At 43.2% G+C, this 72089-nt stretch overlaps 1 protein-coding gene and 1 long non-coding RNA gene across 2 annotated transcripts; one reads left to right on the top strand and one right to left on the bottom strand.

Annotated features, from left to right (window-relative positions):
- The first annotated feature begins 15836 nt into the window (after positions 1-15836).
- Positions 15837-63655, top strand: LOC122639346 (probable uridine nucleosidase 2). Its single transcript, XM_043832525.1, has 10 exons — positions 15837-15967; positions 16209-16324; positions 16467-16526; positions 36422-36607; positions 36691-36795; positions 37339-37435; positions 62429-62536; positions 62625-62760; positions 63167-63307; positions 63457-63655. Exons 1-9 carry the CDS (start codon positions 15916-15918, stop codon positions 63273-63275), a joined length of 969 nt encoding a protein of 322 aa, XP_043688460.1. The 5' UTR covers positions 15837-15915; the 3' UTR covers positions 63276-63307; positions 63457-63655.
- Positions 63656-66551: 2896 nt separating this feature from the next.
- On the bottom strand, positions 66552-66888 carry LOC122638366. Its single transcript, XR_006329414.1, has 2 exons — positions 66846-66888; positions 66552-66757 (listed from the first exon to the last, which is right to left on the bottom strand). It is a non-coding gene; the product is annotated as an uncharacterized LOC122638366 (long non-coding RNA).
- Positions 66889-72089: the final 5201 nt, after the last annotated feature.

The following is a 72089-nucleotide window of genomic DNA, read 5'->3' as shown; positions in this document are numbered from 1 at the left end:
TAAGAATCCCCTCAAAGATCTAGAAGTGTGGGCCAAAGCCCCACCACTTTCCTTGAGGTTTGGGCCATGACAGTAGCATTGGAGTCATGAACGGACTCACTCTTATTGAATCAGCTCAAGGATCCGCTCGTGCTGTCATCAGTCTTTTTGGCTAGTTTTCCGATGGGACCCACACCCCTGTGCCTCGAACACCTTAATTTAACCATTGGACCCTGTGGACCCCTATCCCTACCATTTATTGGTCAGGCGGGGCCCACAAAGCCTAACTTAGGTAAAATAATGGGTTTTAATAACCTAACTAAAACCAAACTAGACCTAAGGGCTAATAAGTCTAATGAGGCTTAGACCTAACCCAAACAGACCCTAACCAATTATATGGACCTAAGAGCCATAACTTGGACCAAACATGACCTAAGACCTAACCCAAAACCCATTTTAAGCTTAAGGACCCAACTACATTCTAAAACCCCTAACCAAACACACCCTAAGGACCCTTCTACCCCCTTGAAGCTAAAAGAATCCCTCCCATTCACTTATCTCTCCCCCCTCCCCAAAACTGTGGAGGAGAAGAGACAAGAAAGGGAGAACGAGGAAAAAAGAGGGGAGAAGTAGAAGTGGAAGAGGAATGAGAGGGGAAGGGAAGAAGATGGGAGCTATGCCAACATGGCTAGCTGCCCCACATCTCCTCCTCTTGCTGATCGGACCAAGAAGGAAGAAGAAGATGAAGGAGAAAAGATAGAAAGAAAGGGAAGAGGCCAAGAGGGCGCTCACCTAGCCTTGGACTCCACTCCTCCATTGGAGGATCTCACCAAGGTAAGCCTCCCAAACCTAGCTCTCCCCATTTCCCTTTTTATTTTGGTAATTCCTTGAGCTTGGACTGACCTAGAGTTCCATTTGGGACTCAAGGTGAAGCTCGGTCCCTAGTTGGAGCTCTAATGAAGCTGGCCTAGGTATGGTTTGAACCCCTTGGTGCTGTATTTGCAGCCATGGCTGTAGAACCCCTGGTTTTGAACTTGAAACCCAACCCTTGGACCCCAATTGAGACCAAACCTTGTAGGATCTTGAATTATATCCATGGGGTTAAGCCTAGGTTCTAGTGACCCTAGGAAGGCTTAGACACCTCTCCCCTGTTTCTGAGGTGCTGTGGAGCTCCAAGCTCCAAGCTGGAGCTGAAACTCCATGAAATCTCGAAAGAGACTGTCGATAGACGAACGACTGGATCCATCTATCATGGTACCGCCCATCAGTTTGCCCAATACAAACCTTGCACCTTAGCCTGAGCGGACGAAGGCACAGATTCACTCTATTTGCCTCTGCCCGGGACCTATTGCTCTTGGGTCTGTCTCAGGAAATCGAACGGATGCAGGGGCGGATCCAAGAAGCACATCCGCCCGTGGATCCGCTCCCTTTTAGTTATGCCTTAGATGTCGAACGGATGCACCACCGGACTCAAGTAAGAAGTTTTGCTCGTGGGTCCGCTCGCTCTGATTTTTACCTTTTGGCCTGAACGCAGTCAGGGGAGGATTCACCTCTGCTGAGACCGCCCGTGAGTCCGCTCGTGCTGTCTTGATTGAAACTTGGTTTTAACCTTGAGGGGCTAGCATGGGACCCTTCTATGCCTGTTTTAATGGATTCTTTTGTATATTAGGTTGGTGCACCGATGAGATTCATGTGAACCACGCCGGACCTGATGCTCGGGGAGATTCATGCCAATCACGTCGAGTGGCACCCGAGTTAGGTGAGTGGGTTCTGGGTGACTTTGTCGGATTTGAATATTATATAATTGTTAATATTAAGCATGCTATGTCATATTTATAAGCATGGTGCGCATTGCATTTTATTCATATTGTGAACTGTTGAGAATGTGATAGTATGCTCACCATTGTATCAGGCTACGACGTTGGGTGTGCCGGTATCGGAACCCCAATTTATTTAATAATGAAAACTGCTATATGTCATCCTGATCTGTATGTGCCGTGCCGTGCTAATACCCGGGTACTATATGGAATGGGACGTTGATGCACCCAGAATACCTCTCGGGACGACAGGACTTGCATATAGTATATCTGCATCTAGGATGCTTGTTCCCTTATGCTACGACCCTTACCAACAGGGGTTTATGTGTTGGATAGCCTGAGCACCTATGGTCTGTGGAGGTGGGAGAGGCCAGGACAGGGGTAGTGATGGTTATCGGGGTTTGCCATTGGGTGGTCATGATGGCTTCTACCGGCGCAGGTCCCTTCGTGGTAATTGAGGTTTCACTGGGGCGATAGAATAAGTGACCCTCAGTGTCTCCCGAGTTATCACAGTAGCATATACTTGACCAATAGAAATGTGTGGTAGGTGGAAAATTGAATCTAACATTAGCATGCATCATTCTGTTTGATATTGATTGTGTGATGTGTGCACATTCCCCTTTGCTCCCTCACTAGCTAGTGTAGCTAACCCCGTTGTACAACTACTTTTTAGTTTATATGCAGATAGCCTCTTGATGAGCACCGTGGGATGCAAATTAAGTGGAGTTGATGACCGTGACTTGGATGTAGATGTACACCCAAGAATTTGTGCCCTTGGGGCGATTGTTTATTTATTTAAATTATCTATTCATTTCACAGCCATGTATAAACTATATGCTTAATTATTAGGAGAGATTGACTGGTTACAAATACTGTTATAGTACTATGTGTTATCATTAGAGAACCGATGCTCTATAATTTCACATATTTGACTTTAATTTCGCTTCCGCTAACTCTGTGATTGGAACAATTTATTCCTTTCGATACGTTCATTTTTGTCGTCATAATGTGATGACAGGGTGGACTGTGTCTCGGGACACTGCATCTGTGATCCTGGTAGGTGTTGGGATGATGTGTGATTGTCCCAGTCATATCCCTATGTGGTAATATATATTACATCGGGATAGGGGCATGACAATTGGTGCATATTGGATTGGGGAACCCTGTTGAGAACGCCTGCTATCCAGTGATTCAAGGGTTGCTAGAGCTCGAAGCAACTATCTGTCTCTGTACAACTATAAGACTTAAGCTTCTGAGCCTCAACATTTACCTTTCTCTCGCTCTTCAAGTTCTCATAACATATGGGAAGAATCCTCCACTAGGGTTTGTGTGTCCTCCACTCTGCCCCCAGCTTCGCTGGTTCCTCTTGTATTGACTCTCTTCCTCTCTTTCTATCTCCCTCCGCAACACCACCACCACCACCATTTAGAAGACGGAAACAAAAAAGAAAAAAAAATGATAGAGAAATACTTACATTGGCCTCCAAGTTGCTAGTGGTGACCATATGAGGGGCCTTGGAAAGTGACTGGAACCAAGGTTATTCTGCTTCTTGCCTTATATCTTCCCGAACTTCCCCAAAGTTGTGATTTTCTCTCTATGTTGCGCATTTGGTGTTCGCATTCCACCGTATACAACATCTCCAAGATCCCAATCTGGTTTTACAATCCAAAACCAAGAGTCCCTTTCTTTCATATTATCTGAGAAGCTAAGAAGCACATAGAGAGAGGGAGAGACTACAGATCTGAAGAACAAAAACGAAGCAGCGTTGAAGAGGAGGACTCCTATTCCTATTCAGTTTCAATAGCTACCCATTTCCAAAATCACGTTCAGTTGAAGATTTTAAAAAAAAAACAAAAAATAGAAAAAATTACTTAACGGAAGGAGACCTACCGTGAGGAGGTTGGACACTTGTCAAGAGGAGAGCGTGTGTCCAGGGTAAATCACCTGCACATACGTGCAGATGATCTGGACTCGCATGCATGTACAGATGATCCAGACTCACACACAACAACTCCTTCCCTCTTAAATTGTGATCTTATCCTCAAGACCATGTGCTGAAAACTGATACATGAGATCTTCCCAAGTGGCTTCGGCAGGGGAAAGCCCTTGCCAATGGTTAAAATCGATTTGCTTGCACCGCTTACGTGTCCGTTAGTCTAAGAATGCTTGTGGCTGAGGATGCAATGTTTGATCGTATTCTTGCATGGCTGGCAAGTCTTCTTAGATGTGTTGATCACTACCTATCTTCTTCTTGAGTGAGACGTGAAACATAGGATTGATGCGAGAATCCAATGGTAGGTCCATGCCTAATGCTTTGATACCAAATGATATGTACATGAATATGGGTGGAGAGAAATTTGGGGAAAAGGAGGAAATAGGGAAATACAAGAAATAAAATATGAGAGTTGGCTTTACAAACAAAGCCTGGCGTCTTGGCTTATGGGTGAGGAAGCCAACCTCATCTCGCAAGGAGAACTTTTAGGAGTCGCCAAAGATAATATTTACTTCCCTTCCTCCCAATAAATAAGGATTTGTAACAACACAGACAATCCACGTACCTACATATAAGCAGTTACCATAACTATTAAAAACATCTTACCCAAAAAAAAAACTATTAAGAACTCCAACCATGCACACCACTCTCCTACTAACTGATAATAACTGATGAAGAAAAGCTAAGGTTGCAGGTACTCAACCGCTTCGTCCTGGCCTCAGCTCCACCATCATCACTCGAGGAGCTCTCTCTCTCTTCATCCTCATCATCATCCTTTAAAGAACTAGAGGAAGAACTGCTATCGCTGTCATCACCATTGCTTACCACCTCCGACACCATCACTTTCACCGTTAACACCCTCAGCAACACCACCACCCACTAAGCCCTCAGCCTCTAGGGTGGCATCATCCAAGCCCACTCGTCTCTCTCTCTCTCTCCTTAACTGAATTTCGGAACCGAGTAGGAACTAGAACCGAACCTGTTGCGTCAAGAAATCGTCGAGCGGTCCTGCGAGTGCCGTCACCTGCCAGTGGACCAAAGGGGTCAATCAGAGAGAACCGGTGTGGTCCCGGCCTAGGGCTCTCCGATGCCAAAGTTAGATCTCCTGGCGCAAATAGATGAATAGTGATTATTCAGTATGAGTTTAGATGTCCCTTATGGGGTTGTGTACCTTTGCCTTTTATAGTAGCATATGGCGGTGTGGAGAGTCCCCGTTTGATTGACGATTGTGCCGTTGAGTGGATAGAGGCCCTGGGTAACGGGGCTCTATCCTGATTGGCCATCTCCCCGTGGGAGGGAGTGTCCTGGTGGCATCAGGATCCTTGGTGGGTAGATACCCGCGTGTGGTGATAACGTCCTTGGTGCTTGAATCCGTCTGGACGACGTGACCTCTAAGCGGCGGTCTAGAGTCCTGGTAGTGACATGAGTCTTAGCGATACGATCGGATCGTAGATGGGTGGCCCCCACCTCACGTGCCCACGATGTTGTGCCTGGGTGCAGGCCGCGCCTGGGTGAGGCTGCGCCTGGATGTGTGGCTGCGCCTAGGTGAGGCCGCGCCCAAGTGGTGGCCGCGCCCTGGTGAGGAGGCCGCGGCCTGGGTGAGGCCGCTCCCTGGTGAGGAGACCGCGCCTGGGTGAGGAGACCGCGCCTGGGTGAGGAGGCCGCGCCTGGGTGAGGCCGCGCCCTGGTGAGGAGGCCTCGCCTGGGTGAGGAGGCCGCGCCTTGGTGAGGAGGCCGTGCCTGGGTGAGGCCGCGCCTGGGTGAGGAGGCCGCGCCCTGATGCGGGGCCGCGCCCGAGTGGTGGCCGCACCCCCGAGTGGTGCTGGGACCCCGGTTCGTTCCCCTTAGCCATGGAGCGGGTCGTCTGTGACACGTGGCGGTCGTTGATTGGCCCGGTGAATATTGGATGTATCATTTGCCCCCCACTCTCTTGGGATAGGATGTCCAAGAGAGTAGGTGTCTTTGCATAGTGAGGGGTCCGCTGCGAATAGACTTTCCTGTGGGGTTTGCCTGTAAATCTACTAATGAGGTAGGAGAGGTTGGTGGTTCAAACCTTACCTCCTACACTTTTTCTTTTTGTTTTTTGTAGGTATATGTTCCTTCCTCTCCCTTCTTCTTTCACTTCTCATTTCTCTTTCTTACTTTTTGTCTCCCCTTTTGCTCTCCTTTAATTCCCCCTTTTTGTCTTTTGTCTTCTCTGTGGTGCCCACCATGTGCTTGTTTTTGGGTCACCTCCACTAGTATCCATTTTGCTTGATTTTGGGTCCTTGTGTTGGGGTTGTGTTTTCTTGGTGCCTTGGTTTACTTGGAAAGCTTGAGTGGTGCTTGGCTTGAGTGCCTTCCCTCTTGTGATCTCTGTTACTTGATCGTGCCCCATGGTGTGGCCGCGTCGTCGTGTGCCTGCCTCCCAGTGCGATCGCCTTCCCCTTGAGGTAAGTTCAGACCCCTTCTCTTTCTTTTTTCTTTTTTTTTTTCTTTATGCAGGGCTGCGCCTAGGTGAGGCCGCGCCTGTGGGGCGTGAGGCCGCGCTTGTGGGGCTTAAGGCCGCGCCTAGGGTGGCCCACCTGCGGGCGTGAGGCCGCTGGGTCACCGCGCCTGCATGAGGCAGCGCCTGGGTGGCCGCCGCCTGTGGGTGTGAGGCTGCGCCTGGGATGGCTGTGCCTGTGGGTGTGAGGCCGTGCCTATGGTGGCCACGGCGTGGGTGTGATGGACCCTCATGCTTGTCCACTCCCCTTCTTCTTGTCTGTGATGGATCTGCTGTTTATACTTTGCGGGTGGTCTTCATTTCATTTTTCTTGCTGGCTTCTTGTCCGGGAGATCGTTGTTCGAGCAAGTAGCTAGTCGCTTCATTATTTTATCCATGTCATCACCTAATGACTCGATCATCATGGTCGTGGTTGGATCCCTTGAGGAGTCTTCTTCCCCGCGGATACTTTTTCTTCTTTGCCTTCCCCTGTTGGTAGTGAAGGGGAGGAGGAGGTTTCTGGAGATTCCACCCCTAGTAGGGGTCGTAGGGCCTCCGAGCTTCTATTTCGTTGGTGACCTTAGGAGTAAGTTGGCTTTCATTCCTAGCGTCTTGACTTCTTCGGACTTGGCGGTTCGCATCCTGGAGAAGACCCGTGATTATGACTTCTCAAGGTTCCCTGAGGTCACTACGCTGCTACCTGAGACTGCTATAGTGGCTCGTGTCTCTCCTGAGGATGATGTTGTGGTGACAGAGGAGGGTGCGGTCTTACCAGAGGAGAGTGTTGCTTGTCCAGAGGTGATATGATGTCTCCTTCTAGATCGAGGCTGCTCCTCCACTAGATGCCCCCTGATTTTATAAATGTTCTTTCTGGATGTTGACTTTTTTGATGATAACTTTTGGATTGTGATGCTTGCTTTTGTATGTACTTGACTCTTTCTTTAGATGTTGATATGATTTGATCCTTGTCGCTTTGCTATTGATTGCATTGTCTCCTGGTGATCGTTTGCACGTTGATGCTTTCTGACCCTTGATAGTCATAGGATTTTGGTAGTGGCGTCGTGCCTTGGTGATCCTTGGACCTTGGTGGGTTAACGCCTTAGGCGTAGAGCCTCAGTGTTGGCATGACGCCTTAGGCATACAGCCTCAGTGGTGGCACGTCGCCTTAGGCATGAAGCCTTGGTGTTGGCATGTCGCCTTAGGCATGAAGCCTCAGTGTTGGCATGTTGCCTTAGGCATAAAGCCTCAGTGTTGGCATGTTGCCTTAGGCATAAAGCCTCAGTGTTGGCATGTCGCCTTAGGCATGAAGCCTCAGTGTTGGCATATCGCCTTAGGCACGAAGCCTCAGTGTTGGCATATCGCCTTAGGCACGAAGCCTCAATATTGGCATGTCGCCTTAGGCACGAAGCCTCAGTGTTGGCATATCGCCTTAGGCATGAAGCCTCAGTGTTGGCATATCGCCTTAGGCATAAAGCCTCTGGCATATCGCCTTAGGCACGAAGCCTCAGTGTTGGCATATCGCCTTAGGCACGAAGCCTCAATGTTGGCATATCGCCTTAGGCACGAAGCCTCAGTGTTGGCATATCGCCTTAGGCACGAAGCCTCAGTGTTGGCATATCGCCTTAGGCACGAAGCCTCAGTGTTGGCATATCGCCTTAGGCATGAAGCCTCAATATTGGCATGTCGCCTTAGGCACGAAGCCTCAGTGTTGGCATATCGCCTTAGGCATGAAGCCTCAGTGTTGGCATATCGCCTTAGGCATAAAGCCTCAGTGTTGGCATATCGCCTTAGGCACGAAGCCTCGATGTTGGCATATCGCCTTAGGCACGAAGCCTCAGTGTTGGCATATCGCCTTAGGCACGAAGCCTCAATATTGGCATGTCGCCTTAGGCACGAAGCCTCAGTGTTGGCATATCGCCTTAGGCATGAAGCCTCAGTGTTGGCATATCGCCTTAGGCATAAAGCCTCAGTGTTGGCATATCGCCTTAGGCACGAAGCCTCGATGTTGGCATATCGCCTTAGGCACGAAGCCTCAGTGTTGGCATATCGCCTTAGGCATGAAGCCTCAGTGGTGGCATGACGCCTCAGGCCTGAAGCCTCAGTTGAGTAGTAGAAGAAGCCGAGTATTCTCGAATTTTTTTTCAATTCATCTTTGAACTGTAATGCCATCTCTCACATCTGTTGGTGGTGCCAAACTCATTGTTGTTACTTCTGTGATAGTACTTCTTCAAGTATAGTGAGTTCCAGTGCGGTCTACCTTCTTGCCCCTGGAGTCTTCAAGCGGTAGGTCCCTGGGCGTATCTGCTTGGAGACTATGTAGGGTCCTTCCCAGTTGGGTGACAGCTTCCCTGCCTTTTGTGGCTGTGATGCACTTGCCCTCCGTAGTACTAAATCTCCCTGGTGGAATAGCCTTTCCTTGACCCTGGCATTATAGTACTGGCGATGCGTTCTTTGGTAGGCGATGTTCCTTAGTAGTGCTCTTTCGCGGACCTCATCTATAAAGTCTAGGTTCGCCCGCAGTCCGTCGACATAGGTGCTTTCATTAAAGTGCAGAACCCTATGGGACATAGCGCAGACCTCTACCGGCGCCAATGCTTCAGTGCCATATGCTAGGCGGAATGGGCTCTCTCCTGTGGGTGTCCGTACTGTAGTTCGGTATGCCCACAGGACGCTTGGTAGCTCTTCTACCCACTTGCCTTTGGCTCCTTCTAGCCTTTTCTTGACTCCTTCCGATGGCGTTACATTGGTGACCTCCACCGACCGTTGGCTGTGGGTATGCTACCGACACAGGCCGATAGTCGATGTTGTAGCTGTGACAGAATGCTATGAATTTAGGGTTGTTGAATTGTTTTCCATTGTCTGAGACGAGGATCCGTGGCACCCCGAACCTGTAGATGGCGTCGTCGCGGACGAACTTCTCCATCTCTGTCTTTGTTATCTTGGCCAAGGGTTTAGCTTCAACCCACTTGGTGAAGTAGTCGATCGCGACAACCAGGTACTTTCTGTTTCCTGGTGCTGCGGTGAAGTTGCCTAAGATGTCTAGTCCCCACATGGCAAAAGGTATGGGGTTGAGGATTGATGTCAGCTTGGTGGCGGGTAGATGGGGTACTGGGGCGAACAACTGACATTGCTCGCACTTCTTGGCATATTGGATGGCCTCCTCTTGCATTCGTGGCCAGTATAGTCTCTGGTGGAGGATTTTGTAGGCTAGGGCTCGTCCCCCCATGTGGCTTCCACATATCCCCTCATGGACTTCGGCTAGGGCGTACTCTGCCCCCTTGGGTCCTAGGCACCGGAGTAGTGGTGCTGTTGCCCCCCGCTTGTACAGTACCCCGTCTAGGACGGTGTACTTTGCAGCTCTCATCCTGATCTTCCTTGCTTCGGCCTTGTCTTCTGGTAAGACATCGTTCTGGAGGTAGTTGAGTAGAGGGTCCATCCAGCTAGGTCCCTCCGTGATCTCGTTAACCTGCTTTTCCTTATACGTGGGCTCATGCAGGATCTCCACATAGACTGCGCTAGCCAAATTTCGGAGTTCCTCATTGGCTAGCCTGGATAGGGCATCAGCGGCGGCGTTCTCCTCCCTGGGAACTCGAACCATCTCAAACTTCTCGAAACCCTCGATCAATGCTTGAGCGCGTGCTAGGTATGATGCCATCCTCTCATCTTTTGCCTCATACTCTCCATTCACCTGATTCACCACGAGCTGGGAGTCGCTCCGGGTGGATAGGTGTGTGACTTGGATGGCTTTGGCCACCCGGAGTCCAGTTAGTAATGCCTCGTACTCTGCTTCATTATTGGATGCTTGGAAGGTGAACCGAAGAGCATATTGGATACGAAATCCCTCGGGGCTGGTTAATATGAGCCCAGCGCCGCTTCCTGCCGCATTGCTCGACCCGTCCACGAACATGTCCCACGATCCGTGATCCTTCTCTTCGGGCTCCCCTGTTTGTGACTCGATCTCAGACTGGGTACACTCTGCAATGAAATCTACAAGAGCCTGACCTTTGATGGCTGTCCTTGGTTGGAACTTGATGTCATGCTCACTTAACTCCACCGCCCATGCTATCAATCGTCCGGAGACGTCCGGCTTGTGCAATATCTTCTTCAAGGGTAGGTCTGTGAGGACTGTGATGGTATGGGCTTGGAAGTATGGTCGTAGCTTCCTGGCTGCCATTACCAATGCATAGGCTACCTTCTCGATCCTAGTGTACCTGGTCTCTGCATCGATCAGGACATGGCTGACGTAGTAGATGGGCCTCTGGACTTTATCTTCTTCCTTCAGCAGTACTGCGCTGACCGCGACAGGGGTGGCGGCCAGGTAGAGCTGCAACTCTTCGTTAGGTTCCGGTCGCCCAAGCAGGGGTGGGCTCTCTAGGTACTCCTTCAATTCTCCGAACGCCTTTTGGCACTCTTCCGTCCATGTGAAGTCCTTAGGGCTTCGAAGGTTCTTCAATGTTTTGAAGAATGGTAAGCACTTATCACCTGATCGTGACACGAACCTGGAAAGGGCGGCGACCCTTCCATTTAACCTCTGCACTTCCCTGACCGTTCGAGGAGGTGCCATCTCTTGGATGGCCTTGATCTTGGATGGGTTAGCTTCTATTCCACGGACTGAGACCATGAACCCCAGGAATTTTCCTGACGTTACACCGAAGGCGCACTTTGCAGGGTTTAGCTTCATCTGGTTCCTCCTCAGTACTGTGAATGCTTCCTCTAGGTCGGTCAGGTGTTGGTTGGTGTGGACGCTTTTCACGAGCATGTCATCCACATATACCTCCATGTTGCGCCCGATCTGCTCCTCGAACATCTTGTTGACCATTCTCTGATAGGTGGCCCCTGCGTTCTTTAACCCGAACGGCATGACGTTGTAGCAATAGTTCTCTTTGTCCGTCCGGAATGCGGTGTAAGACTCATCATCCTCATACATGAGAATCTGGTTGTATCCGGAGTAGGCGTCCATGAAACTCAGCATCTCATGGCCGGCGGTGGCGTCGATCAGTAGGTCGATCCGGGGCAGTGGGTACTCATCTTTTGGGCATGCCTTGTTCAGGTCGGTGTAGTCGACACACATCCTCCACTTCCCACTTGGCTTTGGTACCATGACCACGTTGGCGAGCCAGGTTGGGAACTTCTCCTTTCTGATGAACCCTGATCGGCTTAACTTCTCGACCTCCTCCTTGATTGCTGCTTGTCGGTCGAGGGCGAAGTTACGCCGCTTCTGTTGAACGGGCTTCCTGGTAGGGTCGACATGTAGTCGGTGTTCCGCTATGGAACGTGGTATTCCTGGCATGTCGGAGGTTGACCATGCGAAGACATCCATGTTCGCTTGGAGGAGGTGTCCAAGCCCTTCTTTCTGCTCCTCGCTTAGCAGCGAGCCGACCTGAACGACCTTGGAGGGGTCGTCCTGGCTGAGGGGCCATGGGATGAGGTCTTCCACTGGCTTTCCCCTTCTCTCTGTCAGTTCATCTCTCTGGTCACTGATCATGCTCTCTAGGCAGAGTGCCATTTCACGGGTGCTGCCATTATTCTTTTTCATGAAGGTGGCGTAGCACTCCCTTGCTTTCTTCTGATCTCCTCGGACTTCGCCTACCCCGTTCTCGGTGGGGAACTTCATCTTCAGGTGAAGTGGTGATATGACTCCTCTAAGGGCTGTCAGTGATGGTCGCCCTAAGAGGCCGTTGAAGGACACCATGGACTTGACTACCATGATGGTTACTTGTTGAGGGTGTATCCCGAAGGTGACGGGTAGCTCTATGGTACCTCTGATGGAGGCGGTGGCACCTGAGAATCCATGGAGATAAGTGGGCTCTGGTTTGAGCTGGTCGTCCCGAACCCGAATTGTCGATAGGCGTCCAAGGAGAGTACGTCAACGGACGCCCTGTGTCTATCGAGACTCGTATGCAAGTGTCGATTGGCTACCTCCACCTGTACTACCAGGGCATCTTCATGCGGGAAGTTTAGTCCTTCCAGGTCTTCATCCGAGAAGGAGATCACCGCCTCAGTCTTGGCTATCTTGCTGGGCTTCTCTGCCACTCCCACGAACCTGGCATGGGCTTTAGCTTTTCTGGTGGACTCTTGCCCTGGTCCTCCAAGTATGGTGAGTATAGGAGGTCCCTTGGTGCCACTAGGTTCTGTGGCATCTCTCCGCTCTTCTGGGCGGTCTCTCTCTCGATCTGTTCTTCTTTCTTCTCGTCTCGGCTCCACTCTGTCTCCGTCGCGACCTCTATCTCCTTGGCCTGAGCGGTTGTCACGTCTCCCCTTCACATACTTGTTCAAGCTTCCTGCTTTTACCAGTTGTTCTATCTCTCTCTTCAATTGATAGCACTCCTCTGTGTCGTGCCCATTCTCTTTGTGGAAGAGACAATATTTGTTAGGGTTTCGCTTCTCAGCATGCGCTAGCATGGGTCGTGGCCAATGGAGTAGGTCACGGTCCTGGATCTGCATGAGTATCTCGGGACCTGGTGGTGTTCGATGGTGTGAACTCGGGGGTGCTTGCCCTCTCGCTTCTCTCTGGGCGGCGGTCTGTCCTCCTAGATGGGCGGTCGCTCTTCTCTTGTCGGCGCTCTGTCCTTGACCTCTTACTCTCGTTGCGGTCATCAGGTGCTGACCTCTTATTGTCCTGTGGCTTGGCCTCGATTATTTTTGTTCTAGCTTGTAGTACCTCGGCCATATTTGCAAACTCGTTGCACCGCTCCAGGAGTTCTTTCATAGTCCTGGTCTCGTGACGTGCCAGGTCCTTGATCAAGTCCAGGTCCCTAATACCTCCTGCTAGGGCTGCATGCTGTGTCTGGTCATCCAAGTCTCGAACCTCCAGGGACTCCTTGGTGAACCTGGTAACGTAATCCCTGAGAGATTCCCCAGGGTTCTGTACCACGTTTAGTAGACTGACAGTGGTCTTCTTCTGCTTGACGCTGCTTTGGAAACGGGTGACGAACTGTTCGCATAGCTCTACGAACGAGCATATAGATCTCGGTCGTAGCCTAGAGAACCATGATGTGGCTGCTCCCTTGAGGGACGCAGGGAATGCCCGACAGGATACCACGTCCGACCCCCCATACAGCGTCATCATGCCATTAAAATAGTTGATGTGGTCATTAGGGTCAGTGGTACCACTGTAGAGTTCAAAGGTGGGTAGTCGAAACCTGGAAGGTAGTGTGGCTGACATGATCTCTGCCGAGAAGGGGTGTTGTCCAAGTATGGAATGTGTCTCGCCTTTGGTCTGCTTCTTCAACCCTTCCAGCTTCTCATCCAGGTCGCGGAGTCTTTGATCGAGCTCCTCGTCCCTTGTCTGCCCCCCACGCCTAGCCGGACGTTCGCTGCGGCCCCGTTCACGCTCTCTCCTGGATGTCCCCTCCCGCCTTGAGTGTTGGCGGGATGGTGAATGGTCATGCCGTGATGAACCCTGTCGTGAAGGTGAGGGGCTTTCTTCTCTGTAGGTCCGGCTTCGTCGTGGTATGTGACTTTCTTCCAGTCGTCCGTCAAACACGGACCTCCGGACCGATCTCTGCGGGCTAGACACCCTCGCCTTGGGTGTTGGCGTCCTCCCACGTTCTGACCGTGGCGAGAGGTCTCTTGTTCTCCTGGGATGCTGGGAAGGCTCCCCCCGCTGCGGAGTGGGGGTTGCCTGTCGCGCAAGTCTCTCTGATCTCGCGCCCCTGGGAGATGATCTCCTAGGGTTTGGCTCTTGTTGAGGTATGGACTCCACCCTTGCTGCTGGTGAAGTCCTCCGACGGTGAGATGTCGCACGTTGCGTCAGGTATTCTCGAAAGAGTCGTTGTTCATCGAGGATCTGTCGTTGCGGTCGTTGATCGACCCACGATGGGCTGGAGCATTGGGGTCGGTGTCACCTCCACCACCACATCGTTGGCCTCGTCATTGTTGGGCTCGCGATCACGAACGGTCATTAAGGGGATCTCCTCCTCCGGAGGACATGGTCCTGGTCGTTGGCTCTGCGGCGAGAGCACTCGGGGGTGGTGATCCATTCCTTGCTCCGTTGTTGGTGGTGGTAGTCTTCCTTCGTGCCATTGAATGAGTATGGAAGCGAGCTAGTAGCTGTAATGGCTAGCGTCGTTCCCACAGACGGCGCCAATCTGTTGCGTCAAGAAATCGTCGAGCGGTCCTACAAGTGCCGTCACCTGCCAGTGGACCAAAGGGGTCAATCAGAGAGAACCGGTGTGGTCCCGGCCTAGGGCTCTCCGATGCCAAAGTTAGATCTCCTGGCGCAAACAGATGAATAGTGATTATTCAGTATGAGTTTAGATGTCCCTTATGGGGTTGTGTACCTTTGCCTTTTATAGTAGCATATGGCGGTGTGGAGAGTCCCCGTTTGATTGACGATTGTGCCGTTGAGTGGATAGAGGCCCTGGGTAACGGGGCTTTATCCTGATTGGCCATCTCCCCGTGGGAGGGAGTGTCCTGGTGGCATCAGGATCCTTGGTGGGTAGATACCCGCGTGTGGTGATAACGTCCTTGGTGCTTGAATCCGTCTGGATGACGTGACCTCTAAGCGGCGGTCTAGAGTCCTGGTAGTGACATGAGTCTTAGCGATACGATCGGATCGTAGATGGGTGGCCCCCACCTCACGTGCCCACGATGTTGTGCCTGGGTGCAGGCCGCGCCTGGGTGAGGCTGCGCCTGGATGTGTGGCTGCGCCTAGGTGAGGCCGCGCCCAAGTGGTGGCCGCGCCCTGGTGAGGAGGCCGCGGCCTGGGTGAGGCCGCTCCCTGGTGAGGAGGCCGCGCCTGGGTGAGGCCGCGCCCTGGTGAGGAGGCCGCGCCTGGGTGAGGAGGCCGCGCCTTGGTGAGGAGGCCGTGCCTGGGTGAGGCCGCGCCTGGGTGAGGAGGCCGCGCCCTAGTGGTGGCGGCGCCCCCGAGTGGTGCTGGGACCCAAGTTCGTTCCCCTTAGCTATGGAGCGGGTCGTCTGTGACACATGGCGATCGTTGATTGGCCCGATGAATATTGGATGTATCAGATCCAAACCGAATAGGAACTAGAACCGAACCGAATGCCCAATTCCAAACCGATTGACACCCTTACCTCTCTGCCCCTCTTCCCTCCCAACCTTTTGCTCTCTCTTTTCCATGACAACCCAAACATCCGGAAAAGAGATTCCTCAGTCCATCTTGTCTCGGTCTATACTTTTTGGCCCTCTTCCCTCCCAACGTTTTCATTTCTTTTTCTATCTTTTCCATGATACCATGACAAACCAAACATCCAGAAAAGAGATTCTTTTTTATTTTTTATTTCCCACTACAATTTTTCGAGATAATTTTTTCTTTTCTATTCGACCCATGTCGTCACATACACAGCGTTACACGTCGTTTATGCAAAAACTTTCATCGCTGCAATGTAGCTAACGTCCATAAATTGTTTTTTTATATCACGTGCATTAAAAAGTTGTTGAAACTCTAGTTAATAATTAGAGTAGTCGTTGAAAGTTGAAAGTTGAAAGTTGAACGTATCGTCCATAAATATTAAAAAGTGTTTTTAATGCCACGTTAATTAATACACTATCTTGCGCCTTGTGTGCCAATAAACTCACCCGTTCCATTGATAATTACGGGCGTTCAAATCTCGTGGACTCGATCACAAACTGAAGTCGCAGAGTTCTGTTTTAATTTAATTCTGTTTAGTTTTAATCTGATTTTCACCTTGAATCACTCCATGGCTACTGGAGAACTGAAGAAGATCATCATCGATACAGACCCTGGTATTGGTAAGCTCTCTCCCGATCCTATAAGTTCGATTTGCTACTCAATTTGCTTCTCTCAAATTCTTGAATTTCTGTGAATTTCATATCGGTCTAGAGATCCAAGGTCCATAATTTCGTGTAAATTTCCGCCGATCATATTGCGGCAGCTCTTCAGATCCTTTTTTATTCAATTCTCTCGTTTCTTACTTCACTTATTTCTCTCAACTCTTTTTTGATTCTTTGTGATTTCCACTGATGCATCCAGATGATGCCATGGCGATATTTTTGGCGTTGCAATCGCCGGAAGTGGATGTGATTGGGTTGACGACAATATTTGGTAACGTATATACGACATTGGCCACAAGGAATGCTTTACATCTGGTTAGTTAGTTCATACGCATATATCCATAATTTATTTGAATTAGCTGAGGAATAAGTTGTATATTAGGTTTCTGTGGCAGTTTTGAATAATTAGTTATTCATTTGTTAACTACAGAAATTATTATTTTTCTTTCTGGTTTAGTTGGAGATCGCTGGGAGGACTGATATTCCAGTGGCAGAGGGTTCTCATGTTACAATCACTGTATGTTTAGTTTTATTTCTAGTCATTTCCTTCCATGAATTTCCCTTTCCTTTGTGATAAGCAGTTAATTTGTCATTATAAGAAGAAAGAAACTACTAATTTTTTAAGTTCTTTGTATTGAAATTTGATAGCCAATTAATGTTCCTTAATCAAAGAAGTTGATGACTTTGTTCACAAATCTGGCTAGTCATGCACTGTTTGTTGGAAATGATATTTTGCTAGTTTTTATGATGATATAAGGGGATGGGGATCCAGCTCCAAAAGAACTAATTGTTCGCCATTGACAATAATGTATTGGATCGGTTTTCATTATCAAAACTAACATGATGACTGATTTGGTGAGATGATTTTGTCATGTGCTATTAATTGATATTACTACTGCACAAAGCAAGGACAGTATAAAATTATTGTATGTAAAGTTTGTTAGAAGTTGTCAATGAAAGGGGGAGGAAGTCGTGAATTAGCGCTAGAGCTAATTCATGATTTCCCTCTTAGGGGTGTTTTGGTCTTTTGCTGTTTACCCTATTGTTAATCTTATTAATATTGAATGTTTTGGGGCAGGCTGTAATACGGCTGTGACTCCCAACTTGTTGCAGCACTTCTTCTTCTCCTCTCTTTCTCCTTCTTTCTCTTTAATTTTATTACATGGTATCAGAGCTGGATCGATAGGGACTGGTTCACGCTTCCAGAGATCCATTGTTCTCTTTTGATCGAGGTTTTACAGTGGCTGAAGGTGTCTTCTACAAACCAATCACTATTTAGTCTTTCGTTTGAAGGGTTGCAGCATCCTATGCTGTCTTTGGCTTTTGTTTAGAGACTAGTTTGTGATTATATGAAGAACTAGGTCTTTTTTTTTTTTTTTCGATGACTTTGATGAGTTGTTGTGGGACGTGAAGGTTGATGGAGTAATTGTTTGAAGTTAGCAATATTGGGAGTATTCACGATATATTTTTTTATCGTGATTTTGTGCTTTGAGTTGTGTTATACTTTGGGGGTTATTCTTGATTTTGTTTTTAATTGAGATTATTTGGTGGATTGTTCTTTGGCTGTCTCTGCGATTTGAAGATTATCTAAATTAGTAAGAATGGTTGAGACCAAGACTACGGTGACTGATCTTTCGTCTTCTCATCGTATTACTGATCGAAAGTTAGAGTGAATATCAAATTTCCTGCAATGGAAGAAGGTGGTTCGATTGGCTTTGATTGGCTGTGATCAACAGGATCATTTTGACAAAATTGAAACCTGCTGATGATACATCATGGGACACTGTCGATGCACGGATTTTGAGCCAGATGCTGAATTTAATGGAAAATCAGATAACAGACTTGGTGACTCATATTGATACAGTTAAGGAATTATGGGAATATTTGAATATCCTGTACTCTGGATAGGACAACATGTCACGTATCTATGATCTTTCCTAGGCTTTCTATAAAGTGGATCAAAAGAATCTCAATGTTACTCAATATTTTGCTGACTTCAAACGTTTGTATGAGGAGCTGAATTCTGTCCTTCCTATTTCATCGGATGTGCAAGCGATGCAAAACCAGCGAGAACAGCTTGCTGTTATGGTATTTTTGGGTGGACTTCGTAAGGAATTTGAGCCGGTGAGGTCTCAGATTTGGGTGGAGATAAGGTCACCACTCTTTCGGAAACTTTTTCTCGAGTTTTAGGTGCTTCCCGTGAAAGCAGCCAAGAACCCACCAATGCTGAAAATTCTGCTCTTGCTTCTTTTCTACCAAACTGTGGCTCTAATGATGAGACAGGTAATAGTGGTGGTGGTGGTCGTGGTCATGGGACTGGCACTAGTAAAGCTCCCACTTGTAGTGCTTCAGAGACTTCAGAACAGGTGAGGACTTGTCATCATTGTGGTAAGCCTGACCATATTCAGCGCTTTTGCTAGAAACTACATGGTAAACCACCTCAATTTGCCAACTCGATTAGTAGTGATTCAGGTATTCCTTCTCCCTCCAAGCCTGAGGGTAAGACTGTGACGATGTCTGATGAAGATTATGAGCGCTTTACTCAGTTTTAGAGTTCCCAGGCAGCTCAGTTCTCCGCTGCTACTCTTGTTTAGACAGGTAATGCTACTGCATGCCTTTCATCCACTTCTCGTCCCTGGATCATTGATTCAGGTGCTTCGGATCATATGACTGGTGTTTCAGGTATTTTTTCTTCATTTAGCGAGTCTTCTTCAAATGTTGTGTTAGTTGATGAGTCTTTAGCTCAAGTTCGTGGTACAAGCATTGTGCATGCTACCTCGTCTTTGTCATTATTTTCTGTTTCTTGTTTGCCTAAGTTTCCATTTAATTTGTTGTCTGTTCACAAATTCACCAAAGCTCATAATTGTTCTGTCAGTTTTTTCCTTGGCTATTGTGTATTTCAGGATCTCAAGTTAAAGAAGACGATTGGTAGAGGCCGTGAATCTGGGGTGCTGTATCTACTTGAAGACACATCAGTAGTGGCATGTTCGAGTGTGGCACTTCCTCATCAGATTCATTATTGTTTGGGTCATCCTTCCTTGGAGAGTTTGAAATTTTTAGATAGTCGTTTTAAATCTTTGTCTAGTCTTAATTGTGAGTCGTGTCAGTTTGGAAAACTTTACCATGTAAGTTATCTCCCTAGAGTCAATAAACAAGCTGCCCACCTTTTTTCTTTAGTTCATTCTGATGTATAGGGGCCATTGTCCGGTTGTTTCTCAGTTGGGCTTTCATTACTTTGTTACATTTGTTGATGTTTATCCAGAGTTACATGGATTTATTTAATGAAGAATCGTTCTGAGTTATTCTCCACTTTTTGTGCTTTTGTTCTTGAAATTCAGAATCAGTTTAATACTTCATTAAAAGTTCTTCGTAGTGATAATGCTAAAGAATACTTTTCTGCTCCTTTTACTACATTTATGGTTCAGCATGACATCATTCATCAGTCCTCTTGTACGGACACACTTCAACAAAATGATGTGACCGAGAGGAAAAACAGACATTTAATGGAAGTCACTTGATCTCTTTTGTTTGAGACGAAAGTGACTAGAATTTTTTGGGCTGATGCAGTTTTGACCGCATGTTATCTAATTAACCGTCTGCCATCTTCAGTTTTGTGTGGGGGTATTCCATATTCTTTGTTGTTTCCTTCTCAACCTTTGTTTACTTTACCCCTCGTGTATTTGGGAGTGTTTTTGTTTTATTAGGGATCATCGTCCTAGTCGCTCTAATTTGGATCCTAGGGCTCTTAAATGTCTTTTTGTGGGGTATTCTAAAACTCAAAAGGGTTATCGTTGCTATTCTTTTGATTTAAAGAAATACTTTGTTACAGCTGATGTCAAATTCTTTGAATCCACTCCGTTTGTTGAGTCTTTGCTGCCTTCTTCAGATTTGGATGATGATCTGCCCGTCTCTGTTGTCGAGTATTCTTCTTCTTTGCCAGCAGCGCCACCTCTTACTAAGCCATCTATTGTGTTCCACCGTCGCTCATCTGACGAGCCGACACCTCGCATTCCAGCTTATGACAAATATAGCACCCGATTAGCTACCTCTACCTCGTCTTCTTCGCCTCCAGATCCGGATCCTCCAATAGGTACTTCCTCTTCGCCTCCTATTCCTGTTATTTCTGATTTAGATGTCCCTATTGCTTTCGTAAGGGTGTTCGGAGTTGTACCCAACATCCTATCTCTAACTTTGTGTCCTATACTGGTTTATCCTTTGCTTTTGTTGCTTGTTTGTCTACTCTTGAATGTCATCCTATTCCTAAGTCTATTGCAGAAGCCTTGTCTGACCCTGGGTGGAGGGCTGCTATGACTAAGGAATTTTCTGTGCTGAAGGACAATCAGACATGGGACCTTGTTTCTTTGCCCTCTGGTAAGTCTGTCATTGGTTGTCGGTGGATATTTTTGGTGAGAGTTAATCCTGATGCGTTTGTGGCTCGGTTGAAGGTCCGTCTTGTTGCTAAGAGATACGCCTGGGTCTATGTTATAGACTACCTGGATACCTTTTCTCCTGTTGCGAAACATGCTTCTGTTCGCATTTTCATTTCTTTGGCTGCTACACACCATTGGCCTTTGTTTTAGTTGGACATCAAGAATACTTTCTTGCATAATGATCTCCATGAGGAAGTGTATATGGAGCAACCTCCTGGTGTTGTTGCTTAGGGGGAGTCTGGTAAGGTGTGTAGGCTGAAGAAATCATTGTATGGGCTGAAACAGTCGCCAAGGGCGTGGTTTGGGATTTACAAATGTTGTGTTGGAGTTTGGACTGACTCGGTTTGAGAGTAATCATTCGGTGTTTTTTCAGCATTCTGATGCAGGGAGGATATTTTGGTAGTTTATGTAGATGATATTGTTATCACAGGAGATGGTTCTTCAGGTATTGAGAGCTTGAAGACACATTTGGGACAGCAATTTCAGACTAAGGACCTGGGACGTCTGAAATATTTCTTGGGTATTGAGGTAGCTCAATAACGGAAAGGGATTTCGCTCTCACAGCGGAAGTATGTTCTTGACTTGCTTTCAGAGATAGGGTTATTGGGATCTAAACCTTTGGATACTCCTATGGATCCTGATTTGAAACTGATGGCAGATGATGGTGATCTCCTTGATGATCCAGAGATGTATCGGAGGCTTGTAGGAAAACTCAACTATTTGACTGTGACTAGACCTGACATCTCCTTTCCTGTCAGTGTACTGAGTCATTTATGTCCTCTCCTCGGACGTCTCATTGGGGATGCGGTTATAAGGGTTTTGCGCTATGTCAAGAAAGCTCCAGGGGTGGTCTTCTATTTACTGATCATGGTCATGGGAGGATTGAAGGTTTTACTGATGCTGACTGGGTATGGTGTCCAGTTGATCGAAGATATACTTCAGGAAACTGTGTGTTTGTTGGAGGAAATCGTGTTTCATGGAAGAGCAAGAAACATACTGTTGTAGCTCGGTCCAGTGCAGAGTCGGAGAATTGTGCTATGGCATATGCCACTTGTGAGCTAATGTGGATTAAACAGTTGATGACAGAGCTTGGGTTTGGTGATGATTCTCCTATGTTATTATGGTGTGATAATCAGGCTGCCATTCATATTTCTACCGATCCTGTGTTTCATGAGAGAACGAAACACATTGGGATTGACTGTCATTTTGTTCGTGAAAAGCTGCAACAAGGGATTATTTCTCCTTGTCATGTTCGAACCGGGGAGCAATTTGCTGATTTGTTTATGAGAGTAGATTATATTTGTAACAAGCTGGGCATGATTAACATATATGCTCCAGCTTGAGGGGGAGTGTTAGAAGTTGTCGATGAAAGGGGGAGGAAGTCGTGAATTAGCGCTAGAACTAATTCACGATTTCCCTCTTAGAGGTGTTTTGGTCTTTTGCTGTTTACCCTATTGTTAATCTTATTAATATTTTTTTGGGGCAGGCTGTAATACGGCTGTGACTCCCAACTTGTTGCAGCACTTCTTCTTCTCCTCTCTTTCTCCTTCTTTCTCTTTAATTTTATTACAAAGTTAACTGCACATATAATGGCTTAAACAAGAGGGAATTCAAAGCCTTCATTATCAAAGCTCTGTATCCAAAGTCCTGTTGCAAAAATTGTTTATAGTAAAAATTCCCATTATCAAACCTAGAACCTGAGTCAACAATATAAAATTGGAGGGAGGGTTGTCCCGACCAGACAATTGATTGTCGGAAATGTTGGATATATGTATCCATCAAATCCAAATTTTGATTAATTTTAATGCTGTTAATTTGCGTTAATGTTATTGGTAGATTGTTTGTCCTAAGGTTTATACCTTAATTCGTTTGCGACTAGGGACAGAATTGAATGCTTTGTTCATGCTGTTGTCGCACCGTGTGTTACAAGGAATGTGATTCCTATTTGTGTGCTTGGACAAGATCATTTGAGAGTCTTGAATAGATTATCGTCTATTGTTTAAGAACATGATTCTCTTTTATAGTTTATGACTGGTCCTTAGATCTGAGAGGTCCTTATCATTGAAGTCACACATTATGGACTTTGGTGTACTAATGGTTATGCCATTTGGGCTATATATCAATGCAGTGGGTGTATTATGTTTGCCTGTATATGAAAAAGATGCTCAATAAGGAATCTGCTACCCGCAATAGGAGAATATCTAGGGAGAGAGATCAAATCGTGATTGCACGAAATTCTGGGGCCTGATGGCATGCTTTGTAAATAGTTTGCAAAATGATTTAAAAGTAATTATTTGTTAATAATGGAAAAATCTTGTTGTAATAGGGGAAAAATAAGTTGTAACCTTACTTTTTTTACCCTCCCTTTTATGATAACCCATTTCTTTTTTCCAATAAGGGTAAATTTTGTCATTTCACATTTCTTCTTAATATTTTCTTCCACCATTAAAAATGAATTAAAAAAGAACTGCAAAGTAAACATAGAAGTAGGTAGAGTTACCTCTCTGTAAGAGGTTGGTTTCCTGTTAAATCTTCATATAGAAAACACTCACAATGATAAAGGTGGATAACATACTGTTCTGCTGGCCTTGTCCTGCACCCATAATTGTAGGACCATGGATACTAGAATTTCTTATAACTGGCTTAATGGGCATAGTTAGTCGAAGAATATCTGGAATCTAATTGCTTTCTCACAGGATTGTGTTGAATAGTTTATTTCAAATGAACAGAAATGCTCCAACGATCAAAACTGTGCAACTTAAATATGGATATTGATGCATTCCACTAACCTGTTAAGACAGATTTGGGGAACTAATCCACAGGACAGAATAACAGTGCAACAGAAGTACAGAATTTAGGAGGGCTTAAACCAACAAAGATTAAAACTCAGATGATTTCCAAAAATTGGTCAAAGGTAGCTAGTTTCGTGCCCAAAATATTCCCAAAATTCCAAGAACAACCGATGGTTGGATCAGCAGAAATAGGAGTGGGCAGAAAATAGAGACTTAGATGAACACCAAAAGAGTAATAGGAGTGGGCAGAATAGACCCTGTTGCGTCAGGAAAGCGTCAGCGGTCCTTCGAGTGCTGTAACCTACAAAAGAACCTGGGTGACAACGGAGAATCGGTGTGGTTCCGGCCTAGGACTCTCCGATGCCTAAGTTAGATCTCTCTGAGCAAACAGATGAATCAATAGAATTCAAGATGGGTTTTTGGGGGTAGAGTACCTTCCTTTTTATAGTAGAGCATGGCGGTGTGGAGAGTCCCAGTTGATGTAGAGTGACCTTCGTAGTCGATAGAGTCCCTGAGTAGCAGGGCTCATCCTTGATTGGTTGTCTTCCCTTGAGACGTGGTGTCATGATAGACTTGGTAGTTGTCTTCCCGTGAGACATGGTGTCATAATAGACTTGGTATCCTTGATGGATAGACCTATCTTCGTGGTAGATGAGGTTCCTGGTATATGAGTCCGTTCAAACTATGTGACTGATAGGCGGTGGCCTAGAGTCCTTCGTGATGCAATCTGTCTCGTTGATGGTGGTGGTCGCCGCCGTGTTCGAGGTCCACGTCTGTGTAAGTCCCCCCAAAAGGGGTTGGTGTTCAAGGGTGGTCGTACCCCAAGGGGTTGGCGCCCAAGGGAAGCCTACCCTAGAGGGTTGGCTCCTGAGGAAAGCTTACCCAAGGGGTTGGCGCCTAAAGGAAGCCTACCCCAAGGGGTTGGCGCCCCAGGGTGTCGGTGGTCCGCGCCTGTGCTCCTTTGGTCCCATTACGGTCCACCTCCTTGGATCAGACACGTGGCCACGTCCAATTGGCAGTCTGTGAATTTGGGTTTATCATTTGCCCCCCACTCTCTTGGATCAGAATGTCCAAGAGAGTAGACTTTGCATTTTTTGTTTTGAAGCTTTGTCTCCCTTGTTGTCCTCTAGTCTCTTCCTTTCTTAGCTATTGGCCCTTGGCCTTCCTGATGGCTTGCCTAGCCTTGGAGGTCTGCGGACCTTGGTGGCATGTGCCTTAGTGGTTTGCGGACCTTGGTGGCATTGTGCTTTGGTGGTCTACGGACCTTGGTGGCCAACGGGCCTTGGTGGCATTGCGCCTTGGTGGTCTACGGACCTTGATGGCCAACGGGCCTTGGTGGCGTTGCGCTTTGGTGGTCTATGGACCTTGATGTCCAACGGGCCTTGGTGGTCAACGGACCTTGGTGGCCAATGGGCCTCGGTGGCATTGCGCCTTGGTGGCCAACGGGCCTTGGTGGCATTGCGCCTTGGTGGTCAACAGACCTTGGTGGCCAACGGGCCTCGGTGGCATTGCGCTTTGGTGGCATTACGCCTTGGTGGCCAATGGGCCTTGGTGGTCTACAGACCTTGATGTTCGAACCATCTCGAACTCCATGAACTTCTCGGACTCTGCCTCGAGCTCATGACAAATATGACGTCTAGTACTTCCCCCCTTTTTTTTTTTTTTTTTTTTTGAATATCGAGTCGAATTGGTCTTTGGCCATAGACAAGTCTTTACTGGAACCTTGACCTCAACCCTTCGCGAACTTCGACCTCGAACCTCGAACCTTGTCCATGCCCATGGCCTGTCGCCTACGGCCCTTGGCTATGGCCCCCTTTTTTCTTTTTGTTGATATTGACTCGAATTGGTGTTTGGCCACAGACACGTCTTTGCTCGAACCCTCGCGAACTTCGACCTCAGACCTCGGACCTCGAACCTGCCCAGCTTGCGGGTCTGCTGGCCTCGAACCTTTTTTGAACTTGGTCTTTGCTTTTTGGTGCCCCTAAGTGTATGCTTTTGGGAGGCAATGAATCGTGGTGCCTTCTGCATGCTTGCTTGATCTCTCTTGGCCATTAGCCTTGCTTTGATGGCTTGGCCAGCTTTGTGCCTACCTCCGCACTTCTTGGCTCCTGTCTTGTCCCCGCTCTTGTGAGGTCAGCGCCTGTGCACTCAATCCGCGCCTGGCGACGCCTATTCGAATCGCGCCCTCATTTGATCCGTGCCTGTGTAGGTCCACGTCTGTCGATCGGTGTTCGATCCTTGGTCGTGGCCAAAAACCCCCTTTTTTCTCTTACTCTTTCTTCTTCTCTCTCTCCTACTTTTTCTTCTTCTCTCTCCTACTTTTTCCTTTCCCTCTTCTTTTCTCTCTTCTCTCTCCTTGTTTTCTCGCCCAAGTGTCCACGCCCATTGACAGATTTTTTTTTTTTTTTTGTTTTTCTTCTTCTTTTCACTCTCATTCTCTCTCCTACCTTTGCTCTCACTCAAGAGTCCGCACCCATGGCTTTTTGGGCGTGGACCCTTGGTCTTTTTTTTTTTTTTCAATCTTCCTTCTCTCTCTTCTCTCTCCTACCTTTGCTCTCACTCAAGAGTCCGCGCCCATGGCTTTTTGGGCGTGGACCCTTGGTCTTTTTTTTTTTTTTCTTATTCATCTCTCCCTTCTCTCTCGTACCTTTGCTCCCACTCAAGAGTCCGCGCCCATGGCCTTTTGGGCGTGGACCCTTGGCTGCTTTTTTTTTTCTTTTGCTCTCCTTGCCTAAGGGGTTGGTGCCCATAAGCTGTGGCCTTTGGCCGTGGTCTTTTGGCCTTTTTTTTTTTTTTTTTTCTTCTCTCTCTTAAGAGTCGACGTCCATTGATGGCGCCCTCGTTCGATCCGCGCCCGTTGACGCCCATTCGATCAGATTCACGTCCGGTGACGCCCATTAGATCCAATCCGCGTCCGGTGACGCCGATTCGATCCGATCTGCGCCTGGTGATCAGCGCTCCTTCAATTTGCGCCTGTTCGATCAGCGCCCGCGATCCGCGGCTGGTATGGACTCATTCTCTTCTCTTGGCTTGGCTTCCATGCCTCTTGGAGTTTGGTTCTACTCATAGTTTCGTGCACACGACCTCGATCATTAGTCTTATTCGCTTCCTCGTCCGCGCATGTTGGTGCCCTCTCCTTTTTTTTTTTTGGGTACCTTTCCTCCTGGGTTTGCTTGTTGGTCGTTGCAGCTTGCTTTCCATTCTCCAGGGTCGGCGGCTTGACATTGGGGAAGTACCGCCCAAGTAAGTAGTCTTCCTTCTGGGCGTTGTTCCTCATCCCTCGTATGTGGCTGATAGGCCCTGGTAGTCGTTCAACCTTGATGGCCTTGTGCCTTGATAGTTCTCGGACTTTGTTGGTCTGTGGACCTTGGTGGCATTGCGCCTTATGGTCAGGGGACCTTGGTGGCACGACGCCTTGGTGGTCTGGAGACCTTGGTGGCCTTGCGCCTTGGTGGTCAGTGGACCTTGGTGGCATTGCGCCTTGGTGGTCTACGGACCTTGGTAGCATTAAGCCTTGGTGGTCTTCGGACTTTGGTGGCACTAACCCTCGGTGGTCTATGGAACTTGGTGTGGTGGAAGCGATCCGATTGATGGGTAGGAGTAGACGAATGTATCCCAATATAAAATTTCAAATTATCCTTGAAAAGTGTAATTGTAATGTGACTTACTGTGTACCGTGGCTGACAGCCGACTATGCTACTGTTACTGCTACTCCTCTTACTGGTAGTACTTCTTTAGGTGTTCTGAGTTCCAGGTGCAGTCTATCTTCTTGCCCCCCGGAGTTTTCAAGCGGTATGTCCCTAGACGTATCTGGTTGGAAACTATGTAAGGTCCTTCCCAGTTGGCTGACAGCTTCCCTTCCTTTCGTGTCTGCGATGCACTAGCCCTCCTTAGGACTAGGTCTCCCTGGTGGAAGAGCCTTTCTCTTACTCGAGCGTTATAGTACTTGGCTGTTCGCTGCTGATATGCCACATTCCTTAGGAGTGCCTTCTCACGGACCTCATTTAAGAAGTCCAGGTTTGCTCGGAGTCCGTCATTGTAAGCGTGCTCGTTGAAGTACAGTACCCTGTGGGACATGGCGGGGACCTCTACTGGTGCCAGTGCCTCTATACCGTATGCTAGGCGGAATAGGCTTTCTCCTGTGGGTGTCCTTACTGTGGTTTGGTACGCCCACAGGACGCTTAGTAGTTCCTCGACCTACTTCCCCTTGGCTCCTTCTAGCCTTTTCTTGACCCCTTCTAGCAATATTCTGTTTGTCACCTCCACCTGACCATTGGCCTGTGGGTAGGCTACCAAGACAGGCCGATAGTTAATGTTGTAGCTTTGGCAGAATGCTCTGAATTTGAGGTTGTTGAACTGTTTCCTGTTGTCTGACACTAGTATCCTTAGTACCCCGAACTTGTAGATGACATCATCTCGAACAAACTTCTCCATTTCATTCTCTGTTATTTTGGCTAATGGCTTTGCCTCGACCCATTTGGTGAAGTAGTCTATGGCGACCACCAAGTATTTACGGTTCCCTGATGGTGCTGTGAAGTTGCCTAAGATGTCCACCCCCCATATGGCAAAGGGAATGGGGTTGAGGATCGATGTCAGCTTGGTGGCGGGTAGATGGGGTACTGGGACGAACAATTGACATTGCTCGCAAGCCTTGACATATTGTATTGCTTCTTCTTGCATCCTTGGCCTGTAGAACCCTGGCAGAGGACTTTGTAGGCTAGCGCTCGCCTTCCTATGTGGCTTCCGTATATCCCCTCATGGACCTCTGCCAGGGCATACTTGGCTCCCTTGGGTCCCAGACACCGGAGCAGTGGTGCTGTGACCCCCCTCTTGTATAGTACGCCGTCTAGGACGTACTTTGCATCTCTCATTCTTATCTTCCTCGCCCTGACCTTGTCTACCTGTAGGATGTCATTCTGTAGGTAGTTGAGTATAGTGTCCATCCAACTAGGCCCCTCCTCAATCTCATTAACTTGCTTTTCCTGATATGTTGGTTCATGCAGTATTTCAACGTAGACGACACTAGCTAGGTTACGGAGCTTGTCGTTGGCTAGCCTAGACAGGGCGTCGGCCGTGGCATTCTCGATCCTGGGAACCCGAACCATCTCGAACTTCTCGAACCCCCCGATCAATGCTCGAGCACGTGCTAAGTATGACGCCATTCGCTCGACCTTCGCCTCATACTCTCCATTCAACTGGTTCACTACAAGCTGGGAGTCACTCCGGATAGATAGATGTGTGACTTGAATGGCCTTGGCTACCCGGAGTCCAACGAGTAATGCTTCGTACTCTGCTTCGTTGTTGGATGCTGGGAGGGTGAATCAGAGAGCATACTGGGTCCGAAATCCTTCGGGGCTGGTGAGCAAGGTTTAAAGTATCGGTATTGGGTATCGTATCGGTCGGATGATTTTACGAGACGTATCGTATCGTATCGTATCGTTTCGGAGATACGTATCGAACAATACAATTACGTATAAAAATGATCAAAATACACATGGAAATACACTTTTGGAACAAAAAACAATATAAATAAGCAATATATAATAAGTGTCATGCATAAAACCTAAAATGGTGAATAATGTATAATCAAACAAGTGCATTAAATTGAAATTGTTATAAGAGATGAGGTTTCTTACATGTTGTAATCGTCTATAGCCATGAAGAGTATTGGATGATACAAAGGATGATGTTGTAGCACTGTTTGATTTGTTTTTTTGGTTTAAAAGTATGAAAAACCAAGATTAAATGCAAGATTTTAGACTTTTGGTTGAGAGTTTTCCTTCATTTTTTTGTTAGATTAGGATGTATCGAGTCTGTGAGTGAAAATGGCTTTTTTACGGAATGCATCGATGGTATCGGTACGTATCGGTGTGTATCGGTATGTATCGAGCCGTATCGACAGATACGTATTAAACCACCCACAGAACCCTTTATTGGAAGTATTGTGGTATTGATACGTATCGGTCGTATCGTATCGTATCGGCCCATATCGGTCGATACATTTCGATATAATTCGAGACAGTTCATTTTTTTTAAAAAGGAAGACGTATTAGTATGTATTGTATCGGTATCGACCGATACCAATACGTATCGGTCTGTATCATATCGTATCGATCGATACTTTAAACCATGCTGGTAAGTATGAAGCCAGCCTCGCTTCCTGCGGCGTTACTCGAACCATCAACGTACATCTCCCACGATTCCCGATCATGCTCCTCTGGTTCTTCTACTTCTGGCTCGATCTCGGGTAGAGTGCATTCAGTGACAAAGTCTGCCAAAGCTTGGCCTTTGATGGCTGTCCGTGGTTGGAATCTGATGTCGTGCTCACTCAACTCTACTGCGCAGGCTATCAATCGTCCGGAGACGTCTGGCTTGTGGAGTACCTTCTTCAAGGGTAGGTCGGTGAGTACTATGATTGTATGGGCTTGGAAGTAGGGTCGTAGCTTTCTGGCCGCAATCACTAGCACGTAGGCTACCTTCTCGATCTTTGTGTACCTGGTCTCTGCATCAATCAAGACATGACTGATATAGTAGATGGGCCTTTGTACCTTTGCTTCCTCCTTCAACAGTACTGCGCTTATCGTGACTGGGGTTGTAGCCAGGTAGATCTGCAGCTCTTCATTGAGTTCTGGTCGTCCGAGTAGTGGTGGACTCTCCAGGTACTTCTCTGACCGTCCGAGCTGGTACCATCTCCTGGATGGCCTTGATCTTAGATGGGTTGGCTTCTATGCCCCGTACTGAGACCATGAACCCTAGGAATTTCCCTGACGTTACTCCAAAGGTGCACTTTGCAGGGTTTAGCTTCATCTGGTTCCTTCTCAGTACAGTGAACACTTCCTCCAGGTCGGTCAGGTGTTGGTGGGCTTGGACGCTTTTCACGAGCATGTCATCCACGTACACCTCCATATTGCGCCCGATCTGTTCCTCGAACATCTTATTGACCATCCTCTAGTAGGTGGCCCCTGCGTTCTTCAGTCCGAACGGCATGACACGATAGCAGTAGTTCTCCTTGTCAGTTCGGAATGCAGTATAGGACTCATCATCCTCATGCATGAGGATCTGGTTATACCCAGAGTAGGTATCCATGAAGCTCAGCATCTCATGGCTAACTGTTGCATCGATCAATAAGTCGATCTTAGGTAGAGGGTACTCGTCCTTTGGGCATGCCTTATTCAAGTCGGTGTAGTTGACGCACATTCTTCACTTCCCATTGGGCTTGGGTACCATGACCACGTTTGCGAGCCAGGTAGGGAACTTCTCTTCTCTGATGAACCCTGCTTGGCTCAACTTGTAAACCTCTTCTTTGATAGCTGCTTGTCAGTCGAGGGCGAAATTCCGCCTCTTCTGTTGGACGGGCTTCCTGTTCAGGTCTACGTGTAACCGGTGCTCTGCTATGGATCTGGGTATGCCTGGCATGTCTGCAGTCGACCATGCGAAGACATCCATGTTTGTCTAGAGGAGGTGCCCCAACTCTTCTTTCTGTTCATCGCTCAACAACAAACCAATCTGTATGACCTTGGAAGGGTCATCCTTGCTGAGCGGCCATGGGACGAGGTCCTCTACTGGCCTACCCCTCTTCTCTGTCTGTTCATCTCTCTGGTCGCTGACCAGGTTCTCCATGCACAACACCATCCCTCGTGTGTTGCCATTGTTCTTCTTCACAAAGGTGGCATAGCATTCTCTGGCTTGAGTTGGTCGTCTCCAAATCCGAACTTGCGGTAGGCTTCCAATGAGAGCACGTCCACGGATGCCCCTGTATCTATCAGCACCTTATGTACTGGTCGGTTGGCTATCTCCACTTGCACTACTAGGGCATCCTCATGTGGAAAGCTTACACCTTCCAAGTCTGCATCCGAGAAGGAGATCACCGTCTCGGTTTTTGCTATCTTGCTTGGCTTCTCTGCTATTCCCACGAACCTGGCATAGGCTTTGGCCTTCCTGGTTGATTCTTGCCTGAGACCTCCCAGTATGGTGAGGATGGGGGCTCCCTTGGTGCCGCTGGGTTCCGGTACATCTCTCCTTTCGTCAGTGCGGTCTCTCTCTCTATCTCGGTCCGCCCTTCTTTCTTCCCTTCTTGGTTCTTCTCTTTCTCGATCATGACCCCGGTCTCCTTGGCCCGAACGGCCGTTACGTCTTCCTTTCACGTACTTGTCCAAGCTTCCTGCTCTCACAAGCTGTTCTATTTCTTTCTTCAGTTGATAGCATTCCTCTGTGTCATGCCTGTAGTCCTTGTAGAAGAGAGTACTTGTTGGGATTGCGCTTTTCAGGTCCTGCTAGCATGGGTCGTGGCCATCGGATTAGGTCACGATCCTGGATCTGCATGAGGATCTTAGACCTGGTGGTGTTTAGGGGTATGAACTCCGGACTGCTTGCTCTCTCACCCCTCTCTGAGCTACGGTCACTTCTTCCAGATGGGCGATCGCCCTTCTCCTGTCGATTTTTGGTCCTTGACCTCTTACTTTCTTTGTGGTCATCTGTCGCCGACCTCTTGTTATCCTGGGGCTTGGCTTCGATCACCTTCTTCCGAGCTTGTAGTACCCCGGCCATGTTGGCGAACTCGTTACACCGTTCCAGGAGCTCCTTCATGGTCTTGGTCTCAGGACGTGCCATGTCTTTGATTAACTCTAGGTCTCTAATTACCCCAGCCAAGGCAGCATACTGGGTCTGGTCGTCTAGGTTTCGGACCTCTAAGGACTCCTTAGTGAACCTGCTAACGTATTCCCTGATGGACTCCTCAGAGTTCTGTACCACGTTCAGTAGATTGACCATGGTCTTCTTTTGCTTGACGCTGCTCTGGAAGCGGGTCACGAACTGTTCGCATAGCTCTGCAAACGACCCAATCGACCGTGGTCGTAGTCTAGAAAACTATGAAGTGACTGCTCCTTTGAGGGATGCAGGAAATGCTCTACAGGAGACCACGTCCGATCCACCATATAGGGTCATCATTCCTTTGAAGTAGTTGATATGGTCATTAGGGTCTGTGGTACCACTGTAGAGTTCAAAGGTGGGTAACCTGAACCTGGATGGAAGTGAGGCGGACATGATCTCTTCTGAGAATGGGTGCTGTTCAGGGATCGAGTGTGTCTTGCCCTTGGTCTGCTTCTTCAACCCTTCCAGTTTCTCATCCAACTCTCGAAGTCTCTTGTCTAGCTCTTCATCCCGTGCTTGTCCCTCACGTCTGACTGGTCGTTCACTGCGACCTCGTTCGCGTTCTCTCCTGGAAGTCTCCTCCCGTCTCGATTGTTGGCGAGATGGTGAAGGGTTACTTCACGATGAATCTTGTCGTGAACGCGAGGGGCTTTCTTCGCGGTAAGTCCTTCTCTGCTCTGGCGCATAACTTCCTCCGAGTCGACCTTGGAACACTGACCTCTGGATGGACCCTTCATGGTTCAGTACCATGGATCGGTGTGATGGTGTTCTCCCCCGGTCCGACTGTACTGGAAGGTCCACCGTTCTCCTCTGAGGTTGGGAAGGCTCTCCCTGCTGCCTGGTGTGCCTCTCTGACCTATCACCCCTGGGAGGTGTCCTCCTGGGGCTCTGCTCCCGTCGCGGATCCGTCCTGCGACGGTGTGATGTTGCACGCTGCCTCAGGTAGTCGCGGAAGAGTTGTTGGTCATGGAGGATCTGTCGCTGCAAGTCATTGATCTGTCCTACCATCGCTGGTGCATTGGGATTAGGTACTGGCTCCACAGGAGCGGCTTCCACAGCTACTTCAGGGTTGAGGTTGTCTACCCCAACTTGTTGGTTCTCATGGACCTCCCTCTCCTGAGAGGCACAATCAGTGGCTCTGCGACGTGAACTCTCTGGAGGTGGTGATACGTTCCCCTCCCTCGCAGCATTGTTGGTGGAGGGAGCGGTCTTCTTGCCTCGTGGTGCCATGGTTGAACAGTTATGGAAACAAGCTAGTAGGTATGATGGCTAACGTCGTTCCCACAGATGGCGCCAATTTGTTGCGTCAAGAAAGCGTCAGCGGTCCTTCGAGTGCCTTAACCTGCAAAAGAACCTGGGTGACAACGGAGAACCGGTGTAGTTCCGGCCTAGGACTCTCCGATGCCTAAGTTAGATCTCTCTGAGCAAACAGATGAATCAATAGAATTCAAGATGGGTTTTTGGGGGTAGAGTACCTTCCCTTTTATAGTAGAGCATGGCGGTGTGGAGAGTCCCAGTTGATGTAGAGTGACCTTCGTAGTCGATAGAGTCCCTGAGTAGCAGGGCTCATCCTTGATTGGTTGTCTTCCCTTGAGACGTGGTGGCATGATAGACTTGGTAGTTGTCTTCCCGTGAGACGTGGTGTCATAATAGACTTGGTATCCTTGATGGATAGACCTATCTTCGTGGTAGATGAGGTTCCTGGTATATGAGTCCGTTCAGACTACGTGACTGATAGGCGGTGGTCTAGAGTCCTTCGTGATGCGATTTGTCTCGTTGATGGTGGTGGTCGCCGTCGTGTTCGAGGTCCACGTCTGCGTAAGTCCCCCCAAAGGGGGTTGGCGTTCAAGGGTGGTCGTACCCCAAGGGGTTGGCGCCCAAGAGAAGCCTACCCCAGGGGGTTGGCTCCCGACGGAAGCCTACCCAAGGGGTTGGCGCCCAAGGGAAGCCTACCCTAGGGGGTTGGCTCCCGAGGGAAGCCTACCCCAAGGGGTTGGCACCCCAGGGTGTGGGTGGTCCGCGCCTGTGCTCCTTTGGTCCCATTATGGTCCACCTCCTTGGATCAGACACGTGGCAGCGTCCAATTGGCAATCTGTGAATCTGGGTTTATCAGGCCCTTTGCTTATTAAAAAAATTATGGAAAAAAAATCCTCTTGCTCTCCCAGCACACAACAAGAGTTCCCATAGTCGGATATATCTTTCTCTGGGTACCATATTGTATTTGTTAATGCCACAAACAGTTCATTAATGCTTACATGAGTGAAACAGTAACCTGGTCAATGTTTTGGCTCCATTTCGGGAATCTTTTTCAAATTCACAATCTAATATCCAACTTTCTTTTGTTCTAGGGTTGCGTGAAGGTTTCGATCTCCCTGGTTTCTCTGTCATAAGGTTAAAGACAACCTTCGTAAGTTGGTTTATTTAAAAACCTTATTTTATGAGTTCCAATAATACCCTTGTCTTTGTCTCTTATTCTCTTTTATCCATTTTTTACATTCCTTTCCTAGTTTACCCTTTCTACTAGGGAATTACATTATTTTCCAAATCTGTTCCCTTGCTTCATTATTTTCCAATAACCCCTTGAAAATTTTAGTTATTTACCAAATTGCCACCCTCCATAGCCATTCACGAAATTTTGGTTATTTTACTCATTGCATCCCATTGCTTTTTGTTTACCAAAAAGCCCTTGCAAAATTCTGATTATTTACGGAACTGCCATTACTTTTTCATCCATTCCCCTATTAGCCTACCCAATTGACCCTTGAAAATTCTGGTTTATTACCAGTTTGCCCTTTGGCTTGGATTGTATTTAAAAGTGGATTTCCACCAAATTACAGTCATGCCATCCTTTTTACCAACACCGTTCTCTTTCAATAATTCTAATTCCCTTCATATCCCATACCTTTGGTATTTACCCATAACACCTTTGGAAACTTCTGGTAAATTACAATTTTGCCATTCCTCCCTTATTAATTACCCATAACACTTTTAGAAAATTCTGGAATATTATGTTTTTGCCCTATCTTTTACATTATCTCTGTTATGTCCACGTGTACTACACGTGAGGGGGGGATTATGTACAATACACCTGCAGACATTGTAGAAGCAGAATTTGCAGGAACACTTGGTGCAAAACATAGAAGATCAGAGTTTTCACCATTGCCAATGGGTATCTACTTTGTTATTGGGTTGAGTTTGCCGTAAGGGGGAGATTGAAGTATTGAAGTATTGAAGATATTTGGTCGTTGCCTATTTGAGGACTTTTGGTTGGGTTGATACAGTTTTTTTATCCGCTGCTTGATTCAGTTTGTTTTCGCTGCTTGTTGCTCTAGTTATTTCACTTCAAGATTCTATGTCACTATGATAATTTGAGTTTCATCACTGGATAGCTATTGAAGATCGTTGAAAATTGCCTTTTTTGGAAGACATTCCAGTCCCAGTTTGCTGATCATGGCTGTCCAAGTTTTGAAGATCTATTTTTTCAAGTTCTTGACGGTTTATTTGTGAGCTGCATTCATATGTCAAGCTGGATTCTGCTACAACTTAGTTTCTTCTTATTTTGTTCTAGTTGGGCATTGATACCTTGTATGCGCCAACTTGAGGGGGAGTGTTTGCATTATTTGGAGTTCTTTTTTCCTTTTAGTTCAAGCTGGATCTTCTTTCTTTACTTATTTGTATAATCCAGCTTGAGGGGGAGCGTTGAAGTACTGTTCATGTGACACTGTTCATGTGAACAGTGATTTGGTTGATTTGTGTATCTTCTATTTTCCTAGTCCTAGTTGGAGTCCTAGTTTCTAATTATGTCAAGTCCTAATTCTACTATGAGTTGTTAGCCTTAGTTTCAGTTTGAGTTATTAGTTCTAGTTCTTTTCCTATTGTAACTTGGATTCCTATCATGATTAGGAATTCCTAATCTGATTAGGGGTTCCCATTTCTATTGTAATTTAAGATTATAAATACAAGTATTATGAGGGAGACTGATAAGTTTAACAGTTCTCTCCACTTCCTCATCTTTTCTTCTCTCTCAAGTTACTGGTTACAGGTCCTAGGTTTTCTACAAATATCATGGCTGATATATCTGATTTGGGAGTAGGTATAAGAATAAGAATGTTATATTGCACATTTCTGTCACAATAAGCTTTAAAAAAAAAGTTGTAAGTGAAATTTACGTTGGATTATTTTAGATAATCTGCTTTGGACTATGTGGGGTTATCAGACTGCAAGAATGAAGTTTATTCTTTGTCACTTCTTTGAATTAGTTGTCCTTACATGTGTATCAGGAGAAAAATCTTACCAAAAAAACAAATATCAGGAGAAAAAGGATATTAGGCATTGGCTTATATCTCGTAGACTTCATATTGTTATTTTCCTTGAACTTCAGATTTCATTGATAATACAGAAATCTCATAGTTGCTATGTCACACATCTCATCCACCACATCCATTCGCCTCCCCCTACTGGCAGACACATAACAGAAGCTGAGAGCACAACAGATTAATCCCATTGGTGCATGTATTTATTATTTCTTTAATTGTGTAAAGAAAGGTACAAAGCTTCGCATTGCCGATTTTGTCCACGGCACGGATGGACTAGGAAACCAGAACTTTCCTCCACCTAATGGAAAGCCTATTGAACAGTCAGCTGCTGCTTTCCTTGTTGAGAAAGCAAATCTATACCCTGGAAAAGTCACTGTGGTTGCTCTTGGCCCACTTACAAATATTGCCCTGGTCAGATTCTGGGTCTATCAATATGTGATTTTAATGATAATTCTGTCCATCATGTTTTTATTGGATATTCTTTTTTGGCACAGGCTATTGAATTAGATCCTGGATTTTCAGAAAAGATTGGGCAGATTGTTATTCTTGGTGGTGCATTCTCAGTGAATGGGAATGTTAATCCTGCAGCCGAGGCCAATGTAAGTGGCTTTATATTCTAGCTATGTTCTGGCTGCCGCTTAGGCCCTGTTTGGGTGGCGGGGAGTTAGTGGGTGGGAATGCATAGTAAAACTTTGTTGGAGTTCTCATAAGTTGGGATTTTTGGATGGCTGGGGGGGGGGGGGGAGCCTTGTTGTCCAACAAAATCCTTTTCTCCCCTTCGTCCTCCTCAATCCACGCTCTTTAAAATCCCATCAAATTTAATATGATGTTGAGGAAAAGGTGAGGGGATGTTGCAACTTTCCCACCCCACCTTCAAAAGCCAAACAAACATTCCAAGAAACAGATAAATGCAACCTCAAAACTCTCCAACAAGTGGGGTCCAATCCCCCAACCTCCCTGCCAACCAAATGGGGCCTTATATCTTTGGGAGGTAGATCTTTTAGTTTTTTTTTTTTCTGTGTTACAAGAAAACTAAGTGCAAGTACCTCTTATTAAACTCTGAAGAACATATGCTTAATCAATATACCTTCCCCCCGCCCTTTTTCGAGGGTTTCTAAGATTTTTTTTAATTGAGTAACCAGATTTTTGGCGATCCAGATGCTGCTGACATTGTTTTCACAAGTGGTGCAGACATTTTGGCCGTGGGAATAAATGTAACCCATCAAGTTGTTTTGACAGGTATCTATTTTAGAATTCTGACCTCCCATTTTATCAACCATTATAAATAGATGCAGATTTTTGCTGCTGCATTTTTAATAGCCATACTTTACCTCAAAAAAAATTTTTAATAGCCATAAACATCTATTTCATTGCTTCCCGCAGAGGGCCTTAATTTCATATTTTGGGGTGCCTCCAAAGATTTGACTGGTCAAGAAATTCCTATTGTGTAATTTCTCTGCTTATAGTTACAGACATTATTACTTGTGTTACCTTCTTTACTTAATATGTCATCAGTGTCGATTCTTTCATCTCAATGCTTTTGACAGTTTAGTGTTAGCCTTGCTTCAATGTGGATGTATATAGATTGAGATTGTACAATGTAATAGGATCTGATCCAGTCCTTGCGGATATCAACAGTGTGTCTGACAATATCCATACTGAGTTCAGCATGGTCTGTGCCCATACTGAATTCAACATGGTGTGATTCTGGACTTCTTCATTGCAATTTGCTGCTTTGATATGGCACAGTCGAATCTTGTTCTCATCTGTGGCCATCACTATACTACTATTTCAAGAGCTATTTATCTGATCTTTGGCTACTTATTGCTAGAAATGTTTTCTGCCTTTTGGGACTGAATATTTTCAAAAGCATGAAGTTTTTGTTATACTATTTCTAAAAGAAAATCTGTTCTAAAGATTAGCAGGTATTTAATCTTCATGTTGGATGTTTGCAGTCATCCAGTCATCAGATAGATCACATCCACATCCCACTTATTGTGGTTTACAAGTTCAAGCTTTTTAAGAATTAGAACTATGATTTGAAATTAAATTTTAATGCAGTCTGGTTTCACAAATCTTTGTTAACAGTATGTGAATTCCAACTGCAGAACACGCCCAGGTAATTTATGTGATGACCAAGCAAAGGGTTTCAAAGAATTATGATGATCAGATTTAAACCAGTAGAATAAAGATTATGATGCGTATGAACAGAGAAGCAGATCTGATATACCAGTGTAATAACATTATTTCATAAACTGGTTATAGCAGAACACAGAATTGAAGAACTAACAAAAACAGACCTGAAACTAAAGATTTCTGCTAACAGAATAAAGCATTAAATATACCAAGCTGTTGTTGATTAACTAGATGCAGGAAAACACCTCAGAAATTGGGGCAGATGATATGATATGAGCAGAGAGGACTCACAGAGTGCTGGAGAAAAAGAGACCAAGAGAGAGAAGGAAGGAAACCAGGAAATCGACGGAGGAAATAAAAGAGAGAAAAGAAGAAGAATCTGCTAGTAATCAGGTTACCGTAGGTGGAGAAACGAAGAAGAGAGATCATAGGAGAAAGAGAGGTGGAAACTAAGACCATGGGGAAAGAGAGAGAGAGAAGGAGAGGAGAGAGAGATCACAATCACATTTTTAAAACAAATCAATTTTCTATTCACCAATCGATTGGGGGGTATACAACTCTTAAAATAGAAAAAGGAACTAGAAGTCCACTTGATTTTGACTCTATAACAGTAATAACAAATAAATATTTAAATAAGACTTTAAAAGAATAAAATACTATCTAAACTGATCATGTGACCAAAACTGTGTTGGAGTTTATGTTGTAAGGGGTACTGTTGTCACTAGCTTATCATAAGTTATATTAAGTTGTAATTTTATCTTTTGTTTCTGTTTTCCTTTTACCTCCCCATGGAGGCATATGTAATTTCAAGAATGTTGTCAATGAAGAAAATAGGTGATAGGAGTTGATACTCTCTCACTACGATTCTCTCTCAACTCTTCTTCTTCTTTCTCTCTTCTCCTCCTTCTCCTAGCTGTTAATCCTTGTTCTCTTGCTAGAATCGATCAATACCTAATTTTTAACTTGGTATCAAAGCTGGTTTGAGAGTCGACCAAGTTGATTTGTTCTCTTCACCTCTCTTTGGAACCCTAGAAAGGTTCCAATAGAGGCTATACTATGTAAAATATTACACAGCATATTTATTGGAGTTATATTTTTCAAACCAATACCTAATGGAGAGAGTTTAAGGGCTGTAGAAGTTGATTGAAGCCCTAGAAAGCCTGACCAGAGTTACCGCCAGCTTCTCTCCTCTTTGTTGATTCTACTTCATTCCACCACCATTTTGCAATTGAAACAATGCAGACCTGCAATTGTGATCAGTAGAGAAGAAGAGAAGAGAAGATGGAGAAGGAAAAGAGAAGAGGAAGATGGAGAAGAGCAAGGAAGCCTCCCTCACGATTCTGATTAATTTAATCGTGAGGAGAGGCAATATTATTTATAATGACTTAACCACATTACAAGAGTAAATACCCAAACTACCCTTAGTACAGAAAATAAACTAGAAACATAAATAAGGTATAAATCAAACCAAACACCCCCAGACTACTAATTCTAATCGACATCCTTAACACTCCCCCTTAAGCTGGAGCGTGGACATCACCAAGAACCAGCTTGGAACAACCATCCAAGAACTGAGGTCGAAATAAGGCCTTCGTAAACATATCTCCAAGCTAAAATTGTGAACGAATGAAAGGAGTGACAATGAGCTTCTTCTGAACAGCATCTCGAACAAAATGACAATCAACTTCAATGTGTCTGGTCCGTTCATGAAAACAGGGTTGTTGGCAATGTAAATAGCAGCTTGGTGATCATAGTACATCTCCATGGGCTGATCACTGGAATAACCAAGCTCAATAAGGAACAAACGAATCCACATCAACTCTGCAGTAGTATGAGCCATAGCTCTGTATTCAGCCTCAGCACTAGAACGAGCTACAATCGTCTGTTTCTTATTCTTCCAAGTAACCAAATTTCCTCCAAAGAAGGTACAATAACCTGTGGTCGATCTTTTATCGCCATCAGAACTAGCCCAATCCGCATTAGAGAACCCAACCACATTGGTATGACCATGGCGACAATACACTAATCCCTTACCAGGAGCACTTTTGAGGTATCTTAGAATGCGACAGGCAGCATCCCAATGTACTTGCTTAGGGTTCTGCATGAACTGACTAACAACCCCTACAGCAAAGGAGATATCAAGACGAGTAACTGTGAGATAAATAAGTTTACCAACCAGACGTCGATACTGGTGTATGTCACCAAACTCTTTGTCATCAGAAGCACCAAACTTGATGTGGGGATCCATAGGAGTATCAATAGGTTTACAATCTAACATCCCTGTCTCATCAAGTAAATCAAGGACATACTTTCTCTGGGACAGGCTAAGACCTCGAGAGCAGCGAACAACCTCAATGCCAAGAAAGTACCTGAGGCTACCTAAGTCCTTGATCTGGAAATTATCATGTAAATAAGTCTCCACCTGTGCAATTCCAGAAGCATCATTACCAGTAACAATGATGTCATCGACATATACTGCAAGAATGACCACGTTAGACCCCTGACGTCTAACAAAAATAGAGTGATTAGAATAGCACTGAGAAAACCCATAACCAGCTACAACACTGCTGAATTTATCAAACCATGCACGGGGAGACTGTTTCAGTCCATAAATTGCCTTATAAAGGCAACAAACCCAGACACTATCCTCCCCCTGAGCAACATACCCAAGAGGTTGCTCCATATATACCTCCTCCTGGAAATCACCATATAAGAAGGCGTTCTTCACATCCATCTGAAATAGAGGCCAATCAAGATTGACTGCCAAGGAAAGTATGATACGAACTAAATTCAAACGCGCAACAGGAGAGAAGGTCTCAAAATAGTCGACCCCATAGGTTTGTGTAAACCCTTTCGCAACCAAATGGGCCTTGAGCCGTTCCACAGTTTCATCTGGATTGTACTTAACTATATACACCCAACGACACTTAACAAGATCTTTACCAAGTGGTAGATCCTGTAATGACCAAATCTTACGAGAGATCAAGGCATCCATCTCCACATCTATAACATGTTTCCACCCCGGGTGAGACAAGGCAAGTGTATAAGAAGTGGGAACAAAGGTAGAGTGTAATGTAGTAGCAAAAGCACGATAAGAAGTTGGGAGATGAGCAACAGAAACATAATTTGCCAACGGGTAAAGGGTACTATTTTGAGTGCAAGTACGAGTACCTTTGCGCAAAGCAATAGGACAGTCATCAGCATCTAAAGGAGGATCCGCAGGCAAGAACTCGGCTGGTGGCGGTAGAGGGGCAGCAGCAACATTTTGAGGCGGCGCAGGCGGCGGCTGCTGTTGGGTATGGCAGTGATAGACCTGCAGAGGATTGGCAACTAACGGAAGAGGAGGAACAGTAGTAACAACTGGACCAACAACACCAGTATCAACAGTAAGATCAATATTACTGGGAGAACCAGGAAAATAAGGAGTATTTTCGAAGAAAGTCACATCAGCAGAAACAAATTGTTAGTGAGAAACAGGATCAAAACACCGATACCCCTTCTGGGAACCAAGAAACAGACACTTGATAGCCCTAGGAGACAATTTATCAAGGCCAGGGCAAAGAATATGAACAAAACATTGGCAACCAAAAAACACGGGGAGGAAGAGAGAAAGCAGCCCACTTCGGAAAAACAACATTAAAGGGAATTTGATCATGAAGAACCGAGGAAGGCATACGATTAATCAAGAAACAGGCAGTCAACATTGCATCAGTCCAATAGAGTTTAGGAACATTCATCTGAAACATTAATGATCTAGTAATGTCTAACAAATGGCGGTTTTTGCGCTTCGCCACACCATTTTGTTGTGGTGTATAAGAGCAACTAGTTTGATGAAGAATGCCATTGTCAGAACAAAAGGAAAAAATCTCATGTTGAACCATTTCCAGAGCATTATCAGTACGTAAAATTTTCAAATGAACACTAAATTGAATACGAACTTCATTATAAAATTGTTTGAAAACAGAAACAAACTCAGATCTATCCTTCAAGAGGTACAACCATGTCATCCGAGAATGAGCATCAATAAAACTGATAAAATAACGAAAACCTAATCGACTCTTAACCCTACATGGACCCCAAATATCAGAATGGACTAACTGAAATAAAGAAGTACTCCTAAACTCTGGACTCAAAGGAAAAACAGTTGGATGATGCTTGCCAAGCTCACATGCTTCACACTTAATACGAGAGACAGATTTGTAGCTTGGAACCAGATGCCGCAGCTTGGATAAGGAAGGATGTCCTAGCCAATAGTGCCAATGTAATGGAGAAACACCAGAAGAAGTAGCAACAACGGCTATTGGAGAAGTTGCCAAATCAAAATAATAGAGACCACCCTTCTCATGCCCGCTACCAATCGTCGTCCTCGTTACAAGATCCTAGAAAACATAATGAGATGGATGAAAGGTTATAGAACAATTTAAAGATTTATTTAACGGACTAACAGACAAAAGATTAAGAGGCAGCCTAGGTACATGAAGAACATTAGTCAAGGAAAGATTAAAGGATAAGGGGTATCCCCATGACCAGTAACAGGAATAAAAGATCCATCGGCAATGATATCCGAGATAAAGTAGTAGACTGAGTAAAAGAGGAAAATAAATTAGGCTTACCAGTCATATGAGAAGATGCACCGGAGTCAATGACCCACGGAGAGGATGAAGAGGCGAAACATGTAGTAGTACCTGAGTGGGCAAGAGTAGCTATTCCTAAACATGCAGTAGTACCTGAGTGGGCAACAGTAGCTGTAGGAGTAGAAGATGATGCCTCTAGTTGTTGAACTCGTTGTAACAGTTGAGAAACCAGATCACTAGAAGTACTACCACCATCAGTAGGAGACCCATATTAGTGTTAGTAGGATGCATAGAATCAGCCGCTCCATCAGAGACTGCAGCATTGGCAAACTGCTCTCGAGCCCATTGTGGTTTGCCATGTTTCAGCCAGCATTTTTCAACAGTGTGGTTAGGACGACCACAATGAGAACACCATCGAGAACCACCATCACTAGAAGATGAACCAGCAGGGTTCGAACCAGCCCCTCGACCACTAGAAACAGCCCCACAGCCACGACTAGCTCCAGAACCATGACCACCTCGAGAAGAGGTACCACCACCACGACTACGCCTTCCAGTAGAAATAAAAGGGCAGAATTATCCTTAGAGACAGGACCTGCATCAGATTTGACCGTGGAAGGAGAAACAACCCTTTGTATGCGACAGTAAGCTTCATTTATAGACGGGATCTTCTCACCTGTCAGTAATTGGATTTTGATTGACTGAAGATCAGAATCTAACCCAGAGAGGAACTTAGCAACAAGAAATTCAGAACGTTGAGCCTTAATCACAACAGCATCAGTAGATATAGGCTGGTACACATTGAGTTCCTCCCACATGCTCTTCAAAGAGCTGTAGTATTCGCCAAGCGATTTTCCCTATTGCTTGAAGGAGAAAAACTTTTCATACAAATCATAAATCTGTGAGAGGTTAGTGTCTTGAGAATAGCTCTCCTTGAGTTCTTCCCAGACACCCTTGGCAGTTTTATGAAACATCATGTTTGAGGCTATGAAGGGCTCCATGCTATTCCAAAGCCAGCAGAGGAGGGTTGCATTCTCAGCCGTCCAATCTTCATAGTTATCATCAGTAGACGCTGGAGGAGTCATAGTAAGGTAGGACATCTTCCAGCGAGCAGTAACATATACCTCAAAGGCTTGAGACCAAAGAAGATAGTTCGAAGCACCATTCAACTTGATGGTAGTAATCTGAACATGAAAGTGATCTGTAGGAGGCTTAGAATCAGCCATGATAACCAAGTAGATAATATCTCAAAGCTTGGACAGATGCAGCCAACAAATAGAACAGGCCAAGCCAAATCGATTTCAGCAAAAAAAACCCAAAATACGGCCAAAAAACAGAGGATCCGATAACCCTGAGAGCAGCAGCCAAAAAGGGAACCAATTTATGGTCAAATAATCACCAAACAGTAGAGAATAAAACCCTAGACCAGCAGCCAATGAAGAGAAAATAAACTCCCAGGAGAGACAAAATCGATTTTCACAGGATTTTTGGAAAATCGATCTTAGATGGGGGTAGAGAACACTTCAACCATCAAACTTGCACGCAGCCAAACTTTAGCACAGCAAGGAACCCTAGTCCTGCATCATAATATGACTAGGGTTCAGGCAATATAAGGCAGCATATGGTTGCTGTGGACCACGATAGGAGAGAACACAGAAATTCCTTCAAAACCGCAGGAGAGGGGAAGATCGTGGATCAGAATTGCTGCTCTGATACCATGAAACATGCTGACCTGCAATTGTGATCAGTAGAGAAGAAGAGGGGAGAAGATGGAGAAGGAGAAGAGAAGAGGAAGATGGAGAAGAGAGGTCGATTGGGAGAGCAAGGAAACCTCCCTCACGATTCTTATTAATTGCATCGTGAGGAGAGAATATTATTTATAATGACTTAACCACATTACAAGAGTAAATACCCAAACTACCCTTAGTACAGAAAATAAACTACAAACATAAATAAGATATAAATCAAACCAAACACCCCCAGACTACTAATTCTAATCAACATCCTTAACAGCAAGGATACTAGGCTCATTAGGATCGCCCAGGGTACTCTTTCAATCCCCTAGGGACTCGGTTGGTGAGATGAGCTGGTTGAAGAGCATAACTCACTTCTTTACTGCTCCAAAGGTACCACTAGGCAAGGTTTAAAGTATCGGTATCAAGTATCGTATCAGTCGGGCAATTTTAAGAGACGTATCGTATTGTGTCGTACCGGAGATACGTATCGATCGGTGCAGAAACGCATGAAAATGATCAAAATACACATGGAAATACACTCTTAGACACAAAAAACAATATAAACAAGTAATTTATGTCTTATATCATGTATATACACTAAGAATTGTGAATAATGTATAACCAGACAAGTGCGGCACTTTGAAATTGTTATAAAAGATTAAAAGATGTGATTTCTTACATGTAGAGTCACTCTATTGCCCTGAAGAATGTTGGGGTGGGTCAAAGTCGTGTCTGTAAGGGTCTTCAAGAATAGGAGCGACTAGGATGATGTTGTGTACTGACTAAACATAAGCACAATACTGAGTCCAATCGAAATACTGATGGTAGTGACTCTCCCAGTCATAGTAGAATCGTGTGTACTGCTCTGGAGTGGCTAATGTCGTGAAACCACTAGGTTGTAGTTGTGCCTCTCCATATCTATAACTTCCATACCCTACAGAAGCCCCATGTCCATAGCCCGAAGAACCTGATGCATAACGCCCATGGCTTGATGAAGCACTAGCATGATCAGAACTAATGCTAAGTGACTCCATGGCACTCATAAGCACATCACTATCACATTGTATGCAATCTATTGTTGTTTACCTTGGTACAATAAGACCACCCAATGTCTTGTTGTCGTGGCATTGTCCTAAACGCCAAAGATAAGTAGATAACTATATAAGTATTAAACTATATTAAAATCCACACGTAAATAATTTATACAAGTAAAGTACATGTCTATATGATGCATTTCATGCATCGCATGTACTTAGCAAAGTATATTAAGCAAACTTTAAACATTTTTATATTTTCCACAATTAGTTTCACATTATTTAATTTTTCAAAAATTAAAAATATGACATAATAACATAATATAGTACATTAGCATACAAATAATATGAATCTAAGTCTTATCATGTATTTCAGCCATTGGGGCATTTAATCAAACTATAATGAAAGAGTAAAGATGAAAAAATCATGAATTTTTTCATTTTTGTAAGTATTTTATAATTTCAGAAAATAGCAAAAAATACAGATTATAGGGTAAAAATAGAATTTTGATTTAAAGTGATAGATCTGTACATTATGTTATACATATATTATACACATAAGCATAGGTTGAAATTTTTAGAAGAAATAAAAAAAAAAAATCAATTTGAAAAGCAACTTTCGGTTTTAGGTGAAAAATGTAAAAGATTTGAGTTCAAATCTTTGCAAATGTATACAAAGAATGCATCACTAACTTAGTTTAACCTATTCTCTTTGAATCATAGGAAAAAAAAGAACTAAAATAAAAAAAACCTACCTTTCCCTTCAAGAACACCTTCAATCTTTGAATCTAGGTTGTTGGATGCAGTAAAGGATGTGATTCCACCTCTTCTAAAGTCGCTTTTCAAAAAGGAATTAAAGCTCTCAACAGATTTGGTCGAAAAAATGGATTTGAAGTAACATTTTGGGGTTTTTTCCTTTGCTGGATAGGGGTTTTTTCCGCAAGGAACCTCTCTGGTTCGTGTTTTTCTGGAAAAAATGAAAATAGCCACATGTCTCTTTAAGTATCGATACGTATCGATGCATTTAAAAAATAATAAAAAATGGAAAAGAGTACGTATCGACTATATCGATATGCATCGACCGTATCATATCGTATCGTATCGACATGTATCGGTCGGTACATTATTATTTTTTAAAATGGATACGTATCGCTATGTATCGTATCGACACCGACCGATACCGATATGTATCAGCCGATACGATACGATACGCATCGATACTTTAAACCATGCCGCCAGATTCTGCTTTTTCTTCTCTAGTTGAATATTATTGGATGTGGTGTGTTGAATGGTTGTTATTGATTGAAGATTTACATTATTGGACTATCATTGGCTGCTGTGGAACGAAGTTAAGGTGCAAAAGGTGCATTCGATTTGGTTATCATCAAGAAACTGTTGTCTGTTTGCTTGCTGGTGGTATTTTTATTTGCTAGTTTGTTTCCTTTCTTTGGGTGGAGTATACTCCCCATTTGTACAAGATATTACAGTGATTTGTTAAGTATTTGCATATCATGTCTGGGTCTGGATCTGAGGTCAGTGGACCTTTGGAAGCTTCATCTAGTGGTTTGGGTGGTACTCACCCCAATATGACTCCAATTGATAACCCCTACCCAAATATCTATTGTGACATTAGACAATACCAACTATTTGAATTGGTCTCACTCTATGAAGTTGTCTTTGCGAAGTAGGGGGAAACTGGGGTACACTACTGGTTCTATCAAGGCACCAACGATAACAGATCCAATATATCTAAAATGTGAGACTGAGAACTCCACTGTTATGGCCTGGTTGTTTTTTTCCATGAAACCTGAGATAGGTAGAAGATTTATGAGAACGGAGACTGTAAAGGAAATTTGGGACAGTGTCTCCAAGACATTTGACCGAGTGGGTGACTCAGCAAAAGTTTATCAAATTCTCCAAAAGGTCATCATTGTGAAACAGGGTAACCAAAGCATTTTTGAATATTACAACACTATAATTGGTCTCTGGGAGGAGTATGACCACTATAGGGACCTCCATTTGTCCAACCCTGAAGATGAGGCAAAGGTGTATAGGACACTGGAGAAGGAACATGTCCTTATTTTTCTTGGTGGGCTTAATCCAAAATTTGAGCCAATCCGACTACAAATCTTGGGGCGGTCACCTTTTCCAGCCTTAGATGAAGTGTGTAGCTACTTACAAAGTGAGGAGACTAGAAGAGTATCCATGGATACTATACCATCCCTGTAGAGATCTACTCTTACTTCTAGTTCTCCCAAAGATTGGCGAGGTAAAGGGAGGCCAAGGGCCACCCCATGGAGATAATAGAGAAAGATTTAAATGTGATCAATGTGGGAAACTAGGGCACATTAAAGAAAGATATTGGGTACTTCATGGCCAACCCCTGGTGTACGTGGTGGTAGGAGAGAGGGTGTTAGAGCCCACATTGTGATAGCTGAGATTGAGTTACCTGGACTACAGACCGACCCTGATTCCCTTTCCAGAGAGGATATTATAGTACTATGAAGGATGATGTCTCGACTAGGCCACTCTTCTACTACTCTTGCAGAGTCAGATTCTTCAACCTCAACCTTGTAAGCCTTTACATCTGCACATTCCACTGCTCCTTGGGTTATTGACTCTGGTGCCACCGATCACATGATTGGTATGCCTCAATGTTATGATTCCTATTCTATTTGCTCTAGTAGGGATAAGGTTAGAATTTTCGATGACTCCCTTTCTTCTATTTCTGGTAAGGGTAATGTTCGAGCCACTTCTTCTATTTCTCTTGACTTTGTTCTTCATGTCCCTAATTTTGCCACTAACCTATTATCTACAAGTCATCTAATCAAATCCTTAAATTGTTGTATCACCTTCTTTTCTTACTATTGTCTTTTTCAAGATTTGGTGATGAAGAGGTTTATTGGTAGTGGACGTTAGGAGAAAGGATTACTTTCTTGAGCCTTGGACACCTGTTTTGTCTACTGCTTAGTCCTATGTTTGTGGCCAGAGTGACCGTAGTACTATGGATTTTGTGATGCTTTGGCATCAACGTTTAAGCCACCCGTCTTTTGTTGCTATGAGAATACAATTACCCCATTTGTTTACTTCTTTTTCTTCTTTTCATGTTTTTCAGTGTGAACCATGTATTTTTGCTAAACATTATCGTTCATCTTATCCTTATCATGGTAATAGATCCATTGTTCCTTTCAATATTGTTCATTATGATGTTTGGGGACCTGCTCAACTACTTCTTTGATTGGTTATCGTTACTTTGTTTTTTTTTTTTTTTTTTTCTGTTGATGATTGACTATTCCCCGTCCACTTGGACTTTTTTTGATGAAACAAAAGAGTGATGTTGAAATAGGCTGCTTACTACTTACCCGATTGGGGTAAGCAGTCCTAGTTCCACTAGGATTGGTCCTACCTATCCTAGCTTACTAGGATTAGTCCTAGTCGAGTTAGGGTGGTTAGTCCCACTTTATTTATGTTTCTTTTTCTTTATTTTTTATTCCTTTTATTGTTTTCCCTAGCCGAGTCCTAGTTTGGGATTCCTAGTTGTATTAGGAATTCCTAGTAGGACTAGGACTGAGTTAAGTTTCTATTTTCAGTTGTAATTCTGTTCTTTATATAAACAGGGCCTGAATGATCGATTTATTCATTCAAGCATTCTCTACATCTCTCTTTTAACATGGTATCAGAGCTAGTCTCTCAGATCTAGCCTGGTTACTAGCCCCCCACCCTCCTTCCATTATCACTCGATCTCCATCTTCCCCCCCCCCCAGTCAACTCTCTTCACTTTTTCTGGTTCTTTCTCCACTTAGGGCAGATCTAATGAGGTGATTTGTAGATGCTGCCCTAACTTTTCACCTCAACAATTGATGATTTAAGAAGTTCTTTGATCGATAGCTGCTGGCCACACTTTTGCAAATGTTTTTTGGAGTTCTCCTTTATTGAAGATCAGATTCTGGTTTTCTTGGGATCCAACACTGCAGGTTTTTCTGGACGGCTGCTGTCTCTGTTTCTCTTCCTACCATTGAGGCATATATCCATATCACTCTCCAGGTTTTTTTGAACAAATATTCAAGACCTGCTGCTTCTCGATCTGGTTTATTTCTCCTCTCTGCGTGAGCAGTTTTGTTGCACAGATCTGCATCAACTTTGAAGACAGATTCTGCAATTTTTTTTACGACTTGAAGACCCCTGAATCTCAATCGACTTCTCTTTTAGGGTTTCCTCAAAACCCTACCTATCGATTTTTTATTTAGGGCTGGTTCTTGTTGCTACAGAAGGGACTCATCTTTCAGTTTTTATACTGTTTTGTCTGCAATATGGGGGACTCAGATGTGACCACGACCAACTCTGGAGTTGATTCTCAGCCGTGGACAGAATTTCTCCCTTATGCTGCAGCTATTAAACTTGAGGGATCAAATTACCTCATCTGGGCCAGATCTATCTCCTTGACTGCGGCTGGTAGGGGACTCACTGGCCATCTTACTGGAACCACCACACAGCCTACTGAAGAAGGTGCTACCCGTACTAAATGGGCTGCCAATGATGCTATGGTGATGTCCTTTATTACGAATTCTATGACCACTGACCTCTCCAGTCAATATCTACTCCTTGACACTGCTACCCAGATCTGGACTGCTGTCAAGGGAACTTATGGCCGTTCAGGTAATGATGCTCAGGTGTATGACATCTGGAAGACATTCCAACATACCACTCAGCAGGAGCTGTCTGTCACTAAATACTATGCTGCCCTCAAGTGTTTATGGCAGCAATTGGACCACTATGCTAGGTTTTCACCTACTACTACTACTGACATCACTGCCTATCATTCCTATGTTGATAAGTTTCGGGTCTATGATTTCCTGGCTGGCCTCAATGATGATTATGATCCTATCCGGGTACAAGTCCTTGGTCGGATTCCTTTCCCCACTTCAGAGGAAACTTTTTCTTATGTTCACAGTGAAGAGACAAGAAGGGCTGCCATGATGATTACTCCCAAAGTTGAGAGATCAGCATTACTGACTGCTGCCTCCACTCCCGTTACTTCTTTTGACAGTGTTGGTGTTACCACTACTAAAGAGCTTGTGAAATGTGAGCATTGTCACAAACCATATCACACGAAGGCTCAGTGTTGGAAATTACATGGCAAGCCTGCTGATTTTGAGGCCAAATGAGGACGTGCTAAGTCTAAAAGCAAAGCCAATCACATTGAAAGTGTAGCCCCAACTCCTACTGCTGACATCGGTTTCTCCCAGGAAGAACTCCAGGCTCTCCGTCGTATGTTGAACACATCCGTTGCTTCTACTACGTCTGTTGCCAATTCAGGTTCCTTCTTTGCCCGTATAGGTATTTCTTTTGCTGGTCATTGTGCATCGGTAGTATCCACTCCATGGATCATAGACTCCAGTGCTACTGATCATATGACAGGTTCTTCTAGCCTTTTTGATACATATTCTCCTGCTTCTGGTAAGGATAAAGTCAAAATTGCTAATGGGTCCCTCTCCTCCATCTCAGGGAAAGGATCCATTGGTTATTCTCCTTCCCTTACCCTGTCATCTGTGTTGCATATTCCCAAATTTACAACTAACCTTCTTGCCATTAGCAGTATCACTAAATCCCTAAATTGTAAAGTGATTTTTTTTCCAGCTCACTGTGTTTTTCAGGAGCTGGACTCGGGGAAGACGATTGGATCGGGTAAAGTGCATGGTAGATTGTACCTGCTTGATAGAGATCCTCTTCCTTATTTCATACTGTTCATACTGATGTATGGGGGCCTAGTAGGAAAGCTTCCCTGACTGGCCATCGGTGGTATGTCACTTTCATTGACTGCTATTCTAGGTTCACTTGGGTATACCTTATGCACACAAAAAATAAAGTTTTTTCTTGCTTTCAGCACTTTCATCAATTAATTAAGACCCAATTTACTGTCACTCTTAAAATTTTGAGGAGTGACAATGGGAAAGAGTATACGGAAGGTCGGTTCCAAAAATACCTTCACGCTTGAAGGAATCCTCCATCGGACAATTGTGTTGACACTCCACCCAAAATGGTGTGGCTGAGAGGAAAAATCGCCACCTCTTGGAGGTGGCTAGAGCTCTTATGTTTGCTCGCAATGTCCCTTCCCTTTATTGGGGAGATGCAGTTCTTACTGCAACCTATTTAATTAACAGGTTGCCCAGTCGGGTTCTTCTTTCCAAGGCCCCTATTGAGCTATTACTTGGCTCTTCTTCCTTCATAGTCCCACCTAAGATGTTTGGCTGCGTTTGTTATGCTAGGGATACAAGGTCCCCTGGTAAACTTGACCCACGTAGTCTCCGCTGCATTTTCTTGGGTTACTTTGCTACCCAGAAGGGGTACAGGTGTTATTACCCTCCTTCCCGCCGGACTTTTGTTAGCATGGATGTTGTTTTTCATGAACATGTTTCATATTATGTGTCCCCACCTCTTCAGGGGGAGAGTGTTAGTGAAGATGTGCTGACTATTGACTCTCCACCTCCACTTCAGTCTGTTTACCACGAGTCTGAACCAGTTCGGCCTGTCCCCAGTGCTTCCCTTGACTTAGGGGGAGAGGTTCCTATACAGGGGGAGACTATCTCTATTCAAGAGGAGCAACCTACCCCGGTCCAGACTCCTATCCAGAGGACTATTAGTGAATTTCAGAGGAAGATTGATGACCGTACTGTGAAGACCTATGGAAGGAAACATAAGCAGGTTCAATCAACTGTTGCTCCAGTACCCATCCAATTGCCGAACCCGGATCCAGAACCTGCCTCTCCACCTGGTAATATTCCTTCTCCTGAATTACCTATTGCTCTTTGCAAAGGTGTCAGGACTTGCACTCAACATCCCATATCTCATGTTGTTTCTTATAACTCACTTTCCCCATCCTTTCATGCTTTTGTTTCCTCTCTTTCTTCTGTTCGTATTCCTAACCATTGGCAGAAAGCTCTATCAGACGGAAAGTGGAAGGCAGCTATGATGGAAGAAATGGAGACCTTGAAGGAAAATAACACATGGGAGCTTGTGGTTCTTCCACCTGGGAAGATAACCGTTGGATGCAAATGGGTGTTTGTGGTGAAACAGAAGGTTGATGGCACTGTGGATAGGTATAAGGTACGGCTCGTGGCCAAGGGGTTTACTCAGACATACGGTATTGATTACCAGGAAACTTTTGCACCTGTTGCAAAGTTGAATACTGTTCGTGTGTTATTATCTTGTGCAGTCAACCTTGGATGGAATTTGCAGCAGCTAGATGTAAAAAATGCCTTCCTAAATAGAGCACTGGATGAGGAGGTGTATATGGACGTCCCACCAGGGTTCTCTTGTGACAGAAACTAAGGAAAAGTGTGTAAACTAAAGCGTGCACTTTATGGGCTAAAGCAGTCACCTCGAGCATGGTTTGGCCGGTTCCACAAAGCTATGATTTCTGTGGGCTATAAGCAGAGTAATGCTGATCACACACTCTTTATAAAGAGGACTGGTGAAAAACTCGCTTTCATATAGTCTACATCGATGATATAGTAGTTACTGGTAATGATGGTGATGAGATCAAACGATTGAAGACCTTCCTTGGACAAGAATTTGAGATTAAAGATCTAGGGAAATTACGATACTTTATTGGGATTGAAGTGGCCAAATCTTCTAAAGGCATTTTTTCTCTCCCAGAGAAAGTATGTCCTAGACTTATTAGCTGAAACCGGGTTGCTAGGTTGCCATCCTTCAGATACTCCTATGGACCCTACTGTTCGACTCAAGGAGAAAGAAGGGGAGCCTGTTGATAAAGGCCAGTACCAAAGACTTGTAGGGAAGTTGATTTATCTCGCACACACTCGTCCTGACATTGCTGTCGCCGTGAGTACTGTAAGCCAGTTTATGCATGATCCTTATTCTTCTCATATGGAGGTTGTTCTTCGTATCTTACACTATTTGAAGTCAGCTCTTGGAAAAGGAATTCTTTTGTCTACTCATGGTCATCTACGGATAGAAGCATACACTGATTCTGATTGGGCTGGTTCTGCAGATCGCAAGTCTATTTCTGGGTATTGCTCCTTTATAGGTGGAAATCTTGTCACGTGGTGTAGCAAGAAGCAAAATGTTGTTGCCCGTTCTAGTGCTGAAGCTGAGTTTCGAGCTATGGCACAGGGTATTTGTGAGTTACTCTGGCTTAAAGGGCTGTTACAAGATCTTGGTGTTCCTATTCGTCTTCCTATGATGTTGTACTGTGACAACAAGGCTGCAATCAGTATAGCACAAAATCCTGTACAGCATGATCGTACCAAGCATGTTGAGGTGGATAGGCATTTCATCAAAGAGAAGTTAGAAGATGGGCTGATTTGTATTCCTTTTGTGACATCTGCGGATCAACTTGCTGATATCTTCACCAAGGGATTGTCTGGAAAATTGTTTCATCCCAATTTAGTTAAGTTGGGCATGATCGACATCTTTGCTCCAACTTGAGGGGGAGTGTTGAAATAGGCTGCTTACTGCTTACTCAATTGGGGTAAGCAGTCCTAGTTCCACTAGGATTGGTCCTACCTGTCCTAGCTTACTAGGATTAGTCCTAGTCGAGTTAGGGTGGTTAGTCCCACTTTATTTATGTTTCTTTTTCTTTATTTTTTATTCCTTTTATTGTTTTCCCCAGCCGAGTCCTAGTTTGGGATTCCTAGTTGTATTAGGAATTCCTAGTAGGACTAGGACTGAGTTAAGTTTCTATTTTCAGTTGTAATTCTGTTCTTTATATAAACAGGGCCTGAATGATCGATTTATTCATTCAAGCATTCTCTACATCTCTCTTTTAACAGATGTTTATGATGCTTTCAAAAATTTCAATCAGTTGATTTGTACTCAATTTGGTACTCACATTTAAATAGTTCGTTATGATAAAGGGGGAGAGTACATGTATGGGAGGTTTCAACAGTTTTTTACTGGCAATGGCATCATACATCAAGTTGCTTGTATTGACACCCCTCAATAGAATGGGATGGCTGAGAGGAAATTGCCATTTGTTAAAGGTCACTAGGAGTCCCCTTTGGCATGCATGTTCCTAAGACTTTTTGGTCTGATGCCCTTCTTGCTGCTGCCTTCCTAAACAATCGGATGCCAACTCAGCTCCTTGGCTCTAAATCCCCACTGGAAACTCTTTCTCCTTAGGATCCTGCTTTTTCCCTTCCTCCTAAAGTGTTTGGGTGTGTCTGCTATGTCCATGTCAATTAATCAGCTTGCACACCCCAAAGCACTTAAATGTATTATCCTTGGCTATTCATCCTCTACTAAAGGGTATAAATGCTACCACCTTTCCTCCCGCAGGCGACTTCTCTCCAAAGATGTCACATTCTTTGAATCTATCCCTTTATTTTATCCTCATCAGCATCCTCTTCAGAGGGAGACTAATGGAAGTGAGCAGGCTGCTAATGGCATCTCTTTTCCGTCTCTTTTGCCTACCCCCACCTCCCTATTCCTGCTTGACATTGGGAAATACAAAGAAGTGGATGTTGTTGACATTGATGAACATTCAGGTGTTGGTTCTGACGACATGAAGGAGTTGAATGTGTACAAGAGAGGCTATTGGAGGAAGAAGACCTGCCAGGAGTCCTCTTTGGATCTACATCCTGAGCTCCACCTTCCTCAATCGAGTATCACGTATTCTCTTTCCCCTGAGTTAGATCTTCCCATTGCTATTCGAAAGGGAAAGAGAGTTTGTACTAATCCCATAACCAAATTTGTTTCCCATGATACTATTTCTCCTATAGGTATTCCTTTTTCTACTTCGCTTTCTTCTGCTTCCATTCCCAAGAATGTCACTGAAGCTATGTCTGACCCAAAATGGAAGAAGGTTATGTCTGAGGAAATGATGGCTCTTGAGAAGAGTGGTACTTGGACAGTTGTTGATCTTTCTAGGGGGAGAATTCCAGTTGGATGTAGGTGGGTCTATATACTTAAGTACCGATCAAATGGTACTGTAGAAAGATATAAGGCTTGGTTGGTAGCCAAAGGGTACAATCAGGTATATGGCATTGATTACCAAGAGACATTTGCTCTTGTGGCCAAGTACAACTCGATCAGAGTACTCCTATCAATGATAGCTAATAGAGACTGGCTATTGTATCAATTAGATGTGAAGAATGCCTTTCTCTATGGTGACCTTGAAGAGGAGGTGTATATGCAACCTCCACCTGGTTTTAAGTTTCCCTCAACAGAAGGGAAAGTATGCCTCCTAAAAAAGGCACTTCATGGGCTCAAGCAGTCTCCTAAGGCTTGGTTTGAGCGATTTAGACAAGGCATTCTAAGGAATGGTATTCCCAAAGTTAAGCTGACCACACTTTGTTTATTCGACGAGGATATGGTACAGTTACAGCTCTCATTGTTTATGTTGATGACATTGTAGTAACTGGGAATGACAAATCCGAGATAAGTAGATTGAAATCTTACTTGGTCCAACAGTTTGGGATTCAAGATCTTAGACTTTTGAAGTACTTCTTGGGAATTGAAGTATCAAGATCAAATAAGGGAATCAATATTTGCTAGAGAAAGTTTGTATTGGACCTAATGAAAGAAACATGATTGTTATGGTGTAAACCAGTAAACTCCCCAATAGATCAAAATCACAAGCTTTATGAAAATTGTGGCTTTCCTCTTATAGATGCAGGGAAGTACCAGAGATTGGTTGGAAAACTGATCTATCTCTCCTTGACTCGATCAGACATTACTTATGCAATTGGAGTGGTAAGCCAGTTCATGCATGCTCCCAAGAGTAGGCACTTGGATGTTGTTTATCGCATCATTAGGTACTTGAAATCTTCTCCAGGAAAAGGCCTTCTATATGCCAGGCATAATCATTTGAGGATAAAGGGCTACACTGATACTGATTGGGTTGGTTTAATTTCTGACAGACGATCTAGGCCCAGATGAGATTCCGATAGAAGTGTGGAAACCCTTGGAGGTTGTGGGGGTTTATTGGTTAACCAATTTGTTTAACAGGATTTTAAACACAAGGAAGATGCCAGATGAGTGGCGAAGAAGCATTATAGTCTTGATCTACAAAAATAAAGGTGATATCCAAAGTTGCAACAACTATAGAAGCATTAAGCTTATGAGTCACACTAAGAAACTTTGGGAGAAGGTTATTGAAGCCCATTTGAGAAGAGACTCTCATATCTCGGTGAACCAATTTGTTTAACAGGATTTTAAACACAAGGAAGATGCCAGATGAGTGGCGAAGAAGCATTATAGTCCTGATCTACAAAAATAAAGGTGATATCCAAAGTTGCAACAACTATAGAAGCATTAAGCTTATGAGTCACACTATGAAACTTTGGGAGAAGGTTATTGAAGCCCATTTGAGAAGAGACTCTCATATCTCGGTGAACCAATTTGGCTTTATGGCATGTAGATCCACGACTGAAGCTATCTACTTATTGAGGAGGCTCATGGAAAGATATAGAGAAAGCAAGAAGGATCTCCATATGGTCTTTATTGACTTGGAAAAAGCTTATGACCGAGTCCCTATAGATCTAATTCAATGGGTCCTAGTGAAGAGAGGAGTTTTTAGCAAATATGTGGATGTTATTAAAGATATGTATGAGGGTGTGGTGACTAATGTGAGATCTATAGGAGGTCAGGGGAGGGAATTCCCAATTACGATTGGGTTATACCAGCAATCAGCCTTAAGCCCATATCTATTCGCACTGATCATGACGATCTAACGAAGAACATTCAAGATGAGATCCCATGGTTTATGCTCTTAGCTGATGATATCGTTTGGTGGATGGGACAAAAGAAGGGATTAACTCTAAGTTAGAGCTTTGGAGGTCAGCCTTGGAAACAAGAGGATTTAAGATTAGTAGAACAAAGACGGAATATATATTGTGTAATTTTAGTCACACCATGATGGATACTGATATGGTGCGAATTGAGAATAGAGAGATACCACAAAATGACTATTTTAGATATCTGAGGTTAATCATAAGTAAAGAAGGTGGCATAGAGGATGATGGATGTCTCACAGAGAATTAAAGTGGGATGGATGAAGTGGAGAGGTGCGTCTGGAGTGTTGTGTGACCGAAGTATTCCTTCCATAGGACTGTTGTACGATCAACTATGATTTATGGGGCACAATGTTGGGGAGTTAAGAAGTGTCATATTGATAAGCTTTGTGTAGCAGAGAGAAGGATAAAGAACGGAATGAATGTATTAGAGCGGACGTGGGAGTTGTCCCGATCAGTTACAAGCTCCGAGAGAGTCGATTAAGGTGGTATGGTCATATTCAATGGAGGCCTAGGGACGCCCCACTAAGGAGGAGTTATACGATCCCGATAGAAGGAGCAAAAAGAGCTAGGAGCAGGCCTACAATGAACATAGGAGAAGTAGTGAGGAAGGACATGCATAGCCTAGGTCTTGTACCAAGTATGACTTTGGATAGGGCCTATTGGAGGGCAAGGATCCATGTTGCAGACCCCATTTAGCTGAGATTCTCCTGTCGTACTGGGTTGGGTTTCTTCCCTCATACTATCTTTCATCTTGCATATTGCATCTTTCATTTGGCATTCCCCATTTTACATCTTTTTTTTTTTTTGCTAGAACTCAGTTTTCCTTTGTTGTGTTTGGATCCATGTAGCCAACCCCATCAAGTTGGGATAAGGCTGAGTTTGTTGTTGTTGTTTTTGCATATCTATATCAGTAATTCAAAACAGAGACCATGATGCCTGTGAACAGAGAAGCGGATATGATCTAGTAGTGTAACAACAAAATCTGATATACTGGTTATAGTAAACACAATTGAAAAAGAACTAACAGAAAAAGATCTGAAACTAAAGATTTCTGCTGACAGAATAAAGCATTAAATATTTAAATATACCTACATGTTGATGAGCGTAGATGCAGAGAAAAACCTCAAAACTTGTGGCAGATGATCTGATCTGGGCAGAGAGAAAGACCTGCAAGGTGTTGCAGAAAAAGAGATCAAAAGAGAAAGAAAAGGAAGCAAAGCAGGGAGATCAATGGAGAAAATTGAAGAGAGAAAAGAAGAAGGATCTGCTAGCAATCAAGTTGCCGTGGGTGGAGAAAGAGAGAAGAGGGATCACTAGAGAAAGAGAAAAGGGTAAAACAGAATCCTGGAGACTCATTCGGATCCATTTTGAATATTTCATACTAATGAACCAAAAGATTGGTATTGGAGTCCTTCACCTGATTGGTGCCCTCATAAGTAACCTTGAGATTTCTCCATATTTCTCTTGCAGTCTTGCAAATGGGGATTCGGTAGAACTTCTCAGAACTCAAAGCACAAAATAAAGCATTCATGACTTTTGAGTATATGGTATACCTCTTCTTTTCTCCTTCACTCTAGGTTGACTTCGGTTTTTCCACTGTCTTTCTGTCGGTGGTTGTGGTAGTCGATTTCTCATAACCACCGTAATCCACATTCCCAAAGATCTAAGTCGAGTGATTGGGGAAAGATTCGCATCCGCACCTTCCGGTAATTGAAGTTAACTCAGGTGAAGTTAAGTGGATGGATAAGATCTTCACTTGTTGTGGCTGTCATCTTCTCTTCGAACAATTAGGTTCTTCTCTTAAGAGACCTGCTCTGATACTACTTGTTGATCGTAAGATGTAGCTCAAGAGGGTGTGAGTTGGAAATCCTAAGACTATAGCCCTATTTGGAGGATGCGAGTGAATTACTGTAACAAGCAATCACGTAAGAAAAACAACAACAACAACAACAAACTCAGCCTTATCCCAACCTAATGGAGTCGGCTACATGGATCCAAACAAAACAAAGTAGGGAAAACAAAGTTTTTTTTAAAAAAAAAAAAGAAAAGGGAAAAGAGAGATGGGGAAAGAGATGAGAGAAATAAATAGAAAAATGAACGATGAAAGATGAAAGATAGTAAGAGGAAAGAGGTATAGCCCAGCCTGTTAGGAGAATCACATAAGAAAAAACACACCGGATTTATAGATCTTTGACAAAGGCCTACGTCTTTTGCCTAGTGCGAACTAGGACTTTCACTGTTATCTAGATTTTCCTGGTGCTATCCAAATCGTTACAGTCCCGCTCACCCTGGTGGGGAATCACTTGTTGTTTTCCCGGGCTCATTACTAACTCAATGGTTTTACTCAAGCTAATAATGACTGTCAACTTATCTTCTAAGAGATTGGTTGACTTCATTATCGTCTTGGGAGACTTTTTAAACATATTTAAGGCATCTAAGTGACTGGAGTGATACATAGGATTACAAAATATTATATAGGTAAATGCCTAACCCTATAGCCACTTAAAGCTTGATCTTGATCACCTCACTCTACTAATGCTCACTGCTTCTTCCAAGTCAGTGGCATTCATCCATTTCTTGAACAACCATGGGTAAGTGAAGATTTTATATGCTATGATCGCTAACTTCTTCATTGCTCTTAAACGATTATTGCTTGATACTTTCAATTCAACATAGGCTTGATGCTTGCTTGTTTCTTTGGTTGTTCTTTTTGATCTTGGTGGGAATGTATAAATCTTTCCAGACTCGACAAATCATTAGTATTTTCAAAACCATACCATTAGGTCATTACCAAGGTGTCCAGTTTGCTCGACTGTCATCTTGGTGTTCATGTGTTATCATCCCCAAAACATATTTCCACATTCTGTAGTATTGAACAAATCCCAATATGCCAAAAAAGGCCACCTTATTAGAAACCCACACTGCCTTCAAAAGAATTCAAGCCACGCTGATTGGGAGGAATGGGAGTTGTCAGCAGAGGTTGGCCGTGAGAAGAGCTAGAGGGCCGTGGGATGGAATTGGAAGAGTCCTTAAATTGAATTGGGCTCTTTCCTTTCATGAGGTGCCAGTATGTTAATGGAAGCTTGTAGAGATGCCAGGTTCATCTGAAGAGAGGTGACATTGGGGTTGAGGTTTCAACACTAGACTGAAGTGAGCTGCTAGCAGGCTTCTAGGTATGTAACTTGGTTCGTGAAATGGGCCATTTCTGCCCAATTCTCCTCCTTATAAGAGTTTTGGTTGCTTAATTACCTAACTATTAGCCATCAAGGTTAAGAGGTAGGGTTACTGTTTTGGGCAGTGAACAATACCCTTGAACAGTGTTTTAAGATTTTGGCTAAATGTCGAAGAGAGTAGAATAGCAATATAACAATATCCAACAAAGAAAGAGATAAGAGGGAAATGAGTGAGAAGGACAGAACAGAGGTGAGCATAGACTCTGATACTAATTAATGCATTCTAGTTTCACAAATCTTAGTTAATAGTCTGTGAATTCCAACTGAAGAACATGCACAAGGAAAATATATGATTACTAAACAAAGGTCCTAACAGAATTATGAAGATCATACTAAACAAGTACTTCAGAACAGAGACAATGATTCTTATGAATAGAGAAGCAGATATGATATACTCCGTAATAACAAAATCTGATATACTGGTTATAGTAGAACACAAATGAAAAAAATCTAACAGAAACAGATCTGAAAATAAAGATCTCTGCTAACAGAATAAAGCATTAAATATACCAACATGTTGATGTACCAGATGTTGAAAAACGCCTCAAAACTTGTGGCAGATGATCTGATCTGGGCAGAGATAAAGACCAGTAGAGTGTTGCAGAAAAAGAGATCAAAAGAGAAAAAAAGAGGAAGGAAAGCAGGGAGATCGATGGTGGAAATTGAAGAGAGAAAAGAAGGATCTGCTAGAAATCAAGTTGCCGTGGATTGAAAAAGAGAGAGTGGGAAAACAGAATTGGAGAGAGAGATTTTCAAACAACAAATCATACCAAATCAGTTTTCTATTCACCAATTGACTGGGGGTTTACAACTCTTTAAATAAAAAAAGGTAGCTAGAAGTCCACTTGATATGGATTCCTTAACAATTATAACAAATAACAAATCACAACAAATCAATTTTCTATTCTCCAATTGACTGGGGGTTTAGAACTCTTTAAATTAAAAAAGGTAGCTAGAAGTCCACTTGATATGCATTCCTTAACAATAATAACAAATAAAAATTTAAATAAGATTTTTTAAAAGAATAAATACTACCTAAACTAATCATGTGACCAGAACTGGGGTCCACAACTTAAAGACTGTCTAATAGATAAAAAAAAAATCAGATACTGTAAGAAAACCACTAAAAAAAAAACTTATAAGCACCAAAAATAAACCCCCAGATAAATCAAGAAAGCCTCCAACTAACAAAATACTTTCTAATTTACCCCTGATGGGTCTTGGGCTTGACTGATGGGTTGGAATACTTGGGGTTTGGCTTCCAAAACCTATTATACCGATTCAGCCAATCCAAGGCTACTGCATCACATTGTTTACCGACAAGTTTTCATTTTTGTGTCATCATTGTGAGAATCATAGCCGTCACAGCTTCTACGCAACCCAAAGCATTGGAGGGGGGCTTGGACGCGCAAGGTGACACCAATAAGTCAACTAAGGTGCCTTGGCAACTATGTTGAGAGTTACGCCGGGATATGTTGAACAGTTACTTTGAGTTTTGGTATGTCTTGGATGTATAAAAAAATAAACGTACCAAATTCACTTCATGATTGAGGATAGGAAATGTGTATGGCACCGGTGCCATCTGTTGGCCTGATTATGAGGGTTGGACAAGGCCTTTGATCCATTTAAATTCTCTACAGGTGTTCTGAAGTGAGAATTAGATACTGAAGACCATCAAATACCAAATCTCTGCTTGTTCTATTAGTCATTATTTTATTATTATTTTTCATAAATATCATGCCTCTTTTTCTTGTATATTGCAGATGCTGATCGAGACAAACTTGCACAGTCCAAGGGGAAATTCGCACAATATTTGTGCAAGATCCTTGAAGTATACTTCTCATACCATCGTGATGCATATGAGACAAAAGGTCTGTTTCTGAGTGGCTAGGTGGAGCTCAGATTTATTGGTAAGCATGTCTATTTGATTTCCTAATGGATGCATTGGATTTGATGCAGGTGTCTACCTTCATGATCCAACTGCTCTTCTTGCAGCTGTCAATCCTTCATTGTTCACATTTGCAGAAGGTGTTGTTAGAGTCCAAAAAAATGGCATAATGAGGGGCCTCACAATATTTTATAACAAAATGAAAAGGTAAAACATTTTATCGTCTCGAAATAAAGATCCTACTGAGTAATTTGCATAAGAACAGGAAGTAAGGGGGTGATTTTGTTGACAAATTTTCAAGCTATAAGATACTGAAGTCTGGTTCTACAAAATTGACAACTTAATTTCTATTAATTTGAATTTTCATCTTAAGTTCTGTGGCCAAATTTCGTTTAAATTAATATGCTCTTTTCATCTTGAATTTAGAAGATTTTCTAATGTTTAATATGTTCTATAAATTTTATTTCTTCCCCCCCACCCCCTCCAGGAATTATGTTTTTTTGGATTCCTCTAGCAATCATGATTTTGCTGTTGCTTACATAGTCATAGAGCAGTTTTTTATTGTCTTGTTCGCTGACTCAGTAGCTCCACTTTTTCACAATAATTAAAACAGGTTTGGTGAAGTCACTGAATGGTCCAATAAACCTACTGTGAAAGTTGCTGTCACTGTTGATGCTCCTACAATCGTTGATCTGTTAATGGAACGGCTTATGAACTCGTAGAGCAACAGGGATTAGAATTGACAAATGTTTGGGTAGACTTCAGCTATATCCTTCAATAAACGAGTTACATCCAAGCATTTTGTATCAATGTCCTTTGACCATCATAGAATGTTGGTCAGTGCACACATTTTCAATTGTCAATTCTAAACAAACTGACATTATATATCTGAATGCAGGTTAGGTAATTGCAAAAAATTTGTTTTCAGAAGTCAATTGCAATTTACTACCACATAAACCCGATCGCCTTGTTCCTTCCCTCGCTTTTCTCATGCTTTGTTTCTCACTTAAAATGAAAGGACTGCATGCCTATTGATTGCCACCAGGGAAGGAGAAAAGCTCTAATTTTATTCACTTAAAATGCATGGGCTGCTTCTTCCTCTAGGCACAATACAAGGAGACATTGTTATTGTCATAAACAATCCAAGTAAATGCTCATTATGTATTTAACTTCAAAAAATTGAACGCAACTACTGAAGGTAGGGGATAGCAACTGAAGTATTACAGAATAGTTCGGACTACTGGTAAGGGTTGCAAGATCTTGTTCTAGAATTATGACATTGAATATAGGGTAATTTGACTTCTCTTGTTTTTTGGCAAAATAAGTGGCTATGCAGCTAACCCATCGAAACTTAGCTGTGCGATTCATTTAATTGTGCCATGTGGAAGGATCGATGATGTGGTAATTTCAATCGTTGGATGTATAGTGTAGGGGTGGATTGCTCATGTATTGAATTTCAGTCCCTTCAGAGTTGAAGTCCTCTCCCATGAACATTTTAAAATTAGAGGGACCATTCCACCTTGTTTTCATGTTAACCTTTTCTTTCTTCAAAAGACCGTCCTTGTGAAAACCATTGCAATTGCAACTTGCCCATTATTGCAGGAAGAAGGGTTTACATGTGAGGATCATAAAACAGACCAAACTATAGTTACTGCATAGTATTATAAAGAAAGGGATGTTCTCACACCAAGAAGATGATCTCATAATCGGTCTTCAGGTGCTGACAACTCAAATTCATGGATTGAAAAATGTGAATCAGAGTTTTATGATCAGAGCACTGGGAATCTCCTACACTCTTTTGGAATGGCAGGTGGGTTCAGATTGCAGCACAGTAACCTGGAAGAATAGTTGATGAGATTAAGAACTTTAAGAGTTCTATGGCAACAAGTGATTGACCCAAACACCCATAACTCCTTGACTGGAACTGAAGCAGAAGAAAATAAATGCCAGAGAACATGAAGCCAACTTGCAACCATCTCTGAGCCCAAGAAACAGCTAACCCTGTCAAGTTGACAACTTGGGACTGCAATTCCCATTATCGATTCAATCCTTTAATCCCTTTCCTTCGTTTGAATTCCAAGAGACGGAACCTAATCCCAACCTTCTGTATCAAAGACACTAAGAATTCAGATCTTTGGATCAGAATCAGACCCAGTTGGAGAATGGAAACAAGCTTAGATTTTGGGTTTTCTTTGATGCTCTGTCTAGCTTCTTTTGATAATGTGATGAAGACACATTTCGGGCAATTCTAGCTCTACATCGAGAATGAGAACTGTCTTTTCTTCAATGAAGCAAGAGAATTCTAATTACAGCTGCAACATGAACAATTGTAACATGGGAGAATTTCGGACGACTAATAATGCTACTAACAATCATACAATGGGAGCGGGAATGATGTGTTCTCATGGGACTTAGGTACCGTTTGATAACTTTACGTGTGTTTCTGTTCCGTTTCTCATCAAAAATGTTTTTTGGTGTTTTTGGTTGCAGAAACATATTTCTGGTTTGCAAAATGGTGTTTGATAAATCTGTTCCAGGAACGTATCTAGAACACTTTTAGTACTGTAAAGGTGTTTGATAAAACTTGTTTCAGCAACAGTTTTGTAATGGTTACTATAAATTATAGAAATGCCATTAATACTATAATCCATATAAAGTCAATGATGTTAGGACATCAAAAATTATAAAAAATCCACAAAGTGTAAATTAGAAAAAAAAAAAAAAAAAAAAAAAAGACAGAGATGCACTAATAGATTACTATAAATTATAAAAATGTCATTAACACTATAATCCATATAAAGTCAACGATGTTAGGACATTAAAAGTTATTATAAATCCATAGAAAGTGTATATTAAAATAAAAGAAGCAGAGATGCACAAAAAATTTCTAATTTCATCTTTTGTTTATGTCCAGCTTCGTAAGGTCTTTAAGGATATCATCATATATTTTTTACTTTTCCTCTGAAGTTTGAATTGTTCCTATTAAAATCTTTTTTTTTTTTCTCCTCTTGAATAGCTTTCTGCAAATATTCCTTAATGCGGACAAATGTAGGCATTGATGAAGAGGTGACTGACGTAGAGGTGCCCACACAATCACTTAATATTGGGTTAGGCTTGGTATAAGCGCAACTGATTTTCTCATCTATCCATTTGAAAAATCTACAACCTGGGTTTTCAATCTGTATTAAAAATAAATCTACTTATTAAAATCCATGCCACCATTGAAAAAATCATTCAGTAGTTTTTATGAATGGTAGTAGAATGCAAAATTTGGTGAATGATGGGCTTACCCTTGTTGATTTTGGGCAACACCAGAATCTTTGGTCAGGGTTTGCTTTGGTTTTTGATGAGCATACCTTACATTGCCCTTCTCTATCTTTATTTGGACCTTTCTTTGTTGTATCTCTGCTACAAATGGTATTGCAAACTTCACATCTAGCATGTGTAAGCGTATATTGACTAGAAGCCTTCTGGTGAAAGACAAAGAGAATATGATAACCGATATGGAAGATATTTAAATAGTACACAGAAATATAGACTCAACTATAAATTGGGATCCAACAACATCAACATTACACAAATATATAGACCGGAGCATAAATTGGAATCCAACAACACCATCAATTTCACATCAGTTTAAAAGTTAAAAAATTTGAAGTACATCACTGAGGAGTCCAACCATTAGATTGTAGTTATAAAAGATAAAGTCCACCTAAATGGGAATCTGAGACATCCTCTTAGATATAGGCAATTGGTTTGCAATATGGATGCATATTACTACCATGTGTCTTGCACCATCTCCCTCACTTGTAGTTGCATTAGATGGATCAAAAACTTAATGGTTGGGATTTAGGTCAACTTCTATGTGTCTGTCGTTCATAACCATACTCATTAAACAAATCATCTGCTATTTGCTGGTCTTTGATATAGTTATGTAGTCCACAATATGCCAATATGATGGATGCTTGGTCATTGATACTGTACGACTTCATTGACCTTAATATTTAAAATCTATTTTTTAATACACCAAATATCCTTTCAATAATATTTCGTAAAGCGGAATGCCTGTGGTTGAACAACTTTTGAGCCGTTCTTGGATTGCTTCTCACCCCTCTAAAATCTGGTAAGTGATACCTTTCTCCTCTAAATGGTTTTAAGTACCCAAGTTGATTTGCATAACCTAAGTCCACTGTATAATACTTACCTAGAAGTATTATGAATAATATATATTAATAGTGATTATAATATCCTAAATCAATCAGAAGAAAGCATTCTTAAACTCTATAATTTACCTAGAGGTGGATGAGGACAACCTAAAGTTGTATATGCTCTTGCAGCTTCAAAGACCCAAGCATCATATGTACTACCTTCCCAACCCGCGCACACAAATGTGAAACGCATATCAAATGAACATGCATACATTTGAATCAAGAGACTTTAAGAGAGGAGGAGGAAGGAAGAGAGGGCGAGATAGCCGTGCTTACATACCGGTACATTGATGCAAGTTGCAGGAAATTGGTAGAATACGCGAGAGTGGAGTGACCTTCAAGGAGAGGCAGATCCAAACTTAAGTGGACCGAAGAGTGACCACCGTCATGAAGCTGTCGCACGTTGGATATTCAGAGATGGAGAGAGCTTAGTTCTTGAAGGAGTTGCAGGCAGTAGCTCGTGATAGCAGAAGGCAATGGAGATTTGAAGGTAACGCTTCTCTTCTTCGTTCGAGCCTTGGGAAAAAAGGGATTTTATCGGGCAACACTTTTTCAATTGGTACAAAAGTTGGTAGAAACAAGTTTAAAACTTGTTTCTACAAATCTATTACACTTCACATAAATGACCATAAATCAAAACACTTCACATAAAATGACCATAAATTTTGATTTATGATACCAAAAACACATGAAACAAAACAGGTTTATCAAACGGTTTTTTGGGTGTTTTTGTATGTTGGGAACAATAGTCCATAAACACCAGAAACGTAAGGTTATCAAATGGTACCTTAATCTTTTTGTTTCAGCTCAATGAGATAAAATTTGAAGAATTGAAACTACGTTCGTAGGAAAAAGAAGAGAGACAATAGACAGAGTGCCGAGAAGATTATTTTTTTCCAACATAAAGAACTATATTAAGATTTTAAGGGAAATACATCCAAAGTTAATCCAGTCTTATAACATCAACCTTTGACAGCAAGAGTATGAGCTGAAATTATAAGATGTCTATTTTGTTTAATTGTAGGAACAAAAGAAAAAGTATTCAAAATAGCTTTAATATTCCACAAAATAGTGAATAATTCTCATGGTCACTGTTGGGAGTCTTGTTTAATATAGTCAATCCAAATGAAAATGCCCTCTGATTTGTAGCCACCTATTCTTTGTAATCCTTAAAGGAGCCCCCTTTGCTTTTGTTTCTTGTGTTGTCCCTGCATAACCAGATTCTGAAAATGCCAATATAAAGTTTTGGTTATGAAAAAGAACTGCAGCCCAATCAACCTCTTTAGAATTCTTTTTAAAGCTGCCATCACAAATTAATAAGATTCCATGGGGGGGGGGGGGTTAGAGATTGAATGTACTCAAAAGAAATAGGAGATTGAGGAGGTGATACAACTATAGATGTATCATTGCTAAGAGAGGAGGGTAGAAGGTGCAAATCATAAATCCAATTATTAATATTATGGAGCAGCTTAATTAGTCAGATTTATTTTGGAGTTAACAAAGACAACTGAATTCCTCAAATTCTAGAGAAAATAACATGTAGTGGCAAGGGTTGCTAGGATTTTTTTTTGTTAGGAATTGGGGGGAGGAAAGATTGCAAAGATGAGATACTAAGCTCAGGAGAGAGGAATCCTGGAAGAATTCAGTTCTTAGGCCTAGTAACCATGTTGCCCAGATGCTGGTTATGAAAAAGAACAGCAGCCCAACCTGCCTCTTTAGAATTCTTTTTCAAGCTACAATCACAAATTAATAAGATTCCATGGGGGGGGGGGGGGTTAGAGATTGAATGTACTCAAAAGAAATAGGAGATTGAGGAGGGGATACAACTATAGATGTATCATTGCTAAGAGAGGAGGGTAGAAGGTGCAAATCAGAAATCCAATTGTTAATATTATGGAGCAGCTTAATGAGTCGAATTTATTTTGGAGTTACCAAAGACAACTGAATTCCTCAAATTCTAGAGAAAATAACATGTAGTGGCAAGGGTTGCTAGGATTTTTTTTTTTTGTTAGGAATTGGAGGGGAGGAAAGATTGCAAAGATGAGATACTAAGCTCAGGAGAGAGGAATCCTGGAAGAATTCAATTCTTAGGCCTAGTAACCATGTTTCCTAGATGCGTTTGGAAAAGGGCAAGAAAGGAAGAGATGCCTAGGAGTTTCCAAGTTGTTACCACACAAGCCACAGAAAGAGTCCATAGGGATGAACCTATTAAGAATGGACAAAGTCGAGATACCATCGTTCATAAGTTTCCAATAGACGATTTGGAATTTTGGTTGGAGCTTGACCTTCTAGAAAAAACCTCCAGACCTTACAGTAGTTCTATCAACATTAGAATCAAGGGTTAGGAGATTATAGACATTTTTTGTTAAAAAATTACCATTTTTGGTGAGTTGGCAAAAAAGGATATCATTATGAGTTTAGATGGTAGGTAAGAAGAATATCGAGTATTCTTGAAGCAATGGGGGTGAGGAAGATGGATTGTATGAGGGAATGGTTCCATGTTCTCTCATCAATGAGATCAGAAACTAAAGAGAATGATTCCTTGGGAGTCATTACAGAGCTAAAGGCAATGGAGTTCCATTTGGGAATCTAAGGATCATTCCATAGGTCAAGATATGTACCCAACCCTACCTTCCAACAAGTGTAGCAACGGAGATGAGGTAGGATATGAGCTAAATTGTTCCAGATCCAAGAGCCTCTTTTTTGCATGAAATAGTTGGTTAAGCGAACTGGTGTGAGGGAAGTATTTAGATTTGAGAATTCTACACCAGAGGGAAGAAGGTCTAGTGAGTAGACGCCAACCATGTTTAAGGAGAAGGGATTGGTCATGAATGTGATTCAAGTGCAAGCTTAAACTTCCTTGAGATTTTGGTTTACACATGATAGCCCAAGAAATGAGAGACAGTTTTTTGTCATTGTTGGAAGGACCCTGCCAAAGATTTTGGTTAATTAAATCAAGGTACTAACAAACATATTTAGGAAAAGGAAAACTAGACATCAGGTAAGTAGCTATTGAACCAAGGACCAATTTAATTAGTATTGATCGAACTACTTGGGTTAATAAAGAAGCCTTCCAAGAGGAGAGTTTTATTGGATTTTTTGAGAGCTGAAAAGATTTTAACAGGTTTTCATTAATATACGTCACTAGTGTCTTTAAATTAGACACTAATTTGCACCCATCATAAAAGAAATTTATTTTTTTCCGATCTCTTTTTTCTCTCAATACTCAATGGATATAGACTTTGATAATACATAACAGTGTAATATTTTAATAACATAATATTTCCCTATTTGGCCCGTCTAACCGAATCGCATAGATGTTACATAAACGTTGTACAACGTCTCTCAACTTGGATTTCATCTCTCCTATTTCTAAGAATGTTGGGAATTAATGAGATACTCATTCCCTATAATTTTGTTATATAAGAAGAGACTTAGGTCCTCCCTCTACCATATGAGCACACTAATCTCTATTACTTTGTGAGTATTAAGGAGAAAGGTGAAGAGGGAGAAACCAGTCTCCATTAAAGCTTCAATGAAGGGTTACTACAATACAAAAAAGATTGCATCAATGGCTTCATCATCGTCGTTTGCAGAAATCAAAACATCAATAGAGAATGGTAGTGATTTAAATGTGCATGATAAGATCCTGTTATTCATTTATTACTAAAGATATGAATGTTTAAACTCTTTCAATTGGTATCAGAGCACTAGGATTTTTATGCATGTTTAAATTCAATATTTTAACCAGATTACTATCACCACCTTTATGATCGAATTGCTTAGTTATTTATGTAAAATTAAATTTTATAGGCACTAAAGGCTGTCTTTAACGGTAGCCGAGGGTGCCATTATTAATGAACCTTCTCTGCTGTTAGATTTAAAAAAATATATATTCAAGGCAGTCAAGGCCACCATTGTTTAAAGCCAAGATTGCCATTATCGAGCATTAGAGAGAACACATAAGGGAATTGGGTCTGAATCGAATTATCTGATTCACTCATAAACTTCAAGAATCGACCAGAATATGGATTGAGGCTCTCCCTTTCAACCAAAAAAAATAGAAGGTCGTGAAGAAAAGTAAAAAAAAAATAGATTTGTTTGGCACTTAATGGTGCACCAAGTTGCTTTTCGTTTTGCTCTGGCGAAAAGCTTCTGACATTTCATGTGGTCCAGAGATTGCTTTTCAAGAGGACAGCTTGCAATTGCTTCTCGAAGAAGCTTGGAGGGAGCTAGCTGGCTTCCATTTTCTTGGCCTTTCCCTGTCTATAAGTATAGGCACCTTTCTTTCCCAGTCTTTTTGGGATCTTAGATAGTTCTTGTCTCTGTGAGCGGCTTCCTGCGAGGGGTTCTTTGGCGTTTTAGTCTCAAAGGTTTCTCTGAGTGCTTTTCGTCGGCCAATCGTTTGAAGCACCTCTGTGGAGTGTTTACGTAGAGGTTTGCTTGGTTGTTCGTTCCTCCAGCCTTTGCGATTCTGTCTCTGTTAAAGGTCGGTGTCTTCGTTTAGTGTAGATCTTAGTGTTTTTGCCTGTTTCTGTGTTTCTTTTTGTCTCTTCGCCTATGTTGCTACTCCTATCTCTTTTGGTCTAGCTTATGGAGATCTTGTTGTGCTTTCTATTTTCCTGCTTAGTTTTCCTTTATAATCTGCTATGATCATGTTTCTTTTCTGCGTTTCCTTTTAGATCGGAAAGTTTGCTTGCCTCTGCAGGCTCTAGCAGGGTTTCTTTTCTGATTGTGCCATGGTTTTTCAGTTTTGCTAGTTTGTTTTAGGTTTGTTTCATTTGATAAAACTGTTTTTTGTTAGTTTCGTTTAGATCTGTTCATCTGTTTCTCTTGCTGTGCTTTCTATTTTTCCCTTTATAATCTGCTATGATCATGTTTCTTTTCTGCGGCTCCTTTTAGATCGGAAAGTTTGCTCGCCTCTGTAGGCTTAGCAAGTTTTCTTTTCTGATTATGCCATGATTTTTCAGTTTTGCTAGTTTGTTTTAGGTTTGTTTTGTTTTTCAAAACTGTTTTCTGTTAGTTTCTTTTAGATCTGTTCATCCGTTTTCTCTTGCTGAGTTGTGTTTTGGTTTTGTCTTGTTCTCTTTGCCTTTGTAGCTGTTCCTGTCTCTCTCGTTGTCTGGCATTTGTAGATCTTGCTGTGTTCTCTATTTTCCTTTAGTTTCCTCCATAATCTGCTATGGTCATATTTCTTTTCCTGCGTCTTTTTTCTTTTCTTTTTTTGATCGGCAAGCTTGCTCGCCTTTGTAGGCTTTAGCTGGTTTCTTTCCTAATTGCACCATGTTCTTTTAATAGTTTTGATAGTTTCGTTTTTACTGTGCATTT

The sequence above is a fragment of the Telopea speciosissima genome, chromosome 1 (genome assembly GCF_018873765.1).
Source record: "Telopea speciosissima isolate NSW1024214 ecotype Mountain lineage chromosome 1, Tspe_v1, whole genome shotgun sequence".
NCBI classification, from domain to species: Eukaryota; Viridiplantae; Streptophyta; class Magnoliopsida; order Proteales; family Proteaceae; genus Telopea; species Telopea speciosissima.
The sequence above is the reverse complement of the archived record's forward strand: the minus strand, read 5'-3'. Positions and strand labels throughout refer to the sequence as shown.

What these genes read in the sequence shown, in the direction of transcription:
- LOC122639346 (XM_043832525.1), top strand. Translation starts at nt 15,916, where the DNA reads ATGGCTACTGGAGAACTGAAGAAGATCATCATCGATACAGACCCTGGT. An exon ending in CAAGGAATGCTTTACATCTG is followed by an intron (nt 16,325 to 16,466) that starts GTTAGTTAGTTC and finishes TTTCTGGTTTAG; the next exon opens with TTGGAGATCGCTGGGAGGAC. An exon ending in TTTTATAACAAAATGAAAAG is followed by an intron (nt 62,761 to 63,166) that starts GTAAAACATTTT and finishes TAATTAAAACAG; the next exon opens with GTTTGGTGAAGTCACTGAAT.